This window comes from Phoxinus phoxinus, assembly GCF_949152265.1.
Source record: "Phoxinus phoxinus genome assembly, chromosome: 15".
Taxonomy (NCBI): domain Eukaryota; kingdom Metazoa; phylum Chordata; class Actinopteri; order Cypriniformes; family Leuciscidae; genus Phoxinus; species Phoxinus phoxinus.
The window spans coordinates 32,155,706-32,215,538 of NC_136890.1; the positions used below are offsets into that span (position 1 = coordinate 32,155,706).

The 59,833-nt window shown below is 37.6% G+C and overlaps 1 protein-coding gene across 1 annotated transcript; it reads right to left on the reverse strand.

Annotated features, from left to right (window-relative positions):
* Window positions 1-1,052: 1,052 nt before the first annotated feature.
* citb (citron rho-interacting serine/threonine kinase b) lies at window positions 1,053-55,826 on the reverse strand (the record flags this gene model as incomplete). The annotated part of the gene is made up of 38 exons (XM_079636522.1): window positions 1,053-2,919; window positions 3,158-3,476; window positions 5,990-6,163; window positions 6,241-6,319; window positions 7,211-7,291; window positions 8,014-8,142; window positions 8,399-8,507; window positions 8,616-8,708; window positions 8,840-8,979; window positions 11,106-11,241; window positions 11,358-11,438; window positions 11,641-11,810; window positions 13,068-13,172; window positions 13,690-13,778; window positions 15,004-15,178; window positions 15,650-15,787; window positions 16,881-16,904; window positions 19,019-19,180; window positions 20,613-20,811; window positions 21,171-21,251; window positions 21,476-21,616; window positions 22,734-22,838; window positions 22,914-23,049; window positions 23,981-24,174; window positions 26,944-27,141; window positions 31,958-32,011; window positions 33,794-33,991; window positions 35,363-35,537; window positions 37,334-37,443; window positions 38,916-39,032; window positions 39,327-39,422; window positions 41,221-41,346; window positions 43,481-43,621; window positions 45,013-45,066; window positions 45,276-45,329; window positions 45,403-45,573; window positions 55,484-55,603; window positions 55,683-55,826. 38 exons carry the CDS (start codon window positions 55,824-55,826, stop codon window positions 2,896-2,898), a joined length of 4,842 nt encoding a protein of 1,613 aa, XP_079492648.1. The 3' UTR covers window positions 1,053-2,895.
* Window positions 55,827-59,833: the final 4,007 nt, after the last annotated feature.

Here is a 59,833-nt window from a genome sequence, read left to right on the forward strand (position 1 = left end):
TTTAGTCAATAATATTATTGTGTAAAGCAATACACTTCTGCTCATCTAACTCCATATAATAAATCTTGCTCTGTTCAAGTTGTTGATATAAAATCCTCTTGCTTAAAGTATTCCTTAGAGGCTTTAACATTAACTTTCAGGGACAATGTATAAAAATAATAAACCAGAGCCTCGTTTACATTGACATTAAACAGTGCATATGCAATTAAACCAATTTTATTTCATGTTTATTTGCACAGACCACTTGTTTAATTCGTAAAAAAAAAAAAATAATATATACATTATAAAAATAAACAAGCTTTTGTGTCTGACCCAGTAAACAGCCTCGATATGCTTTTTATAAAGGGGTTCTTCATACTAGATCTTATGCGCCAGAGAAACAAGTGCACAGCCATCTTTACAATGTTGTCTTTGAACTTTGTGTTTTTGTGGTAGCTCTGTATATTTCTATGGTATCGCTGGTGAACTGGATTTGCTTATTTTAACAAATTCTCATGAGCATTGTAAGGTTTGAAGTGGATGTCATAACAAATGTCAGTAGAACGGGAAGATTTTAATATGAGGGGTTCATTTATAAATCTGTAAGATCTTTCCTTCATGCTGTGGAATTACAAACTGGATGACAGAACACAACAGCTCAGAGCTGAAAAGGGTCAGGGATACATAAAGAGAAATGAGACCAATAATAGGCCACAGAGTAGTTAATAAATTAAATTTGGCGCATGAATGGACTAGCAGTCAATAGACTGACATTCTGTAGCCTTACATTACAGTGGTGATGAAGAGCGTTGTCTTACATGTTTTTATATTGCTGTATGTTCTACATTTATATTATGGGCCACATTTTTTAATAAAGTAGGTCTACGTTATATTTAATGTTGTTAGCTCAGAAATAACATGGCAAATATTCAAAGTGAAAACGTATGGTTTTGAAATGTAAATTATAATAATACGTAATGATGCACCGCTTTCAAATCCCTCAATCCCAGCGGTTGGATGATGAATAGTTAATGGATGAAGAAGGATAAAAAAAAAAACTCAACGCTAAGAATACGGTGTATGGCTCATACTTTAATAGAGTTTAATATAGTGTAATTTCTTTATACAAAAAGAAAGTTCAAGGTAAGCAGCCTTGTAGGTTGAAAAACATCGATTATCATCAATATTAAGGTGACGCCCCAAGTCAGATTTATCATGCGTTTGATAGGATCACTCAGGCGTTTAGTTACAATTACCCATGAACTCGAAAAGCCACTGAGGAACGACAGGTCTTCTACAAACCCTACCGGACATCACACAGCTCAACAGGACGTCCGTTAACGCGAAAGCAGCAGAAATGTCCGTGGATTTGCTGCTGTGTGTCGACGAAAGCTTCGTTATTTCCAACAAAATACGATAAGTTCACTTGAACATCACAAGGACACTTGTAGTAGCGAGAACATGACGTGTCTCCTTAAAAAGATATACAAGCTCAAACTCTTATTAGCATAAAAATATACAATGTGCAGTAGGTTCGATAATGTCAGTCAAATAGAGCTTAAAAACTGGACAAACTGTAATTAAGAGCAGCCAAATTGACTGTTTACCACACTAGCATACAACATAAAGGGAAATAAAACCTTTTCTGTACTTTTCTGTAGGAAACCCATTTCAACTGTCTAGATACAAATTTTAATATAGCATAAAAAATAGACTTCATTGCTTCATCAGTCAAGTTCCGTTTAGCTATAAAAATTGAAATCACCATATTTACAATGTGCTAATCATGTGGTTAATATTCCGGGTTCAATATAAATCGACAGCATTTGTGGTTTGCTGATTACCACAGATCATAATTTTATCTAAACCAAAAATGGTGGTTACAAGATACAATGAAAGTACATTTTTAATGCGAGCTAAAATTGCTCTCTAAACTCGCCAGTGCAGTTATATATATCCAATAAATAACTCGTTATGATTATGTAAAGCCATAAGTGTGGATACCAGAATGAGCCTGTTTACATGAAGCAGACAATAAATTCACGGTGGACGTTTTATTCTGTTTTCTGAAAGTCATGTTTATATAGGCAAAAGAGGCATTACCTAATTAAATATTAATGTGGATACATTTACAGAACAGAAATGTGAACATTGGAAAAAGGCCAGATTCTTGTTTCATTCTGTTGACATATTAGAGTTTAAGTTTTTCATAAATCAGAAACTACTGTCAACAATATTTTTACCATGTTTTCAGGAATAACATTTTATAAAAGTCATCAGCCAAATATATGAACCTTTAACTTCAGTAAATAAATATGAATAAAACGTGAAAGTGCTGCAGAAATGGAGATTTCTGGGGGGAAACATCACTTTTAGAGATGTGTATTATTATTGAAATCTACATAGATAAAGTCTGTAATGTGTATTTTGGATGTTTACTTCCCACAATTCTGATAGAAGCAAGTTATAGCCCAAATCTCAGCCAGTGCCTGAAGAAAACAATGGGTTTTGCCTGTAGTGTCTTGCCTTAAAGTCCTGTTTACTTCCATTGTAAATGTATTACTGTAACCACAATTTTTACAAAAAAAAAAAAAAATGGAAGAGACAAAATGATTTTCTGTGGTGATGACAATTATGCCCACGAAATGCTATTATAGAGTTTTTTCTACTGAACCCGAGATATTCCTTCAAGGTCTTTGCCCAAAAAACTGCAGTTCACAATGGACCTTCATGAGTGGTTACAGCATGGACAGATTGGACAACATCAGCAGCACAACGTCCCAGACTCGAGTGAAACAACATGGCTCGGTTCACGGTTACAGGCGTGAGATGATACAGTTCAGAGTTTTACGGAGCGCCTGTTAAATCCACGCTGGAAGTGGACGATGGCTCTTACGTCATCCCTCCGGGACGTTCTCAGACTGAAGACTGGTCCCAAACCTACACCACCACCAGGATAAAGAGGTCACTTCAACACTTCCCTGTCTGACGCAGAAACATCATTACTGCTGCAAAGATGCTGACTTTCCCAGAGACTGGGCATTAACTGTGCACCCTGTTTGAGGAATTTAACTAAGCAGCGGATGTTCATGTATCTGTGCATGCATGAACATCGTCAAACCTGAGGTTTGTATCCCTAGAAGGATACACAGTTTACGTGGCAGTGTCTCGTGCGTACCTTGTTGACGGGCGTCAGCTGGGTGCGTACAGAGCTAGTGTGAAGCCGCGAGCGCTCTCGGTCTCTCTCGCTGCCGCTGCTCTCGAAGCGCCCGGGCGAGCGCTCTCTTCGGCTGTCTAGCACAGCTCGACCGGGGGATTTCTCGCGCTCCAGAGGCCGGGCCGGAGATTTGTCCCGCCGGAACTCGGTACGGCCCTCGCGGTAGCGGTGAGGAGTGCTGGGCTCGCGGTGAAGCGGCCCCTCCTGGGCCCCGGGACCCGAGGCCAGGCGCTTGGAGATGTGCTCGTTGTACGTGGGCGGCCCACGCTTGTTTGGGCTGCTGTGGAGGTCAGATTAATGGCTGATTTGGGTAAATGCATGATGCACGGAAACGCATGTGCATGTGAAATATTCAAGCATTAAAGAGATAGATCACCCAAAAATGTAAAAGTAGCCCATGATTTACTCACCCTGAAGCCATCCTAGGTGTATACAAAATTCTTCTTTCAGACGAATACAATCGGGGTTATGTTAAAAAATGTCCTGGCTCTTCCAAGCTTTATAATGGCAGTGAATGGGTTTTTGGAAGTCCTTCAAAGTGCATCCATCCATTATAAAAGTGCTCCACACGGCTCTGCGAGGGTTAATAAAGGCCTTCTGAAGTGAAGCGATGTGTTCGTGTAAGAAAAATATTCATATTTAAAACTGTCGACTATAATAACTAGCTTCCAGCAAGTCGACTTGTGGCACAAGAGTAACACTGGACGATGTATGATGTAGATGTAAGAGTAGCGTAAGCTTTGACGCCTCTCGTGGTTCAAACAAACAGTGTTCGTCATTACGTTGTGCGTCAAGTCCAAGTGTTACTAGACGCGGTTCAGCGCCAAGCCAGCAACCAATCGGAATACAGACGTCCTTCGCGCTGGCTGATTCCGGAGAAACATACGATTTAAACTTTCGTTCCTACCAAAACAAAATCTCACGAGTCCAACGTCTTCTCCGCAAGTACAATACAGCAGCACCAAACACAACAACTTCGCGATGATCCAGAATGATTCAGTGATACACATTTGAGGATGAGCGCAACTTTTATTAGAAAAATTTACAAACGCGGGAATGCAATTCATTTGCTCACGGTAACACCGATTTGCCCAATTGCACTAGATGCAAATAAAAATAATAGCTAATTATTATTTTTCCCGCCGACCAAATGTGACCAAACCGGTTATAAAAATGCTGTCATTATAAAAGGTTTCTAGTGTCAACGTATTGCTTGTTTTTTTCTGTTTACATTTAATGTTGTGACACTTCTCTCCACTGCTACGTCAGAGCGGCCAAAGCGTCAACAAGCTTCCCCGTACTTATTGACAAGTGTCCTTGACAGGGCGGCCAGAGCTTCTGTGCAGCTCAAGTCGGCGGCGGTGTGTACGTACAGTTACTCTTTCGCCGTAAATCTTTCGTACGCCCATTTGCCGGAAGCTAGTTATTTTAGTCGATAAAGTTTTAAATATGAATATTTTTCTTACACGAACACATCGCTTCACTTCAGAAGGTCTTTATTAACCCCCGAAGAGCCGTGTGGAGCACTTTTATCATGGATGGATACACTTTGAAGGACTTCCAAAAACATTCACTCCCATTATAAAGCTTGGAAGTGCCAGGACATTTTTTTATTAACTTTATTTAATATGAAGAAGAATGTCGTATACACTTGGATGGCTTCAGGGTGACTTGGCTAAATCATGGGCTAATTTAAATGTTTGGGTGAACTATCCCTGTAAGCAACTCAACGCGTGGCGTGATTTTTCCACAGGTAAGGGATGTTCTCAGCGAGAATCTCTTGAACCGTGGGAAGATCACTGAAATGCACAAGCTCAAATATTTGATTGCTTTTAAACAATGAAAGGAGCAGCAATATTATAACAGACGGCAATTTTTGCTGGGATTAGGAATGGAATGAAAAGTGACTTTTGGCAGAACATGAAAGAAAGTTGTTGCAACCGTTTCAGATTGAATATGTTTTTTAACAGAATTACATCACTTGCTATTGGCTGAATCCTTTCATTGCCCGTTTGCTTTTACGGCAGGAAGGAGTTCACCTGTCCAGTACCTGTGCTGTTATTGTTACCTACAAATTTAAAAAATGTATATTGTTAAATGAAAAAAGACTGAAGTAAAATAAAAATATTAGATGAAAAACTTAGAAATGTTGCCATGGCAAGTAATTGAAATAAAATAAATTCACGTTGAAGTATTACAATTACTAGGAGTAAAAAATAAAATAAAAAGACAAAAGTTCAATAAAAAAATATATTGAACTTAAATTAAAAAGAAAATATAAAAATAAAAGATCATTCAAAATATTAATACATACTAATACTATAATATCACATATATAATATGAACATAACACGGTACAGATAAACACTGGGGCAATCATGTCAGATTATAGATCTAGCAAACATCATCCTTTTTCTTGTCATTTCCCAGAAGTTCATAAATACACAAATAGAGTATATGTTCAGGTTACAACATTATTGTTCATTGTATTTTAATGTTTCCGGCTCTCTGTTTTCTGCTCAGAATGAACCAAAATGGAAAAACACTGAATCTCATTCACTAATAATTGCGTACATTATTCGTATTATTTATACATACATTTGAACTTCTCAGAAAAACGCTCCACTTAATTCACAACACATGCATACACTCCTCAATGTTTTAACCTCGTTGGACTGTTGATGAGTTTGGAGTTTCCTAAATGAGCGCCCGTGTGCCCAAGGTAATTAAACACCTAAACCATCTCCATAAGCGGGACTATAAGTTTAATATATTGTGGTAAATAACCCGCACCTCCTGCTGGAGCCGGTCCTCTGCAGTTCCCCAGACTCTCTGACCAGGCTGCCCTTACAGCAAATGACCCGCAGCTTGTTCTGGTAGGACGAGGCCAGATAGATGGCGCCGGACGATATGGCCGGTCCCAGGTAACGGGGGTTAGGAATGTCCAGGTGAGCGAAACTGGGAGGCCTGTTTTAAAGAGGATTTAGTGTCACTAGTGTTATTGTATGGCGTCGTCTATGCATGCAGTGTTTCTGTCATCCTACCCAAGAGCTGCATGTCCCTGAATCTCAATAACATCCAGCGAGTTGAAGTTGGTCACAAACAGATACGGCTCTCTGAAAGCTGGACACAGAGATGCTTCAGTTAGTCATTCGGAAGATTAGAGATGCACGCTCGACTGGACATAAATTGCTTTATTTTGGCCGATCTCTATTCCAGACTTCCACACAAACTGCATTGCAATCATTTCCCGAAATGTATTTTGTGTGGAGATATTACGAAGACTGTAAACAGGACGCTAACACAGGCCAGAGACGCGCCAGCAAAGCAAACACTGCCAGGCACAGCAAGCTCACTGTTTGCGATGCCTGAAATATTGGATGAAATATATAAATATTGAATTGGGGGTGGGGGGGTTATATGAATGTATTTGTGTACTCACTGTCTTCAGAAAAGTTAGATGAAAAAGTTAGATTTTCATCTTACCGCTGCATAATGCACATTTATAAGCGCAGCGCTGCTTTGTGTACAGCGGTAAAGCTATATCTCCACTGTTCCTTTAGCGCCACCTACGGTCAGACAGTCAATCTGCATTTAGATTCAGTCCGCCTGCCGTTTTATTTGTGCAGGTTCACAAAGCTAACGTCAGGCCATTCTGTTTAGCTTCAAATCTTGAAATATTATACAATCCAATTATAAAAACTGCTCATTCTGCATGTTTGTAGCATCTATGTTTGGGTCATGATTAAATGCAGTGGTTGCTTCGTATTTCAAATGGCTACTGATATATATATATATCTTTCTTTCTTTTTTTTAGGCATGGTCTGTTATAGAGCAAACAAACAACAAATACATTTTCTTAAAGGAAGAAAACAAAAAATCCAGTATTGGAATTGGCCAATTTGCTTGTAAAAAAAAACATGATCAGTGCATCCATACTGAAGATGATTACATTATTATTACATTATTACATTTTGCACATTTGGGTTTGTCAAAAAAAGAAGACTGGCTAACCAAAAGTCAGGGGAAGTCGACTCCACTTGAGATCATCAGGGCGACTTCTCCGGCCATAAGCGTCCACGAACACACCGATCTCTGTTATCAGAAATTGAATAGAAAACAGTGTAAAAAAAATGTGTTTCTAATTGTATTTTTCATCTAGGAACTGTGACGGCTGTAGCTATTGTATGAATTTGAAAAAATGAAAATATAGATAATAATAAAATATCTAAAATATAGATGTAGTAGTATGAAGTTTCCAGCAATAAAAATGCTTCATAATGTAGCATGTTGCATTGCCGTCACATTTAATGTTTAATTCTGCAGCTGTCAGCATCCAAGTATAAATATACAATTGGAGATGATGTCAAAATACCATAATTATTTCAGTTATAAATAAGGTTTTATGACTAACATAAATTTAATCAGATTTTGTTTTGTCTTAACTTTTGGCTAATCACAGAAATAGGTTGATTTTATTTCATTCACAACATTGACAATGGGAAGTAAAGTCAAGCATTGCACTGATAATTGAAAATTGAAATTGATAGAAAATGGCGTATTCAATAAAACAGAGCAATAGTAGACACTGCATACTACTTTCTTGTATTATTAGACCATTGGTATATACTATTATGAATGCAAAGTAATCAACATGTGCTTTTTTTAAAGGCATAGTTCATACATAAATTACAGGAAAAAAAAGAGCAGCGTACGTGTTCAGAACAACATGACGGTGAGTAAATAATGATTTTTGCTTTAATATTGTCATGCATTAAGAGATGGCTGTAGTTCTGAAGGTGTGATGGGTGTCTGACCGTGGAAGCAGAGCAGATATTCTTCCTTCTGTGGAGTGCTGGACACCTGGACGATGGAGATGGGGAAACTGTGGGAGGATCCAGTGAACACAGCCGACGCCAGCGACACGTCATTCTTGTCCAGGAACTCTGCCAAACACAGCCCATCATGCAAAACGCTGTTTACATAATGCACAATTACAAATTATAAGTGCCTGATCATGTTCTCACAAACGGCCCGCCAGCCGGTCCAACCAGATATCTGCTCTGGAACATGCAAATGTGGAGAAAATGACTAGCAGAATGCGTTTAAATGACAGATCCATCACATCTACATCCCCGACGATACAGGAGATTGAGGACTGACCCTCGTCTAACGCTCACAGGACGTCACTGTAACACCTACCATCCAGAACACACTGCTTCATCTCAATCTCGTAGAATTTATTGGTACCAATGATGATGCTGTAGCTGGTGAAGTGGACACAGCTGCACGGCTCGAGCGTTTCGATCTCCTGAGAGATAAAGAGACGGGTCATTAGAGGTGTGTCCGTGTGAATAGGTTAGAAACACTGCGGCTGAATTTGATGTGACAAAGACTCAGAATCTCAAACGGTACTTGCCTTCCGTATACAGAACTTGTTCAGATTGTCGTTGTATCGCAGAATCGTGACTTTATTGGGCATTGCGGCACAAATGCATGGACCATTTTCTATCTAAAGCAAGAGTAGACACAAAATACTGTGTAAGGTACAAATGTGTCGGGTTACACGTCACTACGGGCATGATGCAACACTGCACTATTAATAGAGTGGAAGTTGCAATGCAGTGAAACACACCGCCTTACCCTGCCTGTGGCGAACAGATGACAGCCCTTGACGGTCTCAAAGATATATGGCACAATCTCTGGCAGTGTGGGGAGGTGAGACTGGGACAGAGACTGTTTCACCTTCTTAATCTCCACCAGACACAGCGCTCGCTCATCCCCTACAACACATCATCATAATCCACTTATTACACATGCATCCCTTGCAAAACAGAACCGCAATAATGCCATGGCACTTTGATAAATACTAATGTTTAGCATATTAATGTACCAAGGTATTTTCATGAAGGTCTTTACAATTTATTCTAAGAATTCGCATGGAATCCACAAACATATTTTTTTTTACCTTGAATTCACAAGTCAACATTTTATTAAATTATTTTATACATTTTTATTAGTTCATGCATTCCCTTGGAATCGAACTCATGAGCTTGGTGTTGCAAGCACCATGCTCTGCTGTTTGAGCTTCAGGAATAAAATGGCATTGTTAAGCATGGTGTGTACATAGACAGTATATAAGATGGACACAGCGACCCCATAGATTTCAACGGAGAAAAGTGAAGTCAAGTAGAAGCACTCACTTCCTGATTGGCTGACCGTACTGCGCAAGCTCAAACTGAGCTTGGCGACGTAGATGTGACGTTGAGCAACCTGACTGACAGCTGTCAGTCTTTTAGTAGCTGTGCCGTGAGAAATCTGAATCATTCCCTTCCGAATCTCGCAGAGACGGAGAGCGTGAGCATTATCTGTTCATGAGCTAGCAGCAGGAGCAGCTTCATCACTCTCTGTGGGCTTCTCCCTTGACTTTATCAGACTTTATGTCTCCACGTCCCCCCCGATTGCCTGCGAGCTTCTCCGCCGGTCTATACGGTAATTTCTCGACTTGTGCGACAGAGAGTCGAGTGGTTATGACGCAATCGTTAGCCTATTTTTACAAAAACTGCTTCTACGGGGCCATAACGTAAGATACAAAGTAATGGAGCATTTATACATTGTCGTGTTTCTTTAGAAATAAATAATGGACAAATGGAGTCTTTAAACGCCTCAGATGTAAAGTTATTCGCTGTCAAAGATGGATTACCCCCTTGGGTGTGTATGATATTTAGCCTAGAAATCTAGATGCACCCTAGCGGCAGCAAATGTCATTTGCAGCCAGGATCGTCTAGCAACTCTCCATTGGCTTGCGACCTGGAGAAACCAAACTCTAGTCTGGCCAATCACATCGTGTATAGAGTCGGTGGGCGGGCTTAACATAATGACGGCAGAGGTGCGACGTTTCCTCATGAATTCCCTGCTACTTGAGAAAAAAAGTTGTCTTTCGAATCGGCTTTGGTCGCGAATCTGGAAGACTTGGAGTTAAGCTTTTCTTTGAACAAAGAACAAAGAACGGCACTGAAGTCATTCTTAAAAAAGGAAGATGTGTTTGGACTACGTCACCTTCTTCGTTGCTCTGGGGTGCGTTTCCCGTACAACTATATAGCTCGCTGCTTAACTACCATAGTACGATGCATCGTTGGAGAAATCCACTAGCTAGTCACGACTGTTTCCCGAAACCGTATGTCGCAAAGTATCGTTCAACCACGTTGGTTTATGACGTCTCGCACGTGGTGCACTAATAACTTATTTTAATTAATCTGTTTGAGATCGAATTAACGCTAGATTTTGTCATATAAGTTACAGACATGGCATCTGAAGAACATTTCTAATTTTTCTCAGTTATTTTGCTTTATTACCAGACTCAATATTTGGCTCGTTCTTACATAGTACAGCACGTTCGCACATGCGCAGTCTTCAAAAACGGTTACAAATTACATGTTACAAATTAAATGTAAAAATTACATTTGTATGTATTCTAAATAAATAACACGGGTTGTACTGAAAGTCAGCTTGCTTATTTTGCTAAAGATAAGGATTTATTCAGTCTACATCTCATGTAAAATAGAAACTATGCTTCTAACCACAGCTCCAGAGGAACGATGGTTTCGGGAAACACCAAATCGTTGAACTATGCTGATAACGACGAAACTTGCGACTATAGTTGGCTAACAATGCTTTCGGGAAACGCACCCCTGGTTGGTTGTAGCGTTATCCTATTGCGTGCAGAGGGAATTTGAAAGACAATTGTTTATCCCGCCCCTCGGATTGAGCCCTGCCAATGGTGTGTTCCCAGACCCAACATCTTGATGTGGGTCTAGCTCGTCAGGATACATGATATTACCATTATTAGTCAAAATCCTTTAGATTTGCTTTCTGAAACCCGCAGTAATGGTTCATGATCTCGACTCACCCACGATCATCAGCAGCTTGTCGTGGTCTTTGATGATGTGGATCTGAAACACGGATCCCAGTCCCGGGATGTGAGTGAGGGAGTTTTTAATCACGTTCAGGGCGTAGAGACCCTCCTCTGAGCCTACCAACACAATCTAATGACAAAAACCAGATAACCCGACGTCTGTTACAACAGACTACAACAAACAGAGACTGAAAATAAAGAAATAAACCTTGAGTGAGAGTGAGATTAGGGGATTGACACAGATACCTGGTCAGTCAATGGAAGAGTGCAGTTGATATCCAGACGGTCGTCTCCTTCTAGCTTGAGTAAAGAGTTACCCAACAATTTCTGTACAAAACCAAACACGCCATCATGAGCATGCAAAAGAGTTTAAAAAGTGCATTTTATATTTGATGCACTTGGCAGACATTTTAATTCAAAGACTTGCAGTGCATTCAAAGACTTCAGACTGCGTCAAGCTGTCCAGTTAAAAAGAGACAGGCCTAAGTTTCCCCTCTATATCGACTCTTTAACTGTTGCTCTCACTCACAGCATCTGCTTCAGCTTTCTCTCTCGCTCCACGACTGCTGGCCACGATGGCTTCCATCACGGCCACCCAGCGCTGTTTCTCCGAGAACCCTGACGTCATGAGGTACAGAGTTTGACCGGGCCAGCACGTCGACTGAGGAGACGACTCCAGCTTCAGCACGTACGGCACATCTGAGTGCACACAAATATGCATGTTAGAGGACCAGACACTTCCACCAGACAATGGCTACTTTCTGAATCCACATCCCCCAAAAAAATCACAAATAATTACAAAGAAAGTGATACATTGAATTAAACGAAGTTTTTGAGTAGAAGGACTGAAATTGTATTTTCTTGTCAAATGTGCTCCAATAAACATTACCAGATTTTTTTTGGGCAGCGGCTATTTGCACTAAGTTTAAGTATCAATGGATTCTAAATACACCAAGTGAAAATAGTGATAATTATATTTAAACTATAGCAGTAGGCCAATTTTCTTTGCAATAAGTGTAAATACGGTAATAGTTAGATGCTATTTCTACTTATAAATAGTGGCAGATACTATTTGCACCTCAGTGTTGTTGTACATTAAATGGTATGCAATAATAACAGAGTAAATTATTATATTTGTGACCCTGGATCACAGAACCAGTCATAAGCCGCACGGGTTTGTGGCAATAGCCAACAATACATTGTATGGGTCAAAATTATCCATTTTTCTTTTATGCCAAAAGTCAGTAGGATATTAAAGATGTTCCATGAAGATATTTTGTACATTTCCTACCATAAATATATATATATATATAAAAAAAATGTGAGTGAATGCAGCACAATCGTACACATAAATGCACAACTTTAAAGGAGATTTTCTCAATGTTTCGATTTTTTTGCACCCTCAGATTCCAGATATTCATATAGTTGTATCTTGGCCAAATATTGTCCTATCCTAACAAACCATACATAAATGGAAAGCTAATTTATTAATAAATAAATAAAAACCCAATAAGACTGGTTTTGTCCAGGGTGGTAACAGGTCCAGGGTCACATTTATTAAAATTATTAAATGGATGCCACCTTATTGGGACAATAAAGCCTTCCCTAACCTAACCGATAAACACCTTATTATTAAACATGTTTTTTTCCACTTTTCAAATATTTTCTTAATTTTTATTGAAAATTAATACTTTTACGATCTAATACATGATGGGAAAAGGGAACAAGTTCGGCAAAACTCGGGTTGATTTGCGTCAAATCTTTCTGCCACGCGTCTTACCCCTACACTAATGCTACTAACGACTATCCAGCATCTTCCGTAATTTTGTCTGGCCCAATCAGACGTCAGTGGGCGGAGTTAGTCTAAATAGCCTCTGCCAACAAGACGAGTTATTTGCACTTAGTGTAAATAGACACTCTATTTTTTCCAGTGTAATTCCACAGAAAGTTTGTCACCTGTCTTGGCAGTGTTGGGCAGCTCAGAGGCGCCGACAGAAGAATGAACAGTCACGTCTCCATCAGACAGACACAACTCAAACTCATCCAGTGCCTTCACCGACTCTGAGGACAGATTCACATCAAGGCACATCATTCCATACCCGTCGAACACATTCCCTGCTGGAAAATAGATCAAACTAGCTTGATTAAGGTGGTGACTAGTTTAACATGCTTTCTAGATGGTCATTTATGGTCATTCCCAGCTAGAAAAAGTGTTTTTTTATCAAATTTAAGTTAAACACACAACCATACAAAGTAGGATGTGTAACGAAATGCTTTTTATCACTCTCCATAACCTGGTTTCCGCTGGTCAGGCTGGTTTGGATTGATGGTTTTAGAGGGGTTTTGTCAGGTGTGGAGACCAGCAGACCTCCTTAAACTGGTCTTCTCTGTCCAAATGGTTGATTTGGTAGACCAGCTTGATCAGGATAAAACACAAGCTACTACTAACCTTCAGCAAGACCACCGTCAGCTGGTATGATTCAAGATTGTCCAGCAGGGATGAACTGTTGTTCTGTTATAACATGCTGTGTGCAAACTGAACTGATGCACATTGGGAAAAGCAAGAATATTCACAGACCGTCTCTTGGTTCTGTCTCGTACGTGATCACTTTATATCCATCCAACAACACGTACTTCCTCTCCCAGCCCTGACCACGCTTCCCATTTCTGCAGGAAAACAACCACAGGCACATTTAGCGCTCACGTTTCCTCCCTTTTGGTATTTGAATTTTTTTAAGGCCAGAAAAGTCATTTCTTGAGGTCAATTTTTAAAGAGAGACTACACGCCTGTGCACATATATATTCAAATGCGCATACCTATAGACTAAACGCGTAATATGCATGTGCAAGCCGTCATCGTCTTCACAGATTTGCGTTTTTTAAGTTTATGCGGAGATGATAACGTTTTTTTTTTAAATGTCAGCGCTTGCACCTTGGAACCTATATCAAGGGTTGTGTTCTCGAGCCACCAGGCCCTGTTGTTCTGTGAATGAGCAGCCAGAGCGCGTTAAGGGTTTTCTGTTAGAACGGTGTCATGTTAGCGGCCGCTAAGTTAGTAGAGATGCACCGATTGATCGGCTAGTGACCGGAATTTCACGTGATCGGCCATGACCGGCCGGCCAGTCTGACATATGCCGATTTTATGCCAGTCAAATGCACTCGGACACCGCATGATTAACATCGCGCAACATCAGGTGCGCACATGTAGGAAACCTCGTGAATTACAGCCGTTTCACACCGCAAGCGTTAGCGGCGCGCATTTTTTTTAGGAGCGGCAGTGGAGCGGGGTTTCGGCGGCGAGTCTATTTCTGCTGCGCTGCTCATGCTCAATTAAAGTGAAAGCACACTTTTGATGGACGAAATAAATGATTTCACACAAAAAGTGCCCAAAATGCACATAATTTGCATGTCTAGTGTGTTTTAACAAGAACTGGAGTAGCTATGTCAGAAAAGAAAATGAAGACTCAAAAATATTTATAGAAAATTTACCCATTTAAACCTTGTTTTTATTATTCAGTTTGGGTAAAAGTATATAATGTTTTATAAAAAAAATATATAGAAAATAAATATTTGTGTGTGCTGTAAAGTGGTTAGAAAAAATTAACTCGGAATCGGCTAAAATCGGTATCGGCAGATCAAACTCAATGAAAAATCGGAAATCGGAGTCGGCCTAGAAAATTGTAATCGGTGCATCTCTATAACTAATGATCTTTGCAACGGAAGTGAATCAATCAAATCTAACTTTAGCTGGACAATAACTTTATACTAGAGCTGCTGTAAAGCCTAACCTCTGTTACTTTATTTCCCTGTTATCACTGTAAAGCTGCTTTGAAACAATCTATATTGGTAACTTGACTTGTTTGCAGCAGGAGACCTGAGGTCACATGCTCACCTGGGCTGCTTCAGCCATCCTTCCAGCCTCATGTGTCCGCCAGCGTCTTTCAGGCCGGAGCTGCTTCCCTTCTCCCGACACAGAGCCTCGGACAGATGCAGCGCGTACTCGGTGGGAACGCCACAGGTGGCTGGGAGGTACGGGGAGCATTTCGGGTGGCACAAAGCATGGCATTCTAGCACAGGAGAAAGAAGAAACAGGATCAGCATCTTCAGCTTTAGCCCAGGTTGACCCGATTGGCTCAGCAATCTATTAACACACAACAATGGACTCTTCATGTTTTTCTGTGGTTCTCAGAAACCGAAGTCATAGTTGGGTAAACTTCTATTGTGGTGAAGGGAAAGTACTGCACAGCTTATATCATTTTTTGCATTCCCATTTGCTCCAATAGCAAGAAAATAAATATGACTTGAAAACCTTTCCACAATATTTTACATTTGAATTCTGTAAGCCATAATCATCAAAATTATAACAAATAAAGGCTTGAAATGTCTCACTTTGCATGTAATGAGTCTATATAATATATTAGTTTCACCTTTTAAGTTGAATTACTGACATAAATGAACTTTTGCATGATATTTTTCCAGTTTCACCTGTACAGTGATGGTGTATGTTTATGTGGAAAGGGTTTCGGTGTGATCCGTACCAATGCAGGTCGCGGCCTGCCGTCCGAAATGTACGGTGTCCAGACACACGGTGCAGCGGGCCGCCCTCATGTTGAGCCCCTGCGTGAAGCGGTGAGGAGTGTTGTGATGGATCCGGTCCTTCACACGTCTGGTGTACTCTAGAGGATCAAACACACGCTCTTAGAAACACTCTTATACCCGTCTATATAACGTATGCAAACGGGCCAAAGCAAGCTAAAAATGTCCTCTCCTGAGAACATTTCTCCATGAGGCTGAAGAAATCACTGTACTGTCCAAGCTGTCATTGGCAGCTTGAGTACAAACATGCAAGGATTTCGGGAGTTCTCGCATTCTGCATGGCATACAGCAAGAGTATGGCCATAAACACGAGTGTATACGAGATAAGCTCAGTGTCCTGACTGATCTGTGTGCAGGAGCGTCGATATCCAGAATCAGTCCATGACGTCCTGAGTGGAAGTCTGCAGCCATCAAACCATGATGACCTGATACAAAACGTGTTCATTCAAAAAAATGAGTGTAGGACCCCCATAAAACTTCAACTGAAGCATTCGCTAGAATGACATGTTTGGATTTGGCCAGAGAGCTTATCTCTGCAGGAATAAAAAGATCATACCAAGAAAGAATAGATAACGGAGAGACGCCTGGTTCATTCTCAGGAAACAGTGCCATGTGTGTCCCTATGACTGAACACGGTCACACTATACTCTGGTTAGTGTGTATTTTTAAATCTGAATATTAGCCAATTTGTATGTATACGTGTGTGTGTGTGTGTGTGTGTGTGTGTGTGTGTGTGTGTGTGTGTGTGTGTGTGTTTTCTAAAATGCTTAATGCATTTTATGCATAAATAGTGCAGTTTATCTGTGTCCCTCACTTTCTTTAAAACCCCTTTATACTGAGACATTTCCCCATTTAAATGATTTATGATTTAAATATGATGAAAATAATGATCATTCATTATTCATCATTCATCATATTACATCAACGTCTTTCTGACCACATGGTTCAAACTAAAGTTTTTCTACTTCATGGTGTATCAGTTTTTATTTTATTTTTTATATATATATATATATATTTGATATTGATATTTACTTGTATCAGCCTCATCTAGAAAGCCGAGCAATAACCTTTTGAAATGAAAGCATGAATAATGAAATCATTGAAAAATCCTTATATTTCAAGCACATAAATGGCACGGTTTCTTGAGAGTGGGTCGCCTAAGAAAGAACTTACTTTCAGAAGTGACTCTCCTTATTTCTGTGGAACGACAACAAAGAGGACAGTGAGTGTGGACAGACATGAGCGAGAACATCTACTGTAAATGCGTACGGTCTGGAGTCCTCTCATCTTATATTCAAACAGTAATAAGCATCAAATCAGGATTTTCCTACAAGCTTTTGATTTAAAGTGCACCTATTATGCTTTTTCGGGATATTACCTTTCATGTAGTGTGTAATAGAGCTGTTTATGAATGTAAAAGGTCTGCAAAGCCCCAGATTAATGGAGTTATTGTCTCCTAAAAGAAAGAAGTGATTCTGAACGGCTGAAACGAGACGTCAGTAATTTAGTCTCAGTTCCTGCACAAACCTACATAGTTTGTAACAAATTTGCATAATGCCAGCCTAGGCTCTTCATTGGCTGCTGGCAATTAATGTCTGCTTAACCCCGCCCTCAAACACGTGTTGTATCTGAGACTGGAAGGGTTTGGTTCGTGTTGTTTATGTCGAGAAGACGCTGTTTTCTGCTGACAAAGCAAATCCACTTTGATGAGATATATACGATAAAACCATTGGTGAAAAGTGAAGCCGCCAAAGTCCTAATCAGACATCTTGCGCAGATTTGGGACCTACTTCTGCGCAGTAGTGAACGCGGGACCCGATTCTGCGCAGTAGCGAGCAGGAAGTAGAGCCGCGATATCAAGGTCCCGCCCTCACTCGCGCAGAAACGGTTAGTACAAAAGTTTCCTGTGTGAAACAGTTATGGAAATGTAGAAACTAAAGTTGAAGGCTCCAATCTACTCCCAAAAATCAGTCCCTTGGTGCCTCAGTGACTACTTTGTTTAAAGAAGCTGTCAATCACAGCTGTCAATCATGAAGTCACATTCCCGGTTTTGTAGCATCAAAGATGAAAAAAGATCAAATTTGAAAAAACGAACACTTAAAACTTAAATCAGCGTGATAAAACGACCTAAAATGACAGAAAAAATCTTTAAAAAACATGTATTTAAAGTGTAATTTGATTACTTAGTTTCCAACGAGTTCATTAGACTTCATAGGGAGGCGGGGTTTATGAGCTATACTGGGACCAGCCACCAGGGGGCGATCGAGACACTTTAGCTTCACTTTTTTTTAGCACTTGTGCCGTGCGGCACGCTTGGGTAAAACCCACGCCATCGTTACTGTTCGAATCACTGTATATCAAGAGCTGAAATTCAGATATGATAATGAGTGTTTGTTTTCAGACATGCACTGTAAGGCCCGGATCACACCTAACGCGTTTTTCAGGTTCGAAAACGCGAGGCGCACAGCACTGCTAAAAAAATACCCGATCACACCTGAAATAGCAGTTCGCTGCGGTTTTTATGTTGCTAAGCAACCACTGAGTCAGCTGTCAGTCTAATAGCGAGCGCGCGCAAAAAAAAACTTTGGTTTGTTGTCAAGTAAACTGTCACATTGTAAACTCGTAAAATCGTAGAGCTCCGGGTAACCCGAAACAGCCACCACAAGTTTCTCCTCCATCATAGTCTGTGCTCTGTGGACGTTGAAGCAACTGTAAACTTCCGTCACGACCACAACGGAAGGCCCGCCTCTCCATTCATTCGATTGGACAGTGGAAAAAACTGCGATGACGTCGGGCGCTTTTTCCGCTCGGAGTTGATTTTTTTTCAACTTCAAAAACGCGAGGCGCAGCAGGCGCATAAACAGCGCGCAGAACGCTCACTGCCATAGGAAAACAATAGAAAAAAGGCGCCCCTCACTGCAAAAAACGCGTTAGGTGTGATCCGGGCCTAAGTGGTCGACTTAGGCAGACTGGGCCGTCTGACCAATCAGAGCAGAGCAGCTCTCAGAAAGGAGGGGTTTAGAGAGACTGAATCCTTGATCGAACCGTTTCAGACACTGTGAGAAAAGAGCTGAAGCTGCGATGTATATTATGAGAGAATTAAAGTGTTTTTTGACCTTGGATGCATGTGAACCTATTATAAGAGACCTTCAGAACAAAATTAGGAGCCTTTAAAGTAGCATAATAGGGGCACTTTAATATCCCTGTATTCTTAGCATGAGATGAAATGGCAAGAAGGACCAAGAGAACACAGTTTTGCTTAAGTTTTGAATATTAAAAAGGCTGCACATGTGCCACGTCTCCGCTCTAACCTTCAGGATTGGCAGCGTCTTTCCTGCGGCCGGAGCTGGACGACATCAGGCTGGGCTGGTGCTCAGGGGACTTGTTGGATTTGGTGGACATCATGAGCTGCTGGCGAGCCAGACCCGGGGTGGCTGGAGGACCGCTGTGCTCCAGAGCTTTATTAAACTGAACTGATGAGGGAACAGAATACAGTGAGACCGTACAGAGATAAACGGCATGTTTGTGAACATTGCACACAGTTTGCTTAATGTTTAATAAAATGCCACTAATTCTTTATAGTACTCTACTGTTCAAAAGTCTCACCAATGCTGCATTTATTTGATCAGAAATACAGTACACAGTAATATTGTAAAATATTATAAAAATGTAAAGTAACTGTAAAAAGAAATGTTGGTTTAACTTAAAAAAGCAAGTTACCTTAAAATTTTGAATTCGTTGTAATTAAAAATTTGAGTTAATACAATGAAGAAGAATGGTTTAATAAACAGAAACTCAAAATAGTATGTTATCTTCACACATTAGTTATCGAAGTTGATTTGACAAAAGATAAAAAGTTGTGATGATAAATCATGAAAATATTTTTTTACAGTGTGTTCACGATTTGAATATATTTAAAAATTTGTATTTATTCCTGTGATCAAAGTTGCATTTTCAGCATCATTACTCCAGTCTTCAGTGTCACATGATCCTTCAGAAATTATTCTAATATGATGATTTTCTGCTCAAGATACATTTATGATTATTATTATCAGTGTTGAAAACAATTGTGCTGCTTCATAATTTGATGGAAACTATGATAATAGATCATTTTTATGACAAAGGACACTTTGATGAATAAAAAAAGTTCAAAATAACAGCATTTATTTGAATAGGAATCTTTTGTAATATATATTATAAATGTCGTGACTCTCACATTCGATAAATTTAATGCATGCAACTGAATAAAAATATAAATATTAATAAAATCTTATTGAGTCCCAGTCTTTTGAACAGTAGTGTTTATTTCATAATTATAGTCAGTTTTATTATTTTCTCGTCATAATTTAAGCAGACTTTTGAACACATATGTGTGTGCGTGTGTGTGTGTGTGTGTGTGTGTGTGAATATATATATATATGTATGTGTTTGTGTGTGTGTGTGTGTGTGTGTGTGTGTGTGTGTGTGTGTGTGTGTGTGTGTGTGTGTGTGTGTGTGAATATATATATATATATATATGTGTGTGTGTGAGAGTGTATGTGTGTGTGTGTGTGAGAGTGTGTGTGTGTGTGTGTGTATATATATATATATGTGTGTGTGTGTGTGTGTGTGTGTGTGTGTGTGTGTGTGTGTAAATATATATATATATACATGTGTGTGTGTGTGTGTGTGTGTGTGTGTGTGTGTGTGTGTGTGTGTGTGTGTGAATATATATATATATACAGTATATGTGTGTGTGTGTGAGTGTGTAAAATATGTCATTTCAAAGTATTCCAAACCTATATGACTTTCTTTCTTCTGAGGAACACAAAAGGAGATTTTTATGGTGTGAAAAATGAAAACAAGCAAGCAGGATCCAAATGTGACGACGGGGGAGAAGAGTAAATGTGTGTAACGGCGTCGCACCCTCTCTGAGCTCCAGCCGTGTTTTCTGCAGCGCTTCTTCGAGCTCCGAGCAGCGCGCGCGCTCTTTCTCCAGCGCGGTCTTCAGGTCGCTGTACTGCAGGGGAACCGGGGTCCCGGAGGGCACGGCGGACCCCTGCGCCTGACCCTGAGCCGCGAGAGCCGCCAGCAGATCCTCTCGACGCCGGCCACCAAAAAGCCCCTGCACCCAAAACACCAGACGAAGTGAATCGCTCAGGCTCACTCCCGTGCCCAGCTACAGGAGTTCAGTATGCTAGGACTCTATCCTGCTATCCCATCCCTAGATATCCAGTCAAATTAGGTGTCCCTTTCTACAACTCACATATTCAGGGTGGCTGGATATATGTGTATATATATAGATATATATATATATGAGATTTCTGATTGGCTGACGCGTTGCACGGTTAGTATGCGGTTATTGGCGTATGTAGCTCCAGGGACACCTAATGCGCAGCTCAGCAAGCAGTTAGTCAGATTAGTTAATGAAGTGAATTTACAGCGGATGACTCTGACCTTTTTCTTCTTAGAGGGGTGCTCTACCTTGGCCTGCAGGAAGTCTATGAGCTTGCTCTGCTGGGTGATGGTCCCCTCCATCTTGACCTTCTCGTGAGAATACGCCGCCTGCAGGGGAGCCAGAATACTCTTAGAAAACACCTTTGGGAATGTTTGGAATAAAACACCAGGGCTGAATCCGAAATCGCAAAACTGATCTAAAGAACCTTATTCCACTATAAAGTACTTTTTGTGGAATAGAAAGTTTCCATAATTATGAATGGTTCCTCATGGAACCATCAATGCCCATAAAGACCCTTTATGTGTATGTGCACATATGTATGTACATGTACCTGTATGTTTTCCAGCTGGTACTCCAGGTCTGTTCGCTCAGTCTTCAGAAGGTCGGTCTGGTCCAGCGCGTCCTGAAGTCCTTGAGTCAGTCTGAAGATGTGGCTCTTCTGCATGTCCAGCTGCTGCTGCAGTTTCGCTTGCTGAGAAAAAAAATTACAGCATGAGACACACACACACACATACACACAGGCTATGCTATGGATGCACGATTACACGGCTTGATCATTTCAGCTCAAATCTATTTATTTACAGGTGAAACTCGAAAAATAAAAAAAACCTAGTGTGAGTTCATCATTCGTGCTGTGAGTTGAGGTGTGTCAAGTCAAGTCATCTTCATTTATATAGCGCTTTTAACCATGTAGATTGTTTCAAAGCGGCTTTACAGTGATAAATGTATAATTTAAGGTAACAGAGATTGTTTTGACTTTATAGCGGTTCTTGAATAAAGATATTTTCTAGCTAAAGTTAGTTTTGATTGATTCACTTCCGTCGCAACGATCATTAGTTAATAAATTAGAGGCCGCTAAGACGACACCGTTCTCTCTACACAGACTAATAAACGTGAACCTGTGAGAAACGCTGATGGCGCTCACGTGCGCATCAAGAATTAATTCTATAGTTATGCGCATTTGAATATATGTGCGCAGGTTTGTAATTCCCTACAAACCAAGCCTTAACAAACTACTTGTCTGGCCTTAAACATTTTTTAGACAGAATTTGATCACTTCGGGGTAGATACACGAAACCGAAATTATCCCGACAACGCTTTATCTGTAGAGTGGTAAAGGGATCCTTCACAGGGGAGAGACATGTGTGTGTGAAGAATGGCGGTAAAATTAAAATAATCAGAATCATGAAAATGGCATTTAAACGGGTTGTTTACAGGCAAAACTCGAAAAATTAGAATATCGTGCAACAATTCATTTATTTCAGTAATTCAACTTAAAAGGTGAAACTAATATATTATATAGACTCATTAAGTGCAAAGTGAGATATTTCAAACCTTTATTTGTTATAATTTTGATTATGGCTTACAGCTTATGAAAACCTTTTCACAATATTCTGGGATGTAAGCCATAATCATCAAAATGATAAACAAATAAAGGCTTGAAATATCTCACTTTGCATGTAATGAGTCTATATAATATATTAGTTTCACCTTTTAAGTTGAATTACTGAAATAAATGCACAGTATTCTCATTTTTCAAGTTTCCTTTATTAGGTAAGTATGTTTTGCATGCTAGTAAAGTTTTGCACCTCGTCCATGAGCCTCTGTTTGAGCTCTCGTTCGCTCTCCAGCTTCTGCTGCAGGCTGCGCGCGTTCATCTCCAGCATGGCGTGCTTCTTCTCCAGATCGCCCAGCTGATGAACACAGAGTGAGTCTGCATGCATGTAGTCATTCAGCAGATGCTTGAATCCACAGTGACCCACACTTACGGTGTCAGAAAGACCTTCAGCTTTGAGTTTCTGGTCTTTCAGGGCCTGTTGCAGGACCAGGATTTCAGCTTTGTGTTCTTTCACGGCGAGTTCGACTGTCTGGCGGGACTCAGAATTGCGCTGCTCTGCACGGAGTCTGGAGAACGAGAGAGAAGTTATCCAACAGTGAAGTGTTCGACCTCAGTGTTTCTGTTATATCTATACTTAACGTTCATTATGTAACTCTTATATAAGTATGAGTACTTCTGGCCCTGTGGACGTTCAGAAAATAAACTATTTTTACTCACTTACAAGTTTATTTTGTACACTGATTATGCCCAACAGCCACATAAATAATTCAGAGGAGAATTCTGTCATTTTTCTGAACCAACAACTGTCATTTCCATTACATCTCAAAGATTTATTGTGTTTAATAGCAATCTGCAATGGAAACATTTACAATATTTTATAAACATAGCTAGCATTTAATGTATCCCAAACACATACAATGAAAAATATTGCATTAAATATATGCATTTATTTATTTTTGCATTCATAAATTATAAAAATGTCATTATTTTAGTTTAAGCTATGACATTAATTATAACTATCTATAAAATAATAATAATAACTATCATTATTTGCATATTATTAAAATTGAACAATTTATTATATCTTAGTTTGCCGTTTTTATTGTATTAAAAATAATAATATAATTGTTTAGTAAAAACTGATTTTATATAATATAATATATAGTAACTATTTATATACAATAAAAAACACACAAGTATATATTTTTATACATTTATTTTATGCTAATTAACTTGATTTATTATTTATCAATTATTTTTTATTATTAAATTAAATTAAAATTCTAGACTACAGAGAAACATTTGATTACTCTTTTTTTAATTTTGAGCATTCTAGCCAGACTTCAATTAACTGCTAGACCACGGCTCTGACATTGTCCAGGTGTGTGTGTGTGTGTGTGTGTGTGTGTGTGTGTGTGTGTGTGTGTGTGTGTGTGTGTGTGCGTGCGTGTGTGCGTGCGTGTGTGTGTGTGTGTGTGTGTGTGTGTGTGTGAGCACCTGTTCTGCTTCTCGTTGTCCAGTTGTCTCTGTATGTCTCTGGTTCTGCGCTCGGCCTGGTTCTTCTCCTCGTCCAGGGCAGATCTCCAGTTCTCCCACTGTCTCTCCTTCTCCAGGAGCTCATCGTTTACTGTCTCCAACTCCAGCACCTGCTCCTCCAGCATTGTACACGTCGTCTTCAGCGTCTCGATGTTCTACACACACACACACACACACACACACACACACACACACACACACGTTGGGTTTCCATGTTTTATGGGGACTTTCCATAGACACAATGATTTTTATCTACAATCAAACTGTATATTATCTCCGCTTACACTAACCCGACCCCTTACAGAAAACTTTCTGCATTTTTTACATTTTCAAAAAACATCACTTAGTTTGATTTATTATAAGCTGTTTTCCTCATGGGGACCAAAAGTGTCCCCACAAGGTCAATAATTTATTTTGGATATTGCCATCTCTGTGGGGACATTCTGTTCCCATAATATAGGGTTTACTAGACCCCCTTCCCACCCCCCACCCTAGAAGATAACTACACATCAGCTACATAAATTCACCAACTAACCATTCAGAAATTATTTCTACATGTTGTCACTTCTTCTTGAGTCTCTCCATCTTTCTGACTCTGGTTTGAACATAAAAGGCTAAAAGTTTTTGAAATGTTCAGTGTGTGTGAGGTAAAAGAAAGAGCTTTTACCTCACACACACATGCACTGAACATTTCAAAAACTTTTAGCCTTTTATGTTCAAACCAGAGTCAGAAAGATGGAGAGAAGCTCCGCCCCCTGTGACGGGAGCAGCAGCTCATTTGCATTTAAAGGGACACACACAAAACGGTGCGTTTTTGCTCACCCTCAAAAAGTGACAATATATAAACTATATAAAAATATCTGAGGGGTATTTTGAGCTAAAACTTCACATACACACTCTGGGGACATCAGATATTTATTTTACATCTTGTGAAAAGGGTTACTGTACGTTCACACCGCCGGCGGCGAGAGCGTCAAAGTGGCCGGAAGCCATTCATTTTCAATGAGAGCCGGCGGCGACCTCCGGCGAGGGCGGCGCGGCGCGTCTTGGACAGCGAGAGCGGCGAGAAGAGTTGAAATCAAGTCAACTTTATGGTAATAAGCTATGACGCGGTTTGGCGGCAACCAATCGGAATGTATGAAAGTCCTTCGCCTGAGAGGATACCAGAGAACACAATCCTGTAAACTTTGGTTCCGGCCACATTAGTTCCTAAGCTAAATGGAGGAAAAGTTAATTATTTCTGTTGCGGGTTTCCCGTTATTGTACGACGTGTCCCTGTTTACATACAGGAACATTAATAAAAAGAACGACGCATGGAAAAAGGTGTCTGAAATTGTTGGTGTTTTGTTACTTTCACATTTAAAAGATTTTATTAGGTTAACTTATACCCTACGTGTGGCCAGTCTGCACAAAATAGGATACTGATTTATGTTCAGTTCTTATTTGATTTTTAAAAAAATCACGCATTCTAAAATCCACGTCAGAGCGTCCCCGAATCTCACGGCGTCGGTGGCAGGGCGGCGAATTTTGTGAATGTTACCACCCCTTTAAATAAATCATAGTAATATTTTTTTAATTTAAATACATTTTCATTATAGAAGCTTCCAAGATTTTTCCAAGCCTGGAAATTACCATTTAAAAACGATCAGATATTACGCCTAGAACCTTGTTCAAATGAAACAGATCAGCGATAACTTATTCAATACAGGATCTGAGGAACTGCATGATATGATGCTGAAATTATGCTGATAGATATGGAAAGGAAGCAGCAGATTTTTCCTTTTTGACTTTCATTAGCAGATCCGGCATTCAGAGTCGCTGCCAATCGGAATTGGTTCTCGGAGAGCCGGCGGGGGCTCGAGGGTGTCTCGCATCCGGCAGATGTGCTTGGAAGTGCATCTCAGTGGCAGGACTGGATATTACCCCGTTTCACAAAGACACAGGACCGAAAGAGAAAGAGAGAGTCTCCAAATATAGCCTGCGTGCTTTTGCCCCTGTGAAGTCCAACGCTGGCAGGGCAGAGGAGAATATGACACATCTCTGCCTCCTACCAGCATCTATGATTACCATCCGCTCCTGTTATACAACAGCGAGGACTGCACACCTACACACGCGTCCCACGCGCATACATCACCGCACACACACACACACCTCTCATCTCCCTGCGCCATCAGCACGCAATACAATAGAACCTGTGAGCATCATTCTCCAGATTATTAAACAGCTTTGTTTTAGCTCTGAGGAGGAGGGCTGTGATTTGCTGTTTATTTGTTGTGTCATCACTTTTCAAGAACGAAAAACGATCATATACCTATACCACAAACTTTAACCCCTTAAAGGGCATATTGCAGGTTAGAAGACCCAACGAGTCAATGTAGAGAAAAATAATGTAGGAGCTGGATTTTCTTTTTTTTTAAACGTATAAATACGCTACACTGGCTTCTGGAGTCGTTTTTGTGAGAAAATTTTACTTCCGCATCTGAAAATGGGCGTGACGTAGCATGAGGGAAAACAACGTTCAAACAACAGGGAAAAAATGGATCGCAATGACGTTTCATACTTACTCGTATGACGGACCACAGCCATACAATTATGAGCCTGCTAGACTGCCAATAGAGCAGGGACGGGCCAGGATTAATGTTAGACAGAGCGGTCAGAGGAGACAAAATGAGTTGTGGTGTGAGGAGAACCAGTGGAGAACAGGTCTTGGTGAGAGACCAGTGTTAGCTTATGCTAAAAGTGCTACCGCCAGACCCGGAGATCGGCTGAATGGATTAGAAAACGGTAAGACTCAACTGTTTAACTCTCGGGGAGCTGGAAAATGAGCCTATTTCCAAAAAAATGGGAGTGTTCCTTTAAACTCCAATCCCCATCTCTCTCCCGCCACGTCCGCACATGTGTGTGTGTGTGTGTGTTCACTCCACCTGCTTCTGGTTGTTGAGGTGCATCTCTCGGTCGGCCACCTCGTGGCGCAGGCGCTCCAGGTCCTGCTTGAGCTGCAGTCTCTCCTCGTTCTCGTCCGTCGCCTCGTCCAGCTGTTTGGACAGGTAGAAGTTCTGTCGGTTGAGGTCTGCGTTTTCCTGCGTGAGCTGCGTCAACTGCTCCTCCAGGTCCGTGATCACCTGATGCAGGTGCAAGAAGAAAAACAGTATGACACACACACACTACTGTTCAAAAGTAAGAAAGAAACTAATCATTTTATTCAGAAAGAAAGCATCAAAAGTGACAGTAAAGACATTTATACTGTTACAGAAGGTTATTTTCCAAATAAATGCTGTTCGTTTGAGCTTTCTATTCATCAAAGAATCCTGAAAAAAAATGTATCACGGTTTCCACAGAAATATGAAACTGTTTTCAACACTGATAATAATAATGAGAAATGTTTCTTGAGCAGCAAATCATCATATTCGAATGATTTCTGGAGGATCATGTGACACTGAAGACTGGAGTAATGATGCTGAAAATTCAGCTTTGATCACAGGAATAAATTACACTTTATACCATATTCGGTAACACTTTATAATAACTGCACACTATCAATCATTAATTAAACATTAGTAAACAGTTAATTCATCATTTATAAAGCATTCATAGACATTAATAAGCAGTTTATAAATATAACTATACATGCTTTATTCTTGATCTATAAGCATATCTATAATTGTATTGTCATACTTTATTAATGATCAATTTATTATTTCTAAATGAAGTATAGCATTATTTACACACCAGTTATTTGGGAGTTGTCAGTGATTCATAAAATCACTTAGAAATGTTAAGTAAATGTAGTAAATTCAGGTAGTTATAAAGCATTTAGTAGTGGTCAGTTAACTATTTCTGCAAGCTCATCTAAAGTGAGGACTAGTTATGCCTTATAAAGCATTTATAAAGGAGATTTAAAGGCTCTTGTCTTCTAAACTGAAAAAATAAACAAACACAACACAGTGATACAGGAAATATTAACAGCATTTAAATCTCCTTTATAAATGCTTTACAAGTCATAACTAGTCCTCACTTTAGACGAGCTCACAACAATAGTTACTGACCACTACTAAATGCTTTATATCTACCTGAATAAATCATGAATTACAGTAGAAATAAAAACATTTACTAACACACTAAGTAACTATTACTATATGTCTGAATAATAAGATGTATGGATGTAGTTTATTAATCATACTTACACTTTCTAAGTGATCTTATGAACCACTGACAACTCCTAAATAACTGGTGTGTAAATAATGCAATACTTCATTTAGAAATGATCATTAATGAAGTATGAAAATACAATTATTAAACATATTATAGATATGCTTTTAAATCAAGAATAAAGCATGTATAGCTGTATTTGTAAACTGCTTATTAATGTCTATTAAGGTTTTATAAATTATGAATCAACTGTTTACTAATGCTTATGATTAATAGCGTGCAGTTATTATAAAGTGTTCAAATAGAAAACAGCTATTTTAAATTCTAATAATATTTCACAATATTATGATTTTTCCAGCCTTGATAATAAAGGCACAACTTATTTCAACAACGATAAAATATCTTACAAACTTTTTACAGAACGATGGCCATATACAATGTAGTTTTCATACAGCGTGGTACAGTATTTACATGCTAAAAATAAATATAAGCTGCAAAGTGGTCCATCTTGCTAAACATGTCAGAGGTGTGTGTGCTAACAAACTGTTTCCCAGTAAAGAACAGCGTGATCATATCCTGACGCCATTCCCCATCTTTCTTCCTAAAGTCTTCCTGTCGCTCTTGCCAGTCCTGTCCTAATAAACCCCTGCAGTGTAATCTAATCCTGTGGGAAATGTTCTTAAAGACTTTAACATCACTCCGAGCGTGATGCAGAGTGACTGAACTTTATCAGAAACCCTACTTCTTCGACTAAAACCATTTTTAGAAGCGTTTTCTCGTTTCGCTTCACACATTTCCAATGCTTCAGAACGCTTCCATCTGACAAACAGAAGAGACGCAGGTTTGCATGAAATTGCAGTGCTGGTCAAGTGTGTTGACGCACGCCAAGCAGAGCAGCGGTGCCAAACACTCCTCTGGTGCGGAGGAGGCTTCTGCGCTCATTATTATTGTCATTACTGTTAAAGGCACAGCGCCACAATCACACACACACAGGCCCACTTTAGTGACCAAAAACACACTTTTTACCCTACTCTAGTGTGTTTAGCCTGTGTTTGGGTTCACCTACTGAATCCAAAACTGCATCTGTCGGTCTTCTTCTGAGTGGCTGTCCTATGCCGTTTCTGTGGTTTCTTGCTTTTATAATAGTGTTCAAGTGATAGATCTGATAGATTAGAAAAGTAATATGATAAGATGGGAAAGATGCCTCCCTTATGCATGGTTATTATCATGAACTAAAACTATTAAAAACAGTTTTATCATGTAAATGAATAAAATAAAATAAAATGAAAATAAAATAATAAAAAATAAATAAAAATAAATATTAGTTGCAAATTAGAAATGTTGCCTTGGCATTAAACTGAAATAAGTTTAAATTGAAGCACTAAAACTATTATCTATAGAAATAAACAAATAAATAAACCTAAAAAATATTTAAGTTTAGCACAGTATAAATTGTTTTAAGTTTTTTTGTAGTAATTCAAACAAATATTATTGCATTATGTTTTACAAGAAAATACTATTTCTGTCTTTCTACTTTAAAATTTCATGTTTCATTCATTTTGTTGCTTTCCATTTCTTTGTAATTAATTGTGAAATTTACTAGCAACTTCTGAGTAAAAATGATGTGATTATGTATCAGCCAATGTGCCATGCCTTGCGAAAAAAAAATATCTTCCTTCCGTAGATATTATCTGCCATTTTGTCGGACTAATAGATTTAGAAATTATTTTGTTCTTTTGTTTAAAAAATTGATTTAAGAATTCCATTGAAGGATTTCCCTCAGTTAGCCTATACGTTTTAATGAATAGTGAACACATCTGAAATTTACTTATTGAATAATAATCCCATAAATGTCAATAAGTATTCAATTAAAACACTAGTTACAACTCTGTGCATTAACGAATAAACACATAAATCTTCAATAGTCAACAATATAATATAATGTCATAGCTCACTAATTTCCAGAGACACAATATTAGATCAGTTAACCTCAAAACTGTTTTGAATATCCAAATCTCACCAATATTGATATTTAGATTAATAGACAAAATTAAGAAGAGGATTTTCATTCATTAAATGGATTTTGTGCCATCTATGGTAAAAAGAAAAATTAAGGTGTTAAAAAAACACTGTTTTCAGTGATGCAAACAAAAAAAAAGTGCTTAGGAATACAATATTATTTTATGCACTTACTGTACAAAATACAGCTCAAAAATTTGAGAAGATCAAAGCATGTTTAGCGGAAAGAAGCCGTCACCCAGGGGCTGGGATTATAAGAGCTTACGAAAGACAGATCGAAGAACAAACGCTGAGACTGACAGCAAAGCTTCAGACACTTCAGCGCTGAGAATAACCATTACCGCTAACCATAAGTATGAGCAACAGTAACAGTTTCCCATCTTATCAAAACAAGCCCCTGTGTTTTCATTTGAATAAGCCAATGCACTTCTCATTTCCAAGTTTAGAAGTTCATCTGAGCTCCAGTTACGAATGCAGAGGTGTGTGATGAAGGCAGAAGAGGAGATGAGCGTCTGAATACTGCATGTGTTGAGCTGGAGATGCTCAAACAGCTCGAGTGTGTGTGTGTGTGTGTGTGTGGGTGGACAGTGAAAGTAGGGCAGAGATGCTCTGAGCGTGATAATAATCAAACACACTCCAGGCCCAATGCAAACAAAAGCACCTCTTCCTGACATCAGTGACAACAACTTCTGGAGGCCTGGAAACAGATGCATTTGATTATGGTGGATTATGGTTTTTGTGTCTGTGTGTATGTGTGGGGGGGATGGGGGTTTAAAAATAACATGATATATTAATATAATAATCGTTCAATACCATGGGTTGCTTGACATGATATCAACAACAGTGACTTGCTATACTTCATCTAAAACTATTTTAAATTATTTTTCTAATTCTTTCATAAATATCATACAATACATTCCTGGTTTTTATTAAGAGATTATTGTGTCGAGAGATTATTTGTATTAATTGAACTGGGGGGGGGACTTCACTATGTATATCAAAAGCTTGAGGTCATTATATAATATCATTTTTTAAAGGAATTTATACTTTTAATTGGTAAGGATGCGTTAAATTGGTTAACAGTGACAGTAACAACATTTAGAAATGTTACAAAAGATTTCAATTTCAAATAAATTCTGTTCTTTTGAGCTTTCTAATCATTATAATAATGATTTCTGAAGAATGTGACACTGAAGACTGGAGTAATGATGCTGAAAATACAGCCTTGCATCAAAGGAATAAATTACATTTCACAATATATATCCAAATAGAAAGCAGTTATTTTAAATAATAATAATAATTCACAATATTACTGTTTTTGCTGTATTTCAGATCAAAAATGCCTTGGTAAGCAGAAGAGGCTTATTTAAAAACATTTTTAAAATCATACAGCCTCAAACTTATGAATGATAGTTTACCGAATGTTTTAACTAAACGGTTACTTTACATGTCAACTGTACATGTCAACTAACTCTTGTTAATTTGCAACTATCTCTCATTAGAGTATTAGAAGACTATTAGTAGTCTTGTTAGTAGTGGTTAGTAGAATAAGTTGACGTGTAGTTGCAAAGTTACTTATAGTTAGTAGTAGAATGTCTAAATAGGATTTTGAAATGAAACTAAAATCTTGATATGGGGGGGGGGGTGCTTTTTTATTCAATCATTTAGTTCCTGTTCAGATGCTGATTATGGAAACTGAAATAGCATCCGCATATTCTGATGATGGTCACACTTGATGAGTCAAATACAGAGAAAAGCTCATTTGCATACCGCACAGCTGTCACGCAGGGCATCAAACTTCCGCTGGATTTCATCCCGATGGGCCTTAAAAAAAAAAGACACAAAATGAGAGTGAAAATTGGCATGTTTGCAAGAAGTGCACACGAGTTCTGCAGTGAAGTGTGTTCGAGCAGAGCTCGAGTGTCAGGACAGGTGTGATGTCAGGCATGAGAGCGACGGCGCGAGGATGAAACCAGCGTGGGAAGATGTTTACAGCACAGAGAAGATGAGGAGCACAAGAGATTACACAATATTCACTACGATGAGACATATATAGGAGATGAGTGGAGTCGGCAATATGATGCTGTGAAATAATATAGATTATATCGACTGCGGCTCCTTCAGAAGCGAGTTTGAAACTTTAGCTTGTTAAACTAGTCAATCTTACTTATGTTACTTAACCCTATAAAGCCTACTGTGCCATATTTGATACGCAAATTTATATGGCCTCTAAATTATAGACATTATCAAATCTTCTACATGCCTTCTGTCATCTGATTAATAGTTTATGCTTTTTGTGCAAGTCAAATCTTTTAGTGTAATTGTAAAAATGTCCACCTTCAGCTCGTGGTTCACTTGTCTTTATGCTGTGAACTTTTATATTTTTAGTAATATTTCAGGATGAACACTTATGAGACTGAAGCAACTTTTGAAAAATCATGTTCAAATGTGAGTATCCGATCATCTGGCTTTTGAGGAAGGTTTATTTGTTCATATCTCAATCATTTATTGCATCATGTGCCTTAAAACTACAGAGATTGATCATAAAACTAAGCATTTAACTAGTATCTACTAAGACATTGGCAGATATAGAGTGATGACTGATATTTATGAGCTTTTTATGTAAGTATCTGCTGTGTTGTTATAAAGATCTCAGTGATTTACATTATAAGCATCAGAATGTCATCTTACTTTTTAAAACATCATATAAATATCAGCATCTGCACCAAAATGCTTTTTTTCCCCTCAGTTTGAGCCTCTGAATAAAACTGAGGTGTTTTTCCTCCTCGAGTCTGAGACTACATGAGCCATAAAAGCCTGATGCATTATATACAGTATGATACTCAAGAAGAAGAAAAAGGCAAACTTTTTTTTTTGTCTAAAGTTTCAATAAATGGTTCTGGTTTTTTTAAAGGGGAAAAGGGCTTTTTTTTTTTTACTTTTTTTTCAAATGTCAGGTTCACATAGTTAAACATATAAAACTAACCACCATTACGCTACTTCAATAAAAACAAATATTTTTGCCAAGCTATTTACTGTAGCTAACAATCTACCTTTTTGAAAAAGTAGTTACCTGAACGTTAAGCTACTAACAAAAAGTAAAGTTATAACAAAATATCACAATTTACAGGTGAAACTTGGAAAATTAGAATAACGTGCAAAAGTTTATTTATTTCAGTAATTCAACTTAAAAGGTGAAACTAATATATTATATAGACTCATTACATGCAAAGTGAGATATTTTAATCCTTTATTTGTTATAATTTTGATGATTATGGCTTACAGCTTATGAAAACCCCCAATTCAAAATAAGAATATTGTGAAAAGGTTTTCATAAGCTGTAAGCCATAATCATCAAAATTATAACAAATAAAGGCTTGACATATCTCACTTTGCATGTAATGAGTCTATATAATATATTAGTTTCACCTTTTAAGTTGAATTACTGAAATAAATGAGGTTTTGCACGATATTCTCATTCTTCGAGTTATGCAATAAATAACGGCACTACGCTAACACGGCAGATCTCAGTAAAACACAAATGTCTTTTTCCGATGAAATGATGAGGAAGGAAGGAGATGTTACTCGTGGTTGACTGATCCTCACCCTGAGGACGGTGATCTCCTCCTCGGCCTCTGCGGTCGTCTCCTCCAGCTCGGTCTTGGCCTGATGGAGCTGGTTCTCCAGCGCGTGACGTGCTGTCTGCAGGCTGCTGATCTGAGCTTCTCTCTCCTGCAGGGACAGCGTGAGCTCCGACACCTGCCTCTTGATCTCCAGCTTCTGCTCCTCGTGTTCCAGACCCATCTGTGGAGGAACCAGTTACTGGGTGAACCTCTGGAGAACACGTCCAGGGGCACATTTCAAGTCAAGTCATCTTCATTGATATAGCGCTTTCAACAATGTAGATTGTTTCAAAGCAGCTTTACAGTGATAAACGTATAATTTAAAGGGATAGTTCACTTTGAAATTAAATGTTGGTATGTTTTAGCTTACCTGAAGTGCATCCAAGATGTAGGTGTCTTTGTCTTCGCAGTAGTTTAAATTTTGATGTTTTAAGGTCAAACCGTTCTTGTCTGTCAGTCATATAATGCAGGTCTATAGGTACTGTCTCTAATAGCATGCAGAGACAAGTCCAAATTAAAAAATTCCCCATCGTAAGTGCACATTGATGGCCTAAGCTCGCGCGAACTCATCCGGGAGTGTTGAGTTTTCACTTATTCCCAATTTGTAAGCCTTCTATCTTGACACACTACTCGCTGCATTGTTCAGGTCAATCAAAGGCATACGTTGAGCCGTACAGCCAATCACACACGTTTCTGCTGAGTTTAAAAATGCAACGTCCAATCGAAGGCGGTTAGATTAGTTTCCGGGGAAGAAATCCAGTGTAAACAGATCAGATGGACGTGGTTGTGTAAAAGAGATAAAAACAATTTAAATACTGTTCGTTTTATCACACAAACCGCTTGTTTCGTGTCTTAGGCCATCAATGTGCACTTACAATGGGGAATTTTTTAATTTGGACTTTTCTCTGCATACTATTAGAGACATCTCTGCATGCTATTGGAGACAGTACCTATATACCTGCATTATATGACTGACAGACAAGAACGGTTTGACCTAAAAATATCAAAATTGAAACTACTGCGGAGACAAAGACACCTACATCTTGGATGCACTTCAGGTAAGCTAAAACATAACAACATTTAATTTCAAAGTGAACTATCCCTTTAAAAGGTGAGACTAATATATTATATAGACTCATTACATGCAAAGTGAGATATGTCAAGCCTTTATTTGTTATAATTTGGATGATTGTGGCTTACAGCTTATGAAAACCCCAAATTCAAAATTTGAATATTGTGAAAATGTTTCCATAATCATCAAAATTCTAACAAATAAAGGCTTGAAATATCTCACTTTGCATGTAATGAGTCTATATAATATATTAGTTTAATAATAAGCTAAAACATACCTAAATTAAATTTCAAAGTGAACTATCCCTTTAAGGTAACAGAGATTGTTTTGTCTTTATAGCGGTTCTTGAATAAAGATATTTTCCAGCTAACCTTTTTAGTTGAATTACTGAAATAAATAAATGTTTGCACGATATTCTTATTTTTTGAGTTTCACCTGTACTATTATTATGATTTTGAATATGGTTCAGAAGTCTCTCACCTCTCGGAGTCGGGCCTCTAGCTCCATCACTCTACTCTTGTTAGTCTGTTCCTGTTGTGTCAGCTTCTCCAGATGTTCCTCCAGCTTTGCATTCTGGGCCTCCAGTTTTCCAGCCTGAGATTCCAGATAGAACTTCTGCTGCCTGAGTTCAGATATCATCTCCTCTTGGGCTTTCCTAAAGATTATAAACAAGACGTCTAGGAGAAATACCCCAAGCTGCTGGAAACACAGCTGTACACATCATCTCCACACCAGGTCAGCCGTGGTAATCTAACCAGTCTGTCAACCATCAACGCCGATCACTGTGCATCTTTCACAGGATTCATGCACTTCCTTTGCAGTCAAATCAGCTTTCATTAGGGTTTCTGAAACCTAGTAAAGCTGGTTAACCATGGAAGTCCTGCTGGTTAAGCTGGCCTGGGGTGCGTTTCCCAAAAGCATCGGTAGCCAACTATGGTGGCAAGTTCTGTCGTTATCAGCCGATCAACGAGTCGGTATTTCCCGAAACCAGCATCACAAACTTGTGTGGTTTAAATGACAGATCTCGACCTGTGGTTTAAAGCATAGTTTATTGTTTGCATGACATGTGGAGTCAATAAATCCTTGTCTTGAGCTCAATAAGCTCATTTACACTTTTATAAATGTAAATGTATTTCATCTTCTTGCAGTATTTGATTAGGCACTATTCTGATGATACTTGGAACTACATTGTTTTTGTCTCTTTTTTCTTTGATAATATTAATGTATTTTTTCTTGCAGTATTTGTTGAAAGCACTGTACTTATGTATTGATGATGTTGGACATTAGTTAGTATCGCCTGCTCAGGGACTACGGATGAAAATGAGCTATTTAGCTAACTCGGGCACATTTACATTGAAGTTTTACTACGGTGTTGATTAAGGACCCTCTTAAGTGTGCATGTGCGAACGTGCTCTAGTTACGTTAATGAGCTTATGATTGAATCTGGAAATAAAGCAAAATAACTGAGAAAAAAATTGTCCTCAGACGTCATGTCTGTAATTTATAGCAAAACATCTAGCGTTAATTCGATCTCAAACAGTTTCATTAAAATAAGTTATTACGTCATAAACCAACGTGGTTGAACGACCAATTAGCGACAATATGGTTTTGGGAAACAGTCGTGACTAGCTAGTCGCTTTCTGCAATGATGCATCGTACTATGGTAGTTAAGCAGCGAGTTATGTTGTTGTTCGGGAAACACACCCCTGGTGGGGACATCATTAGCACACACACCAGCATCTAAAACACGACACATGCTCTCTATGTTCTCTATGAAGCTGCTATGAAAGCCTTAATATAATGCAAATACTAGGTCGTCGTTCATTAACTTTGTGCTTAACCCAGAAAATCTGCCTTCATGGCACATTAGCCTGAAATTAACCTTTACGTTCACCCATTTCAAATACAAATATCCATAGTTCGTTCATGTGAATGGCATGTCAACACTATCATGTGAGAGCATGAGACTGAATGTAATCAGACATCTACACTTGACCTCTAATGCAAACTACTTATAAAGAATACCATGGTATTCGTCCAAACAAATGTGTCTTACTGTGTATTTTACCACTCAACATGAATCAGAACGACTGATTGCTTTTATATAACAACAGGCAACTGCAATAAAGACAAATATTCAATAAATAATTAAGGGCCAGGTGTACTAACAGCACAAACCCTCTTTTAGCATCTAAAAACTACAGTCAGGACTTACTAAAGACACGCAGTGAAAAATTAGCGCTGAAAAGGCATGTATTTTTGCGGCTGAGCTTATTGCATATGCATTTGTAGGAGTTTCCCTTTCAGACGCAAGATTTATGGGAGGAGAGAGTATTCAAATGAATCGTGCAAGGTTATTTACTAAGGTTTGCGCTAGTCAAGTTACTGGCATTTGCACCTTTATTATCACTGAATCATCTCCAGTGTACATGGTCATGCATGGGAACTCACATGTTCTTCTGCGTGTAAAGGCTGCTGTTGGCTGCCAGTTTGTTGGCCTCGGACAGCTCAGCGATTCTCTGCTCCAGATTGGTCATCTTTGACTCCATGGCATTAATCGTCTACATGAAACAAGTAAATTACACCACATCATTCAGAGTAAACAAGTATTGCTGCGGACAGGAAGTTCTGCTGTACTATACACGTATGCAGAACCTGATTTCACCAAGTGGAAAATATCTTTGTTGATCCGGGAACAACATTCCAATCAACCAATCAGATTTAAAGGGACAAGTTTACAGTTTATGTCAAGTTTAGGCTTACAACCAGGGTTAGGTGCTTCTACATCAGTGTTGTCACCTATCATCTCCCTCTGATTTGGGGTTATGGGTAGGGTTAGGTTTAGGGATATGGTTAGGATTCAATTTTCAGACAGGAATGTTGCTCCAGGATCAACCAGGAACGCGCCAAACTCTGCAAAATCAGGACGTGCATGCAAGCACAATATAGTATAGTCTTGTCAAAATTACTGAAAAATGTTACGATACCAGCCATTCTAGAGCATTAGTAGTTCCAAGCAGGTTATTATAGTTAACTAAAACTAAAACCATAAAAAAAAAGATGTGACTTGGAATAAAACACATTTTATTTAGTTTAATTAAAAAAAAAGATTTCAGCTAGAAAACCGTTTAGTTTAACTTGATGAATACTAACATAACTAAAACTGAAATAAACATTAATACAAACTATATAGACATATTTAAATAAATTGAATAAAAATGGCAAAAACATAAAACAACAAAAAAATTAAAACTAATTCAACTAACCCTAACCCAACTATAATAGTATCTCAATGATACTAAAATAACACTGGTACCGAGAACCAATTTGATTAATAAGTCAATTCGGTTCTGAGTTTTTCATTTCATTCCCAACTTTCACGTGACCTTTTTAAAGCAAAGTTTAACAGAAAAATATTGGGTCGCTACATGCAAAGGTTTTAATGTATTATTTACTGTATGATTAGAAACAGGCAGATGGTAAAACCTGCTGTGCATTACTGCCTGACACACCTAATAATTAGCTATTATTAACTATTTAATTTATTTAAAATAATAAAAAAAATTAAACCACTTTGGTTTACAAAATTAAATCCAACTTGCTTTTGTCTTTCGTACTTCTTTTTTTAATCTGATTGTTTGTTTTTAATGTCTGTCACTTTTATTTTGTTTTCTTTTATATATTTGGATGTAAAGCACTTTGTGACGTTTTCTCTAGAAATAAAAAAAATATTGTTTTTAAATATTAAAAAAAAGAAGTTGTAGTGAATCATGATACCATTTTACTGGTATTGGTACCGACTAGAGAAATGTTGGTATTGTGAAAATACTAAAGTAGAATTACAGTAAACTTTTTTCAAAATTTGTTATTTTGCGAATGCTTTCATGTAAATTGACTGATTTACTAAAAGGAAAGCGCTCACTTAGAATGGTTGTCTTGCACAAGGATCAATGTTAATGTGTTAGGTCACACTTTGTCATTCCCCGACTAAAATCCACTAGGCTCTCAGGAAAAGCAAAATAACATGTGGTACCGCTGTCTGGTCACTGATCACTTTCCCCCGCTCGCGAGCCTCCTCCTCAAAAGCGCTCTGCTTGGACTCCAGCAATTCCTTCTCAGCCAAATCAGCCTTCATTTGAGTCTCTAACACCTACGAAACACACAAGCACTGGGTTATTACTGTACACCTGACAAATCAACAGAGACTCTCTTCAAAATGAGGCCTTTAAAAGCTTAATCTGAATCCAAAGACAAACACGAGTCAGTTTTATTCAGTCACTATAAATTTAATAACGAGCACTAAAGCTAGAGTGTATTAGTCCTGTGCAAACGCCACGATGGAGGTAAACCGCTCTGTTGACTCACTGAATAACATCACTGATATTTGTCAATGTGTGTGTGTGTGTGTGTGTGTGTGTGTGTGTGTGTGTGTGTGTGGCCCGACCTTGATCTTGTCTTCATAAAGCCTTTCCTTCTGTTCCAGGTGTGCTTCCATTCGCTGTGCTGTTGCCTGCGTGTCACGCAAGTTCTCTTCCAGTTCCTGTGTACAGACGGACAACAGAGGAGCATTTTATTGCTTACGAGTCTCAGTTATGTTTCATTTACTGTGAGTATTGCCTTGTCTAAGATATTTCTCGTAAAAGGAGAAATAAAATTCTATAAAGGAGATCCTGGACCACAAAACCAGTCACATGGGACATTTTTGGGGAATCTGAGGGTGCAAAAAAATCGAAACATTGAGAAAATCTCCTTTAAAGTTTTGCATTTATGTTCACGATTGTGCTGCATTCACTCACAAAAATAAATATTTTATATATTTACGGTAGGAAATTTACTAAATATCTTCATGGAACATGATCTTTACTTAATATCCTAATGAATGAAAAGAAACATCGATAATTTTGACCCATAAAATGTATTGTTGGCTATTGCCACAGATATACCCGTGCGACTCCAGACTGGTTTTGTGATCCAGGGTAGAGGTCTGCAAGCCCGTCGGGACCCGACACGCTAAGCCCAATCAGGCCGGGCTCGGGCCATTTGTTTTTTTTACAGATCGGGCTCGGGTCGGATTTGGGCTTATTTAGCTTCTCTCCTTTCATTGTGCCCATACGTGCAGAGCACACGTCACATAGTGTGTATGAAATATTGTTATATTGATTATATTATAAATATTACACATCGCCTAAGCAACTCAAACGTAATACGCATACGCACGTGTCACTCATTTTTTAACATTGTTTTGAAAATTGTTCTTCAGTTACTTAAAAGCAAAGAAAGGTAGGCCGTTTATTTACTTATTTTTGCGGGTTGGATTTTTTTTATGTTTTCAAAAACACAAAAAAACAAAAACATTTGTATATGTATTTTGTCGAGTATCATGTTTGGAATTTTGTAGTACTTTAAACTTATTTATTTCAGTTATAGACACATATCAGTTTTTTAAGTTTAAGTTTTTCCATCTAATATTATATATTTTTTAGGGCTGTTAAAAGATTAATCGTGATTAATCGTATCCAAAATAAAAGTTTGATTTTGCATAATATGTGTGTGTACTGTGCATAATTATTATGTATAAATACACACACATTCATGTATATATTTAAGAAATTTTTGCATTTATATACTGTATATACATTTACATAATTTATATTATATATAAATATTTTATATATAAATAACCACATTTTCTTAAATATATACATGATTGTGTGTGTTTTTATATATATAAATAATTATACACAGTACACACACATATATTATGTAAACACAAACTTTTATTTTGGATGCAATTAATCACGATTCATCTTTTGACAGCCCTAATTTTTAAATATTATTTCAGCTTTATTTCAATGAATGAAAACGATTTAAAAATAGTTTTAGTTTACGGTAACAAAACTGGTTTCCAGATTTTCTTTTTTCTTTTTTTAAGCACTATTTAATGGGGACTAAATCATAAAAATCAATAATGCACAGTATAAATCATCAGGTTTAAAACACATCGTCATTGTGACACACATGATCATGGCCAAAGACTGAGATGATCCACTCCTGCAATCTGTCACTTTTGGAGCCGTGACAGGGCCAGAGAGCATGCTGGGAGCTGAGCAAAAGAAGTAGTGTAACTGCCAGGCTAAGCAGCAGGTTGAAGAAAAACGAATAAAAGCAGAAAGTCTGTGTTTAATGTAACCGCGAGGTGTATCGCGCGAGACTAATAAGTGTTACGCGTCTTAATTAAGTAGCTTTACTGCAAGCATGTGGCGTCCTCATCGCTGCAGTGTTTACCTGTTTGTGTGTGTGTGTTTTAGATACAGTATGTGTAAATCAGCATGAGTTACCATGATTTTATCGGCCATCTGTTGGATCTGCTGTGACTTGGTCTGAATGTCTTCTTTCAGTTTAGCTTCTCTCCGTTCCACCATCTCCAGTCTCTTCACCTGGTTCTCCAGGGTTTTCCTGCCATCCTGTTCCATCCACACACAAAACACACAATAAATATCTCATATTGATGATACATTGCCATGTTATCCAGGCAGCTCACACTGAAAAAAAAAGTGCTACTGTATGTGTGAAAACAACTAAATTAATTAGTCAAAAATATGACTTAGCATCACTGAATCAACATAAATACATTAAGTTGCATCAACAAAATCACATTTAATAGTTACAGTAGATCAGAATTTAGTCCTGGAACAACATTTGGTTTAGATATGAACAATATTTAATTCCATTGTTAACATGGAAATTTACATAAGAATATTCATAAGTTTGAGGCTAAACATGAGCAACTGTTGAAATGGGTGAATTGAGTTGTTTATATTTTTGCATTTGGCAGATGCTTTTATCCAAAGCGATAAACATTGCATTCAAGGTCTACATTTTTTTTTCAGTTCATGCATCCCTGAGAATATATGTCTGTTTGTTTGTTAGCGGTTAGCGCCATGCCAGCTTCTGTGGCTATTGTCATGGTGAGAAAAAATTATGGAAGACCTTTATCTGATTTTTAAAATCTATTTTTGCTAAAAACTCTAAAGGCCCGTTTACACCAATGATGATAACTATAGTGATAACGATTGTTCAATCGTTCAAAATCTAAAAGAATAGCAGAGTTCATACCACAACTATAACTATAACGGCTCAGAGAAACTATATCGTAGGAATTACTTTCAGGACGATTATTTTCCAGCTAATGAATGATCAAAACATTGACAGCCAATCAGAATCCATCCTGCTTTAAAGAGCTGGAGCTTTTAGAGATATTATCCGCTGGTGTGAACACTAATATAGTAGTTATCACTCTTGATGTAAACGGGCCTTAAACTATATGTGGTTTAACTTTGTTAAAAAGTGTTAAGTGAATAAACGTTTCTCACAGGGTTAAAAACAGCACCATCTAATAAATCATACATCAGGGATAAAGGATTTTGACAAAACGAACATGTTGGTGGATCTTCTCCAAGTATTAAAGACTTGTGTGTCATTCTGGAACGGCCTATTCAGCAACTGGTATAAATAATCTGGACCCATCGATTAAAAAAAATGTATAGAAACTTCTCCCAACTTTGGGACTGATTTCATGGAGTTTGTTCATGGTTTATAGATCCCACTTGTTTGCATTTGTTATCAATATGGGAATTTATTATGGGTTTTAGATCCATATTAGGGGATATTGTGCCATTTTTAAAGGGGTAATGAACTTCATTTTTTTATATTGTTGTCTGAGTCAAAATGCTTTTCTTACTTAGTATTTTTGTTTTGTTTCCAGTCCAAATATCAAAAAAATATTAAATCAAGAAGCATTTACTAGAGAAGTAAAATTACATAAGAAATTCTATTTTGTTTTAAGATAAAAAGAAAGTAATTTAAGTATTTTTTGCTTAAAACAAGCAAAATTATCTGCCAATGGGGTAAGAAAAAAATTCTTGGTACTGGAAACAAAACAAAAATACTAATTAAGAAAGTATTTTTTGCAGTGAACTTATGACGTTCGCTTGGTTTTTACATTCAAAAACATCAAATGAATAAGTAATAGGCTATTTTCTACCCTGGTTTTGAGCCTAGCTCCTGAAACTCTGTTTTTATGGGCGTGTGCATTGAAGACTTGGAGGTAAACGCCCACTGCTATGATTGGATAACAGTTTTGCATATTATAATGAGTTTGATGTAATGCGCGAGTCGGTGGGCGGGGCTAAACATGCGGTGTTGAAGTAGGCGTCGCTCTTCTTCTGCGGAGGCGGGGTTTGATACCCTGTGAAGTCATAGATCCCCATTTTGAAAAACCTGTCGTTCGCTGAGCCTGGTGTTGATAAAAGCTTTTATTGGACTAACAAGGAAGTTTCAGTTCTGAAACGTACAGGATATTTTTATAGTATGATGACCTCTCATATGTCAAAAGCTCAAGGAAGATTTGATTTCTCAGTTCATCACCACTTTAATGTCTTCCCTGTGAATCAAACCCATAACCTACTAGCGTCATGCTCAGATGTTTGAGCTACATGGATTGTTTCCTACTTATTCTCAGTGTAATAATAATGAAGTTGAATCTAATCAAATCATAACCATGATATTTGTAGATGGTGAAAGTGGAGTGTCTGTGACCTCGGTCTCTCGCAGGCGTCTGCGCAGGCTGTCGGTGGAGTCCTCTTTGGTCTGCAGACGCTCCAGGTCTCGCTCCAGACGCTCTTTAGCATGACGTACGTTCTGCAGGAGATCCGTGGCTTCTGTGCTCGCCTTCACGGCCTGGAAGAAGAGAGAGCTGCCAGGTCAAAAACACTAAAAATGCTACAGTAAAAACATTTTGGTTAACTGAATATTAATAAACAAATAGGAAAAAATGGTTGACTGTAAATTACCTTACCATATACGAGAGTGTTTAATGTTTAAGTTTGGCATTGCATGTAAGTTTACTGTAAAATACTGTCAATTGTATAGTTTTTGGAAGAACAAACCATTTCAGTAGAAGGGCAGCTTTGTTTCTTTTTATCATTATGGTGTGTTTTTATTTTTTTATTTTTTTATTTCATTATGGTGTTTCATGTTCTGTATTTTTAGTGCATGCATTGTTTATTGAAGCTACTCTGATGGTGTTTTGTGTGTGATTACTGATGTCTACGAGTGTATAGATATATAGACACGAGTATATATGGTGGTTATCACATTTTAAGGTAATAAGTAGATTGTGGTAGTTCAAGTAGCTTGGTATTTTAACATTATATCACTTAATTAAATATACAGTTAAAGTTGTAAAATAAAGAGCCACCAATATGCCATTCTGTAATACCAGAAACATTATCACTGTGTTTGTATGATGAATTTCTGGTAATTGCGGCTGACAGATTTACTGAAGATGACACTATTACACTATACATATCAATCATAGATATCATAGGTCATCTATCCATGAACAGTCACGTAAAATTTCTATAGTTCTTTATACAATAGAGACGGTTTCAAAGCAGCTTCACGTGAATAAACTGGAAAATAACGCAGAATTCATGCAATAAATTCAATTTCAGCTGTAAAGCATCTCTTCAGAAAGTAATAGCATCATTATTCTGCTCAATTTAGTTAACTGTGTCACTGTCAGTGAGTTCAATTCAGTTATAAGTAGCTCCAGAGAAAATAACAATGTAATTATTCAGCTCAAGTCAGTTCAATGTTGATTCAGTTCAGTTCAATAACAGTGTTGATGTTGTATTATCAAGCTCAATTCAGTTCAAATTTTGTTCTCATGCTATAGCGCCAATGCAGTAAATATTACTGAATATTGAATGAATGAATGAAATCTTTATTTCGAAAAAAGAAAAAGAAAAAAAAGAGGTATGAAATATCCATAAAAAAAAAAAAGTAGCATACTAATCAACCTGTTCAAAAAGTGATAAGTAGAAGCCCTAGGCTTATCAGGACAGTAACTACCCAAACCAAATCACAATCGAACAAGATCAAAATTAAATAATGCTTTATCTTAAAGATAAAGAAGCATAAACAGAAACCATTATCAAGCAGCATTAACAATTATGAATTATCATTCACCCTCACCACTGTATTAATTATTGTATTATAAATATGAATTTAAAACAATGTTTCAGATCTTCAAGCAGGGCTGAATCTGAAATAAATGCACACGGTACCTTAGTAAGCTTCTCCTGGAGTTCTTCGGTCTTTACTTGTTGCTCTGCATTGGTCTGAGACATTTACAAATAAAGAAGCTTAAATACAAAAACAGCTGCATTAGCAATTTGATGAAAAACAGCATGAATTTCTGGGCCAGACTGGTTAATTCTGGTTTCGTGCTATATTGTTGGTTACACTAGTACCAAATATGTTGGTCTTCTCAACAGTATGTCTGCAAAAGGTAAATGGAAATAATGAGAAAATGTGGGACTGGATGTACCTTCTGTAGTTTGGTCAGAAGCTCCTCCATCTCAGCTTTGCCTTGTTCTTTAGCCTAAAAAAAAACATGATGAAACCTCGTGTCGCGTGCATCAGCTGAACAGATCTTGTTTTAAACCTGGACTAACCTTCTGAATCTTCTGCTGGTACTCCACAGCCTTCCTCTTGAGCTCGTCGCTGGTCTGGCGAGACTCCTTCAGCTCAGATTCGTACAGGTCGCTGCGACGGCGGGCAGCGGACAGGTTCTCTTCCAGCTGACGAATAGAAACTCGCATTTCCTCCAGCTGAGCGTGGTACTCCTGCGGGGTCATTAATTGTTAAAATAGCACTTTAGTTTCTCTGTGTCCATGTCTATCAGAAAGAACAGAAACAATGAGTCTATTATTTAGTTCATATGAAATTTTCTCAGAGGTGGACAAAGTACACAACTTCCTTACTTGAGTAAAAGTAGATACTACTGGTCAAATATTACTCCGTTACAACAAGTAAAAGTTGTAAAGACCGATTTTTACTTACCGGTAAGTAAAAGTACAGAAGTACTTGTTTTTAAAAGTACTTAAGTATAAAAGTAAATGTAAATGCATTGTTTTATTATTGTTGCATTACAGTTAGCCTGGTTCTACCAGACTCTCGTACAAATTTCATTTGTACAGAGAGTCTGGCCTCTCTCCATTGACAAATGTTAACTTATTTGAAGGCGGTACTCTGTTGAAGTTTAAAACTATTGGATCTGCCCAGAGCCACTCTGGATCTGCCATAACCAATCGCTAACGTTTAGTTGTGACGTATGACGACTCAAACTAGCGTAAAACCTCAACGTCATCCTTCTCAGCCACTCCCTCTGTTCGCTGGTTGGACCGGTAAAAAATTGACTGGAGAAAACCCAAGAATACACCACAATCCCAGACGTAGTTCTGAAGGAAAATGAAAATTGAGCGGAAGTATGTAGGAGAACGGAGCCAGGCTAACTTACAGTAGCTTATGCCTCTGAATCTATGCCTGCCTGCTACCCTCATATCAATATCACATTTATTTCTATAACACAGTTCCTGTAGTGACATTGAATAAGTGTACTCAATAACGTCCACAATAGTTTCGGACACCCAAATGGCTGTTCCCAGTTTTTTGGCTTTTAGTATGAATATGTTAGCCTGTTATCTATAAGCTAGTGTGCTCCAAAACAATGTCAAAATTGGCATTTAGAAGACCAAACCCAACGTTGAAAATTAAAATCATGTGGATGTCAGAATCCAATGTCAGATTGACGTTAATCTCCAACGTTGGACAGAGGTTGTATTGTGGTTGAAAATCGGGTTGACGTCAGAAACCAGTCAACCAGACTTTCATTTACAACCAAAATGCAACCAAAATCACCCCTGACGTTACTACTCTCTACTCAAGGACCTTGACAGAAATGTAGTGGAGTAAAAAGTATGATATTTGGCTTTCAAATGTAGTGAAGTTAAAGGTAAAAAGTTTCCAGAAAAAATAATACTCAAGTAAAGTACAGATACTCAAAAAGTTAACTTAAGTGTACTTGCAATGCCATAGAAGAAATATTTGTTGGTTTCCCAAAGAACCTTTCAGGCATCACTTTTAAAAATAACAATTTTTTCTTAATGTGAAAAACATTTTGATAATCTAACGAACTTTTTCCCACTATAAAAAAACCTCATTGGACACTCAAACTGAGCAAAGATATTTGGCAATTTCGTGCCGATGCTGATATTTTTATGGCCAATAAATAAGATGAAATTCTGATGCTTGTAATGTAGATCAGAGATATCTTTATAACAGCACAGCAGATACTTACATAAAATGCATAGCTGTAGTTAAAAAAAATATAGTGCAATGCAATACAATGATGATTAATAGATGAAAAATAAACCTTATATTACCTTAGTATAATGGATTCCAGTGAAGAACTTAGATAAAGGGGTGGTTGATTATGATTTCACTTTTCTAACTTTAGTTAGTGTGTAATGTTGCTGTTTGAGCATAAACAACATCTGCAAAGTTACAACACTCAAAGTTCAAAGCAAAGGAAGATATAGTGACATCACCAACCCTAGAATTTACATAAACCCCGCCCCCAGAACACAATTTATAGATTATCAAGACAGAATATGCTAATCAATGCCTAGAAGATAACTATACATAAGCTACATAAATTCATCAACTAACCATTCAGAAATGTCCTGTTGCTTCTACATGTTGTCACTTCTTCTTGAGTCTCTTCATCATTGTCTGACTTCGGTTTGAACATAAAAGGCGAAAAGTTTTTGAAATGTTCAGTGCATGCGTGTGTGATGTAAAGGACACAATCTGTTGTAGCTCCGCCCCCTGTGACGGGAGCAGCAGCTCATTTGCATTTAAAGGGACACAAAAACAGTGTGTTTTTGCTCACCCTCAAAAAGTGACAATTTTAACATGCTATATAAAAATATCAGGGGTATTTTGAGCTAAAGCTTCACACACACACTCTGGGGACATCAGAGACTTATTTGACATCTTGTGAAAAGGGCATTATACCACTCCTTTAAAAGTTTTGTGCAAAATGGCAGAATCTAATAAAACAGGCGAATTAGAAGAACATGAGGCAGAGAGGAGATGAAATCAGTCTGAGTAACCGACCATGTGATACAGAGAGAGACCAGCACATGAAAAGCAGAGCGGAGAAGTGGATAAATAAGTGTGCTGAGTGGGTGAAAGGGCAGAGAGTGGGCGAATGCAGTGAGTGTGTGCCAGTCCGAGTCCGATCGGCTCTGGTCGTTTCATCAGCCATTAGCTACAGGTCACAAATCACATGCCTTACGAAGCCGCAATCGTCTAACGAGATGTCTTATGGATAATTAGAGGGGAAAAGGAAATCCGGCACGACAAGCATAGAAGATACAATCAGCAACTGCCTCTGTTTATTTAACATTGTAAAGGATGTTAAACCAAAGGGACATTTCACACTTGTAATATAGAAAGCGGGGTTAATGTGACGTTGGCCAGTAATAGCTGTGCGTGTAAACCTCACTCCCCTGGCCTCAAGAGGCGCTCTAGCGACTGGCGGTCTTTAGCATCTTTACAATGCGGTGTTAGACAGTGGGTGCTTCTCAACTTTTATTCCTGCATCCTCGTTTCCTTTGCTTGCGTCTCAGCTCCGCCCCCTGTAGGATACGAGGGAAGACTGCAAGGAAAGGAAATGAGGACAGAGAAATCGAATGAAAGCTTTTTTATACATTGGAATACTTGATCACTCAAGCGTCACTTCATAGCGTCATCATCTGCGCTCAAATGATCTGCCCTTATGTTGTTAAAGCTACACTGTGTAGGATTTTCTCCCATCTAGCGGTGAAATTGTATATGAATACCAACTGAATATTACTTTCTAGCCCCTCCCATTCCGAGGGCGTTTTAACTCCTACGGTGGCCGTATTATTTCAAATCTGCCGGTAGTCGCGAGTAATCTCCTACTCGCATTCGTCACGGTGCCACTGAGTGTTAAAATGCGAAAGGCGAAGCCTGAATTTCCAGGTATGTCCCTCTTTGGCGAATGTAGTTTCAAGATGGAGGCGCAACATGGCTGCCGCCATTCGATGTATGTATTATAAATGGCAGATTCTACGCTTACGAGAATACTTTATTAGTTGGTAGAAGTAATTATATATTAATGAGCACATATAATTTTGAAAGAACAAAGTGTTTTTTGCTAAGAATCAACTTTAAAAAATACACAGTGTAGTTTTAAAGTTTGGTTGTTTAAGAAATTCATAATAAATAATAATAATGCAAGATACCCTGTTGAAATATGTGAGATGTGTGGTTTATATAAACTGCAAAGGTAAAGTATAAATTAAAATGATTGTGACCGATGTGACGCGGGAGGATAATTTATACGTGCGTCACGTTTAGTCGATATCGATAAAACACTTCTACAAAGGATACACCCGTTTATCCTCGCTAATGACTCCTCACTCCTCACTCCTCGCTCCTCGATCCTCGCGGTGCCATAGATATACATAATAAAGGCTAGATGTCTCGTCCACGCTGCTGGCCAATGGAGGTCGACGTCCGCACCTGGCGGCCATCTTGTCACAGTCAGCTCACTCACTCGTAACATTGTGTTTTAATGGTGCATGTACTTTTAAAATAACCATAACTTGCTCAATTTTCTACCGAGTTTTCAAACGGGTTGGTTTGTTATAAACGTCAGAGATGTAGTTATGACACTGCATACTTATGAATAATTATAATATTATATATTTCAACATGTTCAAGCATCCAGAATTATAGCCACGTTAATAACGTTTGTGAGAAACCAAACCGTTTGTAAATCCGTCAAGATTTCAGCGAGATAAGAGTATTTGTGTTCGTGCAGATCACTCACCTTACATCAGATACCCGCCAGAAAGCTTGCCTGTGACAAGATGGCCGCCAGTGATGACGTTAGAGACTCCGACGTAAGACATCTAGCCTTTATTATGTATATCTATGCGCTGTGCAATTGTCCTTCAAGATGGCTGAGCTCGATTGGTTTCCGGGTCATAGGATGGAGGACGGAGGACTGAGGAGACTAGGAGGGATATTGAGAAGCACCCACTGACGTGCTTTGGACGGTGACGGAAACGCCATGCATGCCATTATATAAACAGTGGCTGTTTATACAATGCCCTTAAAAAGGACACTATTTGAGGGGACAGCCATTTGTATGGTGTCCAAACCATAGTAGGCGTTATCGAGTGCACTCATTTAATCCCATAATGCACAATGTACACTCAGCGGTTAGAGTATACCCATAATGCACTGTGACGGTCGACCACTTCCAGATGTAGTCGAAAACGCATCCAACCGGCTTACTTTCGTGGTCTAAACTCTCATGTGGTCGAACAGCCACAAAAGAAGCCTACTCTCCGCCTACAGTATCCGTGAACATTATGGGAAGTGCACTAGACAGACAGGATTTAAACTATGTCGGCAGGAGACCCAAGTTTAGTTTGAAGATGAAAACGTACCACCAAGCTCAATTTTCTCTCACTATTCCTGATTTGTGGTCTTGCGGCTGTCAGAGGAAAAACTAAAGCTGCTGCTCTCCGTGTGTTTCTCTGTTTTTTCAGTGTCACAATTCCCTCACTCGTTTTCATTCATCAATTGGACTATATTAGTGGGGTTTTATAGGGAATTAGGGTGATTTCAGACACAGAAATCATTCAGGGTTTGAAGGGACAAATGAAGTAAAGAAAGAAAGAAACCATTTAATTCTTACCTTTAATAGTCCGAAAAGTCCATTGAGTTACAGTCGGTAATAAGTAATACGTGGATGCGCAATGCAAGAGCTTTATGTAAAGCACGCGACCTGTTTACATAAAGCTCTTGCATTGCGCATCCACGTATTACTTATTACTTAACACTGACACCACAAATATGCAAATACGAATGTTAACCCAGGGTTAAGGAAAGTACAGCGAGATGACAGTTTATGAATACCCTGGATTAATTGCTAGACTGGGTAAATTATGGTTAATGTGAAACGTAAAGTAAAATAACCCAGGATTGCGTTTACCCTGGGCCAAGATAAGAATGACCCAGGGTTAACCATTTCAAGTGAAAAGCCCTTGAGACCAACTATTAACTTTGCTGTTGTCCCTTATATTACAATGCTTTTAACAATAAGGCACTTGAGGCTGTGCTGTGAACGTGGAGAGGAAAAACAGATATAGAAGAGCATGTTTGTGATTTTTGCTTTATATTACCATAATGAAGATTATAATTATTCACCAAAAAACGACAGAAAAGAGGTGCTTGACATTTTGTGAAATTGCCTCCCAAATTAAATTCATAATATGAAAAAAATCAGCTCAGAGTGAGTCAACACAATCTCCTTCCGTCAGTCCTCTATGCTAATGTGCCTGCTTAATTATCAATAGTGAGCTAATTGCACAAATAACGTCAATTGTGAGTAGCTATACCATGTTCAAAACATCTGCATTAGTTGCAAGCACTAAAAAAAGATCCTAAACGCAACATTCATCCATCACAAAGAAAAAACACAAATGAGATCTTTTGAATATCTCAATTGTCCAATCAGATTAAACGGAAAGCCAATTGAAGCTTTTGAATCTCATGCTTTTCTAATTTTTCTTTGGAAACGTTTGTATTTTCAGCAATTCAGAAAGACAGCACTTTAGATATCAGTAATCAGGCATTGAAAAAAATATTATGATCAAACACCACATAATCTCATATAGGAGTTTAACAACAGATATTGACAGTAGCTATGTTTCCATCCACACGTTTTTATCCGAATGAAGTGATATCGAATGAAAAATGCCTTATGGAAACAGTAAAATTCGATTGAGTTTCATGAATATCGACTCAAATGAAATACGTTTGGTCTCATCGGATTTTATCTTGATCGATATACGGCTTATGCGATAAACGCTGATGGAAACGTTCTTTGCCGAATAAATAATGAATTGCATTTTGTCTAGCAAAACTTTGTTTACAAATGTTGGCTTGAATGTTGTGCGATTCAGTGCGAAAATGCATGGAAACACCTTAAAATGTCTCAAATCACTTCGATACACCAATTTGATCGCAGAACAGCATTTGACGTCATTACGCACAGGTTTTTATTCCGTTGGATGGAAACACACTTTCACCAGCTTTATTCGCATAAGTTTTTTTAACCAAACTTCAGATAATTCGATTGACAAGTGGATGGAAACTTAGCTATTGTCTTCAAATTTGTCTCATTAACGTCTATTAATTTGCAAGAGAAATATCAGAGAAAAAGTTTATACTTGGAAGAAAAATGCAATAGAATAAGAGTTTAGTTTAAGGTGAACTATAATTGAAAAACTGAACAATTGCTTTAGGTCATGACTCCAAGAAAAAGAATGCAGTAAATAAACATTTTAGCCTTTTAAGACTGTATTTACATTATTCAAAGCAACTTTTAAGAGAGTAAGTCCACTAAAAGCCAAAAAACTAAAAGCCCAAATAAATCTGTCAGCCACTAAAACTTGCATCTGAACTGGAAATCACCCTCTAAAAGCAGCTCTCTGAAATGACAGCTTAATGGACCGATTCCCTCTGAGCTTAACAAACCAATAAGGAACTTCATATATTCATGAAACTGAAAAAAAACCTTTCTGTGCTGTGCCACTTTTTTTTCTTTTCTTTTTTTTTTAAGCACGAGAGAGCCCAAAAGCTAGTCATTTCCCCCCATAGGTGTTTAAAAACACTCTTCATTAAAAAATCGTAATCAAAACTTGTTCTAAGATGAATCACAACATTACAAACTTTGATTAAAAGCTAAAAAAGGACAAAGGTATAACACTGATGAGGAACTACTACTATTCCATAAAGTATTGCCAATGTCGTAATCAAATCAGGCAAAACTGTTGATTACAAGTCACATGCTATGAGTATAAGACGGGCTGTAAATACAGTCTGAATTAGTGGTGGGGATTTTTTAGTGAATCTTTCTGCAAGTTACATTGTTACACAAATTAGGTGCGTCAAGTGACCGTCTTTAAGAGAGTCATTCGAATCATTCACTCAACTGATTCGTTCAAACGTACCGATTCATTAAGGAATGGCGAGGGACTTTTTAAGAGGGAGTATTCAAATCATTTACTCAACTTATTTGTTCAAACATACCGATTCATTAAGGAATGGCGAGGGACTTTTTAAGAGGGAGTCCTATGAATCATTCACTCAACTGATTCTTTCAAACACACAATCATTAAGGAACGACACAAGTGACCGTCTTTAAGAGAGAGTCCTATGAATCATTCACTCAACTGATTCGTTCAAACATACCGATTCATTAAGGAATGGCGAGGGACTTTTTAAGAGGGAGTATTCAAATCATTTACTCAACTTATTCATTTAAACATACAGATGTATTAAAGAACGACACAAGTGACTGTTTTTAAGAGAGAGTCATTCGAATCATTCACTCAACTGATTCGTACAAACACACGATTCATTAAGGAACGACACAAGTGACTGTTTTAAGAGAGATTCATTCGAATCATTCACTCAACTGATTTGTTCAAACACACGATTCATTCCGCAAAGAAACACATTGCTCAGAGAAAAAGCGGTTGTTCCTGCTTTTACTTTATTAGGAAATATTTGTTTTGCCTGAGCACAAAATAGACAAAGTAACTGTAAATACTATGTCTAAAAACGTATGTTATTTAACATTAACTTAATGAACTATTTAAAAGTTTTTACATTGCAAAGTTCACATATACTATAGTCCTTACAGACTGAGTTACATATTAATAATGCATACTGAAAACAGGACATTTATGCGGCAGAGTTTGAAAGCATCAAACTAGTATAGCAAAGTCCTGCAGAACCAAACTAACAGTGTGAGCAAATCTGTAGGATAAAACGAAAAGTGAACACTTAATTTAAAGTCTGATTGCTGCTAATTCGAGACCTTTGCCAGCATGTCACGACAGCATTTCCACTGCATCCGCAACACCCTTCACTGCTAGGTACCATTTTTGTCTCCATGGCAACCGCAGTGCGATGGAGTCTGGCTCTGGGGGAGACGTGCAAGAAGCGCAGAAAGCAGGCTGTTTTTATATCATGTTCTTACCTTCACATCTCATTCTTCAGCCTTACGTTCGACATCACTTTACTTATGGCTATAAGTGGCCATCGCTATTTCAGACAGTGTTTCAGAAGCGGAGTTCATTTGTACTATCAGCAGGGCTCTTTCTAGCAGAAGCTGTATAATAATAAATAATCTGTGAAATGCTCCCTCAGACCCCCCGGTGTTAAACAAAGACACAAATTGCTCCAATACAGACATAAATGAATGAACCACGATGCACACACAGAAACTTTCCCGAAGCCTCCGGTTATGTCAGTCAGACTTACAGAAACCACGGCATTCAGACACACACAACGAATCCAGTCCTTTTTCCAGATCTTAAATCAAACATCTCCACACTATATATATATAATACTGCATCTCATATTTCTTCATGCATCCAGTACAGCAACATGCGGGAGTCATTTGAAGCTTTACATTTCATTTATAAATGTCATTTTTATAGTAATTTTTATATTATTTAAAAACTAAAAAAACTGTTTTGCTTGTAAAGTGTGTTTGTGCTATCCTTCTGTACAATAAATTACATTTACAGTGATTGTAATAAAAATATTAAGTCTAAAAGTCTCCAAAAACAAGTCAATAATACTTTACAATGAGTTCCCAGTGTTTAACATTAGATAATGCATTAACTAAAATGTTAATTGTTAGTTAATGTTAGCTCACGACCATTAATTAATATTAATAAATACACCTTTTAATTTTTATTAGTAAATGTTGAAATTAACATTAAGATTAATACATGCTTTAGAAGTAGGGCTGGGTATTGACACAAATTTCATGATTCGATTCAATTTCGATTCACAAGCTTGAATTTGATACAATTCTGATTGTAGACAATTCGCGATATAGACAAAATAGATAGATAGAGAGAGAGAGATAGATAGATAGAGAGAGAGAAAGAGAGAGAGAGAGAGAGAGAGAGAGAGAGAGATGGATGGATGGATGGATGGATGGATGGATGGATGGATGGATGGATGGATGGATGGATGGATGGATGGATGGATGGATGGATGGATGGATGGATAGATAGATAGATAGATAGATAGATAGATAGATAGATAGATAGATAGATAGATAGATAGATAGATAGAGAGATAGAGAGATAGATAGAGAGATAGAGAGATAGAGAGATAGAGAGAAAGGTGCGCGCGCGTGCTGGAAGAGAGAGAATGAATTATCAGTGCAATTTTCAAATAAAATTATTTTCTGTTGAAACCCAGATTTTTTCCACAAAATATCTTTTTGTCCCAAAAATAAGTCTGGAAATGGGGGGGTCGTCTTATATTCAGGGTCGTCTTATATTCGGGTATATACGGTATTTATTATATTTTTTACTTACATCATTAAATACAGTTGTTATTATGATAAAAAACGCATTTATATTTAATAAAAAAATAATAATTATTACACTTTTACTGCCGATGTTGGGTCTCCTTTCCAAGCAATTTACAAGCGTTGCCATAGGAACGCTTCGACTTTTGCCACCCGGAAGAACGTCTATTACTGTTGTGACGTCATGGTGAATTGTCGTATATGCATTATGAAAAGTGCTGAAATGAAAAGGTGCATCGAATCCGAACCTGTTCTTTGATTTCCTGCAGTTTGTTGCTCTGTTCGCGTATATCGTGCAGCAGCTGCAGAGCTTTATCATCCTCCTGCGACACCTCCATGCGGGCCTGCTCCAAACTGCGCTTCAAACTCTGAAAGGCACACACAAACAGAAATGAATTAGTGCAATTCAGATCACGGCGCATTTCCACATCTGGACAGTATACCCACACTGCACTCTGTGATGTAGGTGGCCAGGTCTTGTTCTAAACTGGTCCTCTGGGTTTCTGAAGCCTTGAGCTCCACGTCTTTCTGCTGCAAAACTGACTCCAGGTCCGACATCTTGCGCTGCACTTTTGAAATCTCCTGTTCCATCTTCCAAAACAACAAGGACAATATGCACACGCCTGAGGGATTGAATTATCCATACAATAATGTAAGACTTCACCGTGTAGTGCTGCAGACGTACCTTTGTCTACGCTTCCTCTAGCAGTCTGAAAGCTTCGGCTCTAAAGGTCTCGATCTCGGTGAGCTTGTGAGGCTGAAAGACGAGGTCTGAATAAACTTGCCCTTTCTAGAAGAAATAAAAAAGGGAGAAGTTGAGAAAAGCAACAAGAAACCACATTCACACTTTAATTATACCAAAACAAATCGCTGAAACTTCCGCTTGTATAGAAACTAAACTAAAAAAAAACTGTTGTTATGATTGTCCACAAAGCCAGCGAAACAATTAAATGCTCCGCATCAGCTCTAATTAAGCAAAGAGATATGTAAATTGATTAAACTCTTCGGCGCAAACAATACGAGTACAAACAATAAATAATTAAACACTGCAATTATAATATTGCACATGATTTGATTCCAAAAACAAAAAGATAACTAAAGGCGAATCAGAGGAAGAGAGAAATATGAAGCCAGGACACATTTCATTTCCATTTATTTTATCATCAAACTAGATTTTTACACAAGCTGCACAATTTGAGGAATCATTAATATGCATTACTGTTTAAAAGTTTGGGGACAGTAAGATTTTTTTATTTAAAAAAAGAAACATCTTTTATTCAACAAGGATGCATTACATTAAAATGCTGTTCTTCTGAACTTTCTATTCATCAAAGAATCCTGAAAATATGTATCACAGTTTCCACTATTAAGCAGCGCAACTGTTTTCAACATTGATAATAATGAGAAATGTTGCATATCTGCATATTATACTGATTCCTGAAGGATCATGTGACACTGAAGACTGGAGTAATGATGCTGAAAATTCAGCTTTGATCATAGGAATAAATTACACTTTACTATATATTCACATAGAAAACAGTTCTTTGAAATTGTAATAATATTTCACAATATTACTGTTTTTACTGTATTTGTGATTTTAAAAAATGCAGCCTTGGTGAGCAGAATATATATATATATATATATATATATATATATATATATATATATATATATATATATATATATATATATATATATATATATTAGGGCTGTCAAAAGATTAATCGCGATTAATCGCATCCAGAATAAAGGTTTGTGCTTACATAATATATGTGTGTGTACTGTGTATAATTATTTATATATATAAAAACACAAACACACACAATCATGTATATATTTAAGAAAAATTGCTTATATTTATATATAAAATATTTATATATAATATAAATTATATAAATGTATATACAGTATATAAATGCAAATATTTCTTAAATATATACATGAATGTGTGTGTATTTATACATAATAATTATACACAGTACACACACATATATAATGCAAACACAAACTTTTATTTTGGATGCGATTACTCGCGATTAATCTTTTGACAGCCCTAATATATATATATATATTAAATCTTACTGACCCAAAACTTTTGAACTGTATTCTAGTACATGTAGCACAAGCACAAGTTCATGAACAGCATTTCTCTGATATAAAACTAACCCGAAATAATAATAATCATCTTGAACTTTTCAGCATCTTGAACTTTTCATCTAATCAGATGCTCTCTGCTTTCTACAACGAGAACATATACCGAAATCCTTCCTGCCATTTTGTTTTCCGAATCCCACAAAACTGTAAGTATTGTGCTGTACGTGCATATGAGCTCAGCACAGAGCGTATAGTGCGGTCTATTTTTAACAAGCCCAATCATATTAGATATGCACAGACTGTTTCTAACTGCCACTCTCCACTTGGCATCCTAGGAGATGGAGAGAAAAAATGAACGACAGAAGAAAAGAGCTCCTAATAAAAGCACAAGCATCTCTACTCCTCCATATCATTCCCTCTCTCTCTCTCTCTCTCTCTCTCTCTCTCTCTCGCTTTCCTTTCAGTAGCCTGAAGCTTTACAATTCAGCGTTAGGAGGCTTATAGATTACAAAACACACACACACACACAAAACCCAAAAGATGCTTATGAAATCGTTTTCCAAACCCAAAGCAGCAGTATGAACTCATGTTCACATTCGCAGAAACGTGCAGCCTGAAGGATCACACACACACACACACACCAAACACACACACACACACAATCTGCTGAAAGTCCCGTGACTCGGTTTCAAACGTGCGCTACAGACTCAAACCCGTGACTACAGGTGTTATAAATACACACACTGACTGCACATCCAATGAGTGCATCACATCCTCGCATGTACACAGATGTTATTTATGAGATTAAACTATATGCACCATCAGTTTATACTGAAGTCTGAAGGCCCCAAAAATATCACTGCATTAGAACAAGTGTATCTGTGTGTCTCAAAGGCTTTTCTCTTCACTTTTCTGTGGATCAGCTGGTGTTTTAGTGACTTTTAGTGGATGTTTAGCAGAGGAACCGCATGAGAAGCACATTATTAACTACGAACATGATTCACTAAATTAAACTACATTCAAAAAAGGGCTATGAATATGAATTCTGTCTGATTTTCATTTGAAGTGTTGAAGTGAACTAATCTGTGATCAAAGATTATCACATATATGGTGAGAGGTGAACAGTTTTTTCCCTCAAAATGAACACAATCTGCATCCACCATAAAACATACTGTAGGTTACATAACCTGCAAATGGTCATGCAAAAATATGATTATACTTCTGAAGCCAGCTGGATGCATAATTTAGTATGTAGAAAATCAACACAGTGTTTCAAGAGGAGACATGTTTTAATTATTCTGATCTCTCGGCTAATACTGATCTCTGAGGACGGAGAATAAGAGACATTCAGCTGTAAAGAAACCGGAAACTAAACAAGAAACTCTGACCGAAGGGGCTGAAAATCACAACAGTTCTCAAAGCAGAATCTTTTTCAAAGTTCTGACACACTGAAGGCAAGAATGAATATTAAATCACTGATCTTGTAACATCAACGTGAACAAGAGCTCATCTGATTGACAGATGTCAGTCATCATATTGATATGTTCAATATCTGTACAACAGGTCATTCTTTGACATGGCTAGAACTAATTAAATAAATAAAATGACCTAATTAAAATAAATAAATGAACTGAGTGCTAACAAATCGATTAATCATGATTAATCGCATCTAACACAAAAGTTTTTCTAGATATAATATGTGTGTGTGTGCGTGTGTGTGTGTGTGTGTGTGTGTGTGTGTGTGTGTGTGTGTGTGCGTGTGTGTGTATAATCGCGATTAATCGATTTGACAGCACTATAATGAACACATTAAAATTAATAAATTCCATAAAATAAATAATTAATTGTGATTAATCGATTTGACAACACTATAATGAACACATTAAAATGAATAAATTCTATAAAATAAATAAATTAATTAATTAATTGTGATTAATATATTTGACAGCACTATAATGAACACATTAAAATAAATAAATAAAATAAAATAATTAATTAATTGCGATTAATCGATTTGAGAGCACTATAATGAACATATTCAAATAAATAAATTCTATAAAATTAAATTAAATTAAAAATGAATTGCGATTAATCTATTTGACAGCACTATAATGAACACATTTAAATATATAAATAATAAAAAAGGAAAAATTTGACAGCACTATAATGGACACGTTAAAATAAATTCTATAAAATAAACAAAAAATAATAAATAAATTGAACAAAATTAAATAATAAATTAAATAAACTTAACAAAATAAATAAATAAAATTAACAAATTTAAATAAATAAATAATGAACCAAATTTTATAAATAAATAAATTATGTGTCAATTTAAATAAATACACAATCAAACAGTTCTAAATTTTGGTATTTTATTTTAGTGTAAAAAAAGGTAAATTTTAACCTGACACACTTGTGGACGGACAGACAGACAGACAGACAGACAGACAGACAGACAGACAGACAGATAAATAGATGCACAAACATGCACATGCATGCAT